The sequence below is a fragment of the Quercus robur genome, chromosome 2 (assembly GCF_932294415.1).
Source record: "Quercus robur chromosome 2, dhQueRobu3.1, whole genome shotgun sequence".
NCBI lineage: Eukaryota > Viridiplantae > Streptophyta > Magnoliopsida > Fagales > Fagaceae > Quercus > Quercus robur.
In genome coordinates, this window is record NC_065535.1 from 30,073,855 (window position 1) to 30,143,629 (window position 69,775).

General features: G+C 35.7%; 7 protein-coding genes across 12 annotated transcripts; 3 read left to right on the forward strand and 4 right to left on the reverse strand.

Moving 5' to 3' along the window:
* Positions 1–9,602: 9,602 nt before the first annotated feature.
* On the forward strand, positions 9,603–13,891 carry LOC126713266 (protein KINESIN LIGHT CHAIN-RELATED 1). Its single transcript, XM_050412970.1, has 3 exons — positions 9,603–10,584; positions 11,475–12,383; positions 13,405–13,891. The coding sequence occupies exons 1-3, from the start codon at positions 9,914–9,916 to the stop codon at positions 13,634–13,636; spliced, it is 1,812 nt and encodes a 603-aa protein (XP_050268927.1). The 5' UTR covers positions 9,603–9,913; the 3' UTR covers positions 13,637–13,891.
* Positions 13,892–21,838: 7,947 nt separating this feature from the next.
* On the forward strand, positions 21,839–25,308 carry LOC126713268 (bidirectional sugar transporter SWEET7). Its single transcript, XM_050412973.1, has 5 exons — positions 21,839–22,000; positions 22,193–22,229; positions 23,477–23,858; positions 24,479–24,598; positions 24,889–25,308. The coding sequence occupies exons 1-5, from the start codon at positions 21,952–21,954 to the stop codon at positions 25,075–25,077; spliced, it is 777 nt and encodes a 258-aa protein (XP_050268930.1). The 5' UTR covers positions 21,839–21,951; the 3' UTR covers positions 25,078–25,308.
* Positions 25,309–25,458: 150 nt separating this feature from the next.
* Positions 25,459–31,033, reverse strand: LOC126713267 (protein NLP7-like). Of its 2 annotated transcripts, XM_050412972.1 has the most exons (6): positions 30,610–30,751; positions 29,042–29,138; positions 28,370–28,935; positions 28,126–28,173; positions 27,028–27,970; positions 25,459–26,878 (listed from the first exon to the last, which is right to left on the reverse strand). In XM_050412972.1, the coding sequence occupies exons 2-6, from the start codon at positions 29,043–29,045 to the stop codon at positions 25,743–25,745; spliced, it is 2,697 nt and encodes an 898-aa protein (XP_050268929.1). In that variant the 5' UTR covers positions 29,046–29,138; positions 30,610–30,751; the 3' UTR covers positions 25,459–25,742. The 2 variants fall into 2 exon arrangements, with proteins under 2 accessions (XP_050268929.1, XP_050268928.1); XM_050412971.1 differs by lacking the exon at positions 29,042–29,138 and having other exon boundaries at positions 30,610–31,033.
* Positions 31,034–33,597: 2,564 nt separating this feature from the next.
* On the reverse strand, positions 33,598–36,097 carry LOC126713269 (uncharacterized). Of its 2 annotated transcripts, XM_050412976.1 has the most exons (5): positions 36,011–36,097; positions 35,828–35,888; positions 35,606–35,712; positions 34,455–34,489; positions 33,598–33,884 (listed from the first exon to the last, which is right to left on the reverse strand). In XM_050412976.1, the coding sequence occupies exons 2-5, from the start codon at positions 35,828–35,830 to the stop codon at positions 33,817–33,819; spliced, it is 213 nt and encodes a 70-aa protein (XP_050268933.1). In that variant the 5' UTR covers positions 35,831–35,888; positions 36,011–36,097; the 3' UTR covers positions 33,598–33,816. The 2 variants fall into 2 exon arrangements, with proteins under 2 accessions (XP_050268933.1, XP_050268932.1); XM_050412975.1 differs by lacking the exon at positions 36,011–36,097 and having other exon boundaries at positions 35,828–36,002.
* Positions 36,098–40,828: 4,731 nt separating this feature from the next.
* LOC126713270 (uncharacterized) lies at positions 40,829–47,924 on the forward strand. Of its 2 annotated transcripts, XM_050412977.1 has the most exons (13): positions 40,830–41,086; positions 41,694–41,931; positions 42,031–42,099; positions 42,755–42,829; positions 43,220–43,317; positions 43,499–43,742; positions 44,087–44,161; positions 44,954–45,051; positions 45,321–45,573; positions 45,800–45,916; positions 46,552–46,839; positions 46,935–46,996; positions 47,498–47,924. In XM_050412977.1, exons 1-13 carry the CDS (start codon positions 40,982–40,984, stop codon positions 47,675–47,677), a joined length of 1,902 nt encoding a protein of 633 aa, XP_050268934.1. In that variant the 5' UTR covers positions 40,830–40,981; the 3' UTR covers positions 47,678–47,924. The 2 variants fall into 2 exon arrangements, with proteins under 2 accessions (XP_050268935.1, XP_050268934.1); XM_050412978.1 differs by lacking the exon at positions 42,031–42,099 and having other exon boundaries at positions 40,829–41,086.
* Positions 47,925–49,412: 1,488 nt separating this feature from the next.
* LOC126713271 (protein ABIL2-like) lies at positions 49,413–53,385 on the reverse strand. 3 transcript variants are annotated; one of them, XM_050412980.1, is made up of 11 exons: positions 53,232–53,385; positions 52,885–53,080; positions 51,788–51,910; positions 51,404–51,486; positions 51,132–51,282; positions 50,840–50,939; positions 50,621–50,701; positions 50,342–50,384; positions 50,168–50,256; positions 49,943–50,040; positions 49,413–49,795 (listed from the first exon to the last, which is right to left on the reverse strand). In XM_050412980.1, exons 2-11 carry the CDS (start codon positions 52,891–52,893, stop codon positions 49,625–49,627), a joined length of 948 nt encoding a protein of 315 aa, XP_050268937.1. In that variant the 5' UTR covers positions 52,894–53,080; positions 53,232–53,385; the 3' UTR covers positions 49,413–49,624. The 3 variants fall into 3 exon arrangements, with proteins under 3 accessions (XP_050268937.1, XP_050268936.1, XP_050268938.1); XM_050412979.1 differs by having other exon boundaries at positions 51,788–51,913; XM_050412981.1 differs by lacking the exon at positions 52,885–53,080 and having other exon boundaries at positions 51,788–51,913; positions 53,232–53,252.
* Positions 53,386–54,539: 1,154 nt separating this feature from the next.
* On the reverse strand, positions 54,540–60,639 carry LOC126713272 (26S proteasome non-ATPase regulatory subunit 8 homolog A-like). Its single transcript, XM_050412982.1, has 6 exons — positions 60,452–60,639; positions 59,713–59,791; positions 56,051–56,153; positions 55,401–55,664; positions 55,001–55,112; positions 54,540–54,861 (listed from the first exon to the last, which is right to left on the reverse strand). The coding sequence occupies exons 1-6, from the start codon at positions 60,554–60,556 to the stop codon at positions 54,721–54,723; spliced, it is 804 nt and encodes a 267-aa protein (XP_050268939.1). The 5' UTR covers positions 60,557–60,639; the 3' UTR covers positions 54,540–54,720.
* Between the last annotated feature and the right edge of the window lie 9,136 nt (positions 60,640–69,775).

Below are 69,775 nucleotides of genomic sequence, written 5' to 3' on the forward strand. Positions count from 1 at the left end.
TTTGTTTCATGCAATAATAATAAATTATGTGTTAGCCAGTAGCTCTGCTTGTCAAAAGAGAAGATGAATCTGCACTAGTATGATGCTTCCTTTCATGTATCTACTTCTATTATATTCTCCTATTTTCCTTTATTAATGTGTGCTGTGCAAGAGTGCGTTGAGAAATGTTTATTATTGAATTGGATTATATAAATGATTATGAGTAGCTCTAATTATAATTTGACTAGTTCTTACATATAGCTAGCACTTTCTTGAGTTGTGACAGAAAGTAGGTTTTTTACGTTACATGTTGTAATTGGCTTCTCCATTGGGACAGTTAATCATGAATAGAGCTATTAACAAACAATTAGGCATTAAAGCATAGTGAATTGAAGGAACTGTAGTTTTCCACAATGGAATTGGCAAAGTTAGATGTTGACTTCAGAAAAAGCATCTTGGATTCATTCAATGGTGCAACAACCACAATTCTTATTCGTATCACTTATTTCTATCAACATAACAAAAGGGAACAGTTCTTTGAATTCATTGGATATATGGAAAAAAAAAATACCATTTGATATGAAACAATCAAGACTGGTAAAAGAAAATTAACAAACTTGACAATGGAAGGAGCCACAGGGAAGAATCATGCATAATGAGTATAAATATACCTACCATAACTGTTTTTTATTTTTATTTTTTATGATTAATATATTAAAGATCCATAATCATCCTCCGAAATTTGGGACTAATATTTAATTTTTGTTGTTATATTTTTTTTCTTCGATCACAAATCAACTTGTGCTTCTAGCTCCATGTGGCCAAAAGGTTGTTAGACTTTGCTCATTGATTAACAGTCAAACATGATATGGAGATCAAAATTAATAATATATATATATATATATATATATATATATATTTATTTATTTTTGCACTTAATTTAACGAAATTTTTTATGAAAAGTAAGCTAGATTTGTTGTCTAACAACGAAGTACAATTATTTACTTTCAGACAAGAGGTTGTAACTTGTACTACATACACCTTTTTTTGCTTCAGATTCCCTTGCCCCTCCTTTTATCTGTTATTTAATCCCCTCAAGAATGGCATAAAATAAGAAAGAAACAAGGGCCTCTAAATGAAAAAAAAAGAGTTCTTATTAGATGCATGAGAACATTTCAGAAGTCAAAAGAAGAACATTTCAGTCTGTTTCTCAAGAAGCTAAGCACGTGGTTGATCTTTTGACAGCTTATATGTTAACTGTGATCAAGCCTTTGTTTTTATGTCTGCCGACAACCTCAAGTTGTATATAAAGCATAGGGAATGGAATCTTCATCATTTGCAATCCTTAACAAATAGCTGTACAAAAACACCATCAACATGCAATCCACCTGGAAGGGTTGGTTTAATTGATATCTGTTAATTGTAATATATTCTATTACTAGAATTCATTAGTGTTGCATACTTTCTCAACAGATTCCACTGTGGTTTCATGACACCTAATTTAACCACATAAGAGCATTCACAATGATTTCATGTATAGAACAATAGCTATGTTCATCTCTCCCATTGATTTATTGTTAGAGATGTTGACTCATATTCTGAATAAGAAAATAACAATGATTTTTAGTATAGAGATCTCACAAGTGGAGCTTAAGCGCGTTAAGTTGAGCTCATGAGGCTTAATGCAGCTTGATTAAGTTTGTTTGGCCGAAGATGAATAATAGGTCGGGATGGGGGATCAATAAGGATAGAGCATTATTGTTACATGCCAATGTCTACGGAGTGTGTGCATAACATAAGTTGAAATCGTGTTTTCAAAACACAATTTCAGTTAAATTGTGAAATTGTGTTTTCACAATTTCAAATCATGATTTCAAAATTATAACTAAAATTGTGAAGCATGATTTCCAAGGCTGCATACGAATATGTGCAACTAACTATGCAACAAACATTAACGATAAGGATATATTGAGAATTTCAATTTATCAAATTAGAGTTTTAACTGGGGAGGTAATATATGTTGTAAACTCTTTATTTTTTTTTTCTTCTCTCTTTCTTTTTAAAAATATTTATTTTAATATAGTGAAAATTACCCACAGCTCTTGTGGATGTAGGCACATTGCTAAACCACCTAAAAGTTGTTGACTTCCTCTTATTTTTCTCTTTGTTTTTCACTGCATTGCTTAGATGGACAATTAACAACATCTATTAAGTGTCTTATACTGTATTTGATGATCGAGGGGCACTAATTACTAGGACGTGAGTGCATTGACCAAGAATGGTATGATACCTAACAAGTGAAAGCGGCCCATGGTATTGCAAAGACACATATAGAAAGAAGATATCAAAGGGGAATTGAATTCTAAAAGTTGGAACAAATAGTCCCACATTCACAATGTTGCTGCTGGGAGATAAAAAGAAGACAATGAACATTGATGTAACATAGTTGACTTTGAGTTGGTGGATATCAATGTGTGTTGCATTTTCATAATCATTCCAAGAAGGCTTTTGTAGAAGTTCATCATGACAAGCTATTTTGGCTGCATTGTCTAGCACTGAGAAATATCAGCATATATATGCTAGAATCCCCTCTCAAACACAAAAACCACATCTCAACAATGGAGAAATCAACAATGCTTCCTTGGATCAAGATCTTTATTCTCATCCTTCTCCTAGACCCTATTTGCTCATCTTCAGGTATATCATATATGCAAGTTTGATGGCATAAAATATTTCCAAAAACTGCATGTTGGGTTAACAGCTGATTAACATGCATGATCTTGTTCTTTTCCTTGTAGGCAGAGCTACTAGCTTCAACGATGGTATGGAGCAAACATACCAACCTGGTGAGGTGAGCTTAGTTGCACACATGCATGTGCATAAATCTCTTCTCTAAATGAGTTAACATGTAGCTTTTGTGCTATGTCCACCCAATTCATGGATGCCATACCTATAATAAAGTCCTTAGAGATGAAAGATACAAGCTACCTTCCTGATAGAGAGGCAAAATCAGTGCACCCATGGTGACTTTGATTATCATTATTGGTTCTTAATAATTATACTTTAAATAGAAAGAGGTCCTCACTATAAATGAATTGATATAGGAAAGGTAGAAGATCTGGTGCAAATACCATTTGAAAAAGGTTAATTTTTGAAGAGTTATGCCAAGTGTGTGCTTCACTTATGTACTACTTATTTCTTGTTATTTTATTTTGGTTGGCTTTTGAGTTTTAATTACCCTTTCCTTTATGAAGGTGATTTTCCAAATGAAGATAAGAAAGCTTATAGGAGCTGGAGCAATGTTGGATTATCAAGACCCAGTAGCCAATCCTACACATGAACCGCCAAAGAGAGGTGGTAAAGGCTAAAGGAGGCAACAATCTTTGAGCAACTTAGACCTCATCTTATATCCTTTTGAGCTTCTGTGAGATTAATGTCACTTAGAGAGAGATAGAGAGGCATGTTGAGTAAAATTCTCCGATAAGTTTGCTACAAATTTTAGGTGTGAATAGTATATATGTAACTTCCCTTGCGTTTAAAGTTGGCCATATATAGAAGATTGATTGAGGATGTTTAAATGTTCTACCACAAAAAAAAAATGTGAATAAATAAGGAGGAAGAGAGAAAAAAGAAAAGAAAAAAAAAAAAAAAAAACAATAAGACAAAAGGACATATGGGGGAAGTAACAATTCAAATCCTAATCCATATGGTTATCTAATAATTAAATAATAATAATAACCAAATTTCAGCAATGCTCTCAAAGTACAGAAGAAAATCAGGGCACATCCATAAGCCTGTCTAAAAAATCATTTTGTATCCTGAATTTACATGCAGGTTGGCCCACAAAGATAGAAGAACTGTGATGAGAGAGGCACAATATTGGTTTGTCAATGCCTTAAGCTTGTTTCACAGTTTCACCATTAAGCAGTAAAAGCTACTGTCCTGTAAAAGTAAAAAAAAGAAGAAAATGTAAGGCCTCTCTTTTGGCCAAAATATCCTCTTTTCACTTCGTTTTTACTAGAGACATGACCACATTATATAGGGGATGTCGCTAAACATGGATAGGGCCAAGTTTTTCTTTCATGGTTAATTAGAGGGCGGTTGCCAAAAGATAAGCATTAGCATTCTTTCCAATGAAGAGCCGGCTAATTAGACCCACAATTTTGGAAGAATTATTCGATGCACCCGGTAAGCTACACTCTCCCCTGATATAAATGAGAGTTTTACGTGGAAAACGCATATATAAGGTCCGCTTTCATATGAGAAGAGGGCGTAATACACCGAGTGCACTAAATAATTTCACTATAATTTGAGCACAACGTGACACAAACTCAAGCATTGACCATTAGATCTTGTCTACCCATGGTTGGAAATTCTTGAAGATTCCCAAGTATTAGTCTAACCTATAATTTCTTTTTTCTTTTGTTAAAGATAGGAATGACAATCTAAACCACCCCACCTTGCCCTGTATAGCAAATGGGGTAGGAACTGGGTTTAAGTCTTTCCCTCAAAGTTCGGGTATGTATATAATACTTTGTTTTATAAGGCATATATATGCTCCTTAGTCTTCAAATTTTGAATTTAAGATGTCTTTTAGTGTTTTATTATTGAATTTCTGTTGTAATCTTCTAAGTTTTGAATTATTTATAATTTTAAATTGTTGTTTTGTTATATATAGTTTGTTTTTTAGTTTTCTAATACTTAAAATTTTGTATCATTAAGCTTTGGGAATGTTTTGTAATGTTAGAACATTTTTTTTTAATGAGTTTTAATTTAATGTGGAATTCTAATCAATTATAAAAATATAAATTATATTGAGTGGGTAGGACGGGTACCCACAGGCTATGCTGGGCGTGGAGGTGGGACAAGAGTAGGGTTGGGAGTAGAGCATGGGGTAGTAGCGGGGAATAGGAAACTCATCATGTTGCCATCTTTCACTACATACTAGTCCAACATATCATAATTTAAAAAAAAAAAAAGAAAAAGAAAAGTGAAACATGTATCAAGCAATTTTAGGGTAAACTTCACCATTCCTCCTAAATGTCATAGAAAATTTAGCTCACATTCCATCCTATGTTTCTATGGAGGGAGATGAGGGAAAGGAGGAATGGTGACTAAGTGTACTAAATTTTAGTATGTTCCTCATCTTGCTCTTTACTTTCCTCTCCTCTCCTCCTCCTCAATGTCAAACATACCCTAAGAGTAGAATCCCTAGTTGGACATGATAAATTAGCTCATAACTATTTTCAGAGACATGTTTATCAACAATGATCACTCATGCAATGAGTTCATGTTACATCCTAAAACTGCTTAGTATCAAAGCCTTGACTCTGTCCATCTTCATTATCAATGACGTCACTTAGTGGAATAACTTGAGTCTATAAAAAACTAGAAATAGTAACTTGGTCAAAGACCCATTTTGTTTTGGTTGACATCGGTCACAAAATTTGGAAACTAATTGGTCATCTAGGTTGTTGGTCTTCAATCTAACTGAACCCAACCCATGACCACCCTTATCATTGGTTGTTTCACAAGTTACAATTGGAAGGGTCTCTGCACATATGAAACTTACATATTATGAGACACTTGATATATATACCTGCTCCAAGAGATAATTCTTCCTCTCAAAGATGAACCTATTAGAGCAGACTTGTACCTATTTAATGCATATCCTCTTTGGTTTTTTTTTTTTTTTGGGAGGGGGGTGAGAATCTAAAATCTTTAATAGGTTACTTTTAAGCAATGCTAAAGACACAAAAATTTTCTTAACATTTTTCACCATTTGTTAAGTTGGTAAGTTTTGATTGGAGTAATATTATTTTTATATGTGTTCATCACTAACATCAGTTTTATTATACATCAAGCTTAAAAAGTCATATTATTAATTGTGAAAAAAAAATATGAAAAAAATTAAGTAAAAAATCTAGAAGAATCCTTGTAATTTTATACTGGTGGAAAATTAAATCAGATACTTTTTTTTATTATAGAAAAATCATGTACTTTTAATTTTTCTAAAAAAGTTCAACAATTTCATTAATGTGACAACCAAAAACCCTCAGCCTCACTCTCTTAAACTTTTGCTTAACAACAAAAAAATTTTGTACCAATATCACAAAAAAACACCATTTTGTTTTCTAAAGACAATGATGGTGTTCCCTATAGAACTCTGAGAAAGAAAAAACGATAATGGCTTTTAGATAAGTTTTTGCCTTTTTGATAAAACTTTCCCTCTCCATCAAATATGAGGAAATAAAATAGTAATCACTATTAGTGTTAGATTTCTAAATGCAAACGAAGTGGGATATGATTTTGATGGTTACGTATAATAAAATTGTAGCAGTATTTAAATCGAAATAATAATAATAATACTCCTTTTTGGGATAGATTGATAGTTATTTATAGTTCTATACTATTATTTAAGGAAAATTATTGAATACTCTGGGAGTACCATAAATACGTACTATTTCCTCTCACATGAATTGTGGGTTCCACCATAAATTTAATTAGTGAGACCCACAGTTATATGAGATGGGGGAGTACATATTTATAGTATTCTGAGAGTACCCAATAATTATCTTGTGACAATTCATGTGAAAGGAGGAAGTACACATTTATGGTACTCCTAGAGTATTCAATAATTTTCCCAAGCGTATTCAGAAGCTAGTAAATAACAAAAGAAATATTTGTTAAAGTGAAATGTTTACGAATGCCTTTAGAGCATTGGTTAACAATATATTTTAGAAAAATTTTGACATCATTTTTATGGAAAATAAAAAAATCTGTCAAAATAGAAAATTTTTTAGGTAATCTCGGAGTATAGTGAAATGGTGCTCCTTCCTCTCACATTCATGGTAGACCACACCATGAATTTAATGAGCGAATCCTACCATAAATGTGAAATGAGAGAGCATCATTCTTCATGCTCCGAGAGTAGTTAAGAATTACTCGTCAAAATATTAATTTTTTTTTCTTTTCCCATATATATATTTTTTTAACTGAATAAATGCCCTAAATTATAAGACTCTTCGACCATGTTTGGTTCAACTGAAAACGGGGTGATTTCTGTGGGTAGTATGAGATTTTTGTTTTTCTGATTTTCTCCAAAAATTTGATCAACTGGAATTATTAAACTACATTTTGGGCTTGGAGCCTTTTCCTTTAGGGGAGCTCTCTTAACCGTCCGATCAATTTGCCTCGAGATTTTAAAACTTTTATTTCTTTAGAAGGAAGTATCTGATTTTTGTTACTCACATTTTGACCATATGCAAAAGAAAACAGTTGGCTGGTTTAACTACCCTTCATCTACCAAAATCATCTGGGTAAAAGTATCTTCTGGTAAAGTTACACTGCAAATTTCAGCACCAAATTTTTTTATTTATTTATTTTTTAAACAAAAAGATAAAGATACAATGATAATGTAATACTTTAACAACTCCATGCAATTAAGACCGGTCTTTATTCTTTTTCAATTCAATTTTTAATTATCAACAATTAACAAGGTGGAATCTTAAGTTAGAACTCGCATCAAAGTCCACAGTACCACACACGCCAGCCAGCTTTCAAGTCAATTCTCTTACCCAAAAACGAAAAACTTTAGGAAAAAAAATAAGAAAGAAAAAGGTTAAGTTAATCATTTCCTTGGAACCCACCATGGGAGAATTAAAAAAAATATTCTAAACGTACTTTTAATATGATTTTATACTTTTAATATTCTAAATTTAATGATTTTATAGTTTTTAAATAAACCATGTAGTATATTTATTTATATAACTTTTATATCCACCGTTTAATGAATGGGAAGACTATATTTAATGCAACTTTTTATAAATTTTATGGGAAGGATTCTCTTTTACAAAAACTAAAAAATATCATTAAATTTTTTTTAATATTTAATTCAAATATGTTGTACATAATGATTAATCATTTAAATAATTACATAATAGACAATTTTTTTTATTTATTTATAAAAGGTTAGAAAATCACATACTAATATACTTAAATAGATTGTTTGTGTTAATAGAAAAATTATTACATACTCTCATAATACAATGACATGGTATTCCATCATCTTATATTTATAATGAATTTCATAATAAATTTAATTAATGAAACCCATCATAAATATTGTTAAATATTAGCATTGATACACCATGTTGAATATGCTACTATGGATGCGGAAGCGAAAGCATAAAGTATAGAACACAGTAACACACGAGGGTTACGTGGTTCAGCCTAACGGCCTACATCCACGGAGGAAACCCTAAAGGGCTACATTAATAATATATTAGAGTGTAGTACAAATCTTTTGTTACAATGAATCATAACATGTGTATATATAGTAGACTAAACCCTAGACTAATAGACTTCTAGTACAAGTAGGAGACTTGGCTTGCACACAAAGTAGAATTAGGCTTGGGCCTATGCTAATGAGCTAATATATCTCTAACACCCCCTCTTAAACTCAAGATGGAAGTTTGATGAAATTTTGAGATTTGATAAGGTTGAGAAGATCCCTTGAATGAAGTTTGGCTCTGTGACGGTAGTTTGAGAAAGGCAATGGTCTTGCAGTGTTGATGCGACTTCCAATGGTGGCTTGACTGTACCGGAGAGTTTTGACGGCAGCAGTAGGAAGCCAAAGAAGATGAACGCAGCGAAAATAAACACTGAGAAAGACAAAGATTGCTCTTAAATATACCGCAAGGACAGAAAACCATGGCCACAAGAAGGTGGCTCTGATACCATGTTAAATATTAGCATTGATACACCATGTTGAATATGCTACTATGGATGCGGAAGCGAAAGCATAAAGTATAGAACACAGTAACACACGAGGGTTACGTGGTTCAGCCTAACGGCCTACATCCACGGAGGAAACCCTAAAGGGCTACATTAATAATATATTAGAGTGTAGTACAAATCCTTTGTTACAATGAATCATAACATGTGTATATATAGTAGACTAAACCCTAGACTAATAGACTTCTAGTACAAGTAGGAGACTTGGCTTGCACACAAAGTAGAATTAGGCTTGGGCCTATGCTAATGGGCTAATATATCTCTAACAAATATGATATAGAAGAGCATCATATCACCATATTTTAGAAATACTTAATAATTACTCGTGTTAATGTGTGTCCTTAGACACTTACTAAAAACGTATTCATTGGATCACACCTTTATTAGAAAGTGGAATAATAAAAAGAACAAGAGTTAATCAAAATAGAATTTTTTTTTTAAAACTAAGTTAATTACAATAAAAAGTAGCTTCATTGCATTAAGTTTTCTATTCTTAATAAACAAGACCCTAAATTCCAAATTAAAATGTTATTTAAGTAATTTTTTAAGTCTTAAATCTCAAATTTTAAGATTTATTGGTTGTTAAAATCTCATGATATTTATGAGATTCCAAATTCAAAAACTCTTGATAGTAAGATATTTAAAGAGAAGTTTACCTTTGAAAAAAAAATAAAAAACCCAAATATCTAAAAGAGAATCTTTCTTTTCTTTTAATAATCTAAAGGGGATTATAAATTTATAATTATTCAATTGAGTTGGAAGAAAAAAAAAAAATCTCAAAATATAATTAAGAGTAGAGGAAAATGACAAAAATGTCCTCAAAGACAACACTGAATCAGAAGCAGAACCAAACTGGAAACTGAAACCTCCATCACACTTGTGCCAGCCCAGCAGAGACATCTTATCTGCAAACTCATACTGCAATCAATCAATCAATTAAAATCCCAAACACACCAAGTTGAGTTTGGTGCCAAGTTCTAATCACTCCATTAATCTCAACTTAATCCCCACACCTTCATTACTCTCTCTCTCTCTTGTATTTATCATTTTCTGTACCTTGAATTTCACAACTTTCACCTTTCCACTCTTTTTCTCTTATCCCAAATTCTCGATCCAAGGAACAAAAAAAAAAAAAAAAATGCCAGGCCTTGTCTCCGTTAAAACTCCACCCGAAACTCCACCGCTCCGAATCTCCGTCCCCGGAACTCCGACCCAAGCCCAGGCCCAAACTCCGACCCAACAAAGATTCGAACCCGTAAACTCTGTTTCGAACTCCAAACCCGCCTCTCCGCTTCCGAGACGACCGCCTTCGCCGTCTCCGTCGCGATCCAAATTCTCGCCGAGAAAACCGCCGCCCGATAACCCGAACTCCGAAGCGGCTCTAGACAACCCGGATCTCGGCCCGTTCCTCCTCAAGCTCGCGCGCGACACTATCGCATCCGGCGAGGGACCGAACAAGGCTCTCGACTATGCGCTCCGAGCTTCGAAGTCTTTCGAGCGGTGCTCCGGTGGAGCTGACGGCGAGCCGAGTCTGGACTTGGCGATGAGCCTTCACGTTTTGGCGGCGATCTACTCGAGTTTAGGGCGGTTCGAGGAGGCGATTCCGGTTCTAGAGCGGGCCATTCGGGTTCCGGATCCTCCTAGAGGCGCCGATCACGCGCTCGCGGCGTTTTCCGGTCACATGCAACTCGGCGACACGTTTTCGATGCTTGGACAGGTGGATCGCTCAATTGCTTGCTATGAAGAAGGGCTTAAGATCCAGATCGAAGCCTTGGGCGACACCGATCCACGCGTCGGTGAAACTTGCAGGTTTGAATTTTCGTGCTTTTGATTTGCTAAATGTAGATCGGATTGCTATAGAGAAATGTGTTAGAATTTGAATCAATTCGATAGAGTGGCATTGCTGTTGTATTTGCCAATTTTGGTAGCTAATTTTTAGGAGATTGAAGCATTAACAATTTCTAATAAATTTGATATTGTTTTTCTTTGTTTTATTTGATATTTTGATGTGTGAAGGAAATGACTGTGCAATTAAAGGAAGGTGGGAATTTCTAATTTTGGTATGGTGGTTAATTTTTAGGATATTGAAGCATTGGAACTTGTTAATAAATTTAAAAAACTGAATTTTGTTGGGTAATTATTAGAAAATAGAAGATCGGCTTCTCTATGATTAATTCCATGGAACTATTGAAATTTTTTGTTGCATGTGCACATGTCAATGTGGTACGAGAATTTTTGTTTTATTTTTATAATTGAAGAAAATAAATCCACTTGTGTCATTGTCCCAAATCCAAAAAACAGGGAGCGGGGTTGTGATGGGTCGACGATTAATGTAAAATTTTGTCACTTTATTATGAATGGACCACTTTTGTCTATTGAGGATCCATAGGCGATCTCAAAATCTTGGGATTAGGACTTTGGTTGTTGTTATTGACTTGTTAATAGGTGCAGTAAAATGAATGTGCAATTAAAGGCATGGAGTCATTTCAAAGAATTAAGGAAGATTTTCAATGGTAGATTTCCTTGTCAATTGTGGCTTTTTCCAAGTGCAAATCACATTTATGAGTCTGATTTTAGGTTTAAGTACCTACAAATTTTTAGTATATCTCATTATGTTTGTTAAAAATATTAGTTAATGACCTAATTCCTTTGGATTAGTGGATGAACTCACTTTTAGTTTGTTGATATTGAAAATGCAGGTACTTAGCTGAGGCCCATGTTCAAGCAATGCAGTTTGATAGAGCAGAAGAGTTGTGCAAGAAAACTCTTGAAATTCATCGTGCACACAGTGAGCCAGCATCTCTTGAGGAAGCATCTGACCGTCGGCTGATGGCTCTCATATGTGAGGCAAAGGGAGATTATGAATCAGCCCTTGAGCATCTTGTCCTTGCCAGCATGGCAATGATTGCAAATGCACAAGACACTGAGGTTGCAGCTATTGATGTCAGCATCGGCAATATTTACATGTCTCTCTGTCGTTATGACGAGGCTCTCTTTTCCTACCAGAAGGCACTTACTGTCTTCAAATCCTCAAAGGGTGACAACCACCCTTCGGTTGCCTCTGTCTTTGTACGCCTTGCTGACCTCTATCACAGAACCGGAAAGCTCCGTGACTCCAAGTCCTATTGTGAAAATGCCCTGAGGATATATGCGAAGCCCGTGCCTGGCACCACAGTTGAAGAGATTGCTGGTGGGTTGACTGAAATATCAGCCATTTATGAATCTGTTGATGAGCCTGAGGAGGCACTGAAGCTTTTGCAGAAGGCAATAAAAATGTTGGAGGATAAACCAGGACAGCAAAGCACGATTGCAGGAATTGAAGCACGAATGGGAGTGATGTTTTATGTGGTTGGGAGGTATGATGAAGCAAGGATCTCTTTTGAGAGTGCCATAACAAAACTTAGAGCAAGTGGGGAGAGGAAGTCTGCCTTCTTTGGTGTTGTGTTGAACCAAATGGGATTGGCTTGTGTACAGTTGTTCAAGATAGACGAGGCAGCTGAATTGTTTGAAGAAGCAAGGGGCATTCTGGAACAGGAGTGTGGCCCATGCCATCAAGATACCCTTGGATTATATAGCAATCTTGCTGCTACCTATGATGCCATGGGGAGGTAATATATCATTTCAATTTATTTTTCCTGCATTTTGGTGCCGCTGCTGCCCCTTGTTCCCTAGGCCAAAAGTTGAGTTTAAAATTTTGGCTTGAACCCTGCCTTACAGGGTTCATCTCTATACAGCTGAGAATTGTCCTTACAATTTAAAGGCTGTAATTGACATTTATAACATCATGGTAAGATTAGGTTTTAATAAAATTTCAGCTAGGTGTTGATTAACATATTTTATATCCTGCCATGGAGCTTATTACAAGCAACAATTAGTGTAGATTCTTAGGTTTATTTGTTCTTGTTGATTCTCAAACCCCCTTTGAGAATTTGTTATCATTTTAGAGGAGTTAAACCCAGCATATAATCTTATTTCTTCCTGTGTTCTTACTTTTTGAGTTTAATTGCTGTTTTAACAGTTGGAGTAATTCAACGGTATATATATTCTCAAACCTTTATTGAGTTGTAATTGACTTCTTATTATTATTATTATCTTTTTTCTTTTTTTTTTTTTGGTGGGGGTAGGGGTGGGGTGTGGGGGGGTGATTTGCTTCCTTATATCATTGGAGTGACTTCTGCATATGTCCAACCTTTCACCATTCTTTTTTATGCTATTAAGAGATTAATCCATTTAGACAGGGTGTTGCAGCTCAATCTCTGAGTGGATTCTCTTTGGTTCTGTTTTGTAATCACCTGTGCACTACATGCTTATAACTTCAGACTGAAACTTCATGATGAATCAGGTGTATTTGATTGATTGCCTCAATCATTGACGTCTGTTTTAGGTTGGATTTAGATCATTGTATATTCCACGATTTTATAGTTTGGCTCAGACTGGCCTGTGTATTATTTTTCTTTTGTCAACTGCCATAATTTGATGCTCATGGTTGATGATTCATAACTAAGACATTCAACAGTAATATAATTTGTTATATTGTCTCAGCGCTTCTGTTAATGCATAAAGCAAGAGTGCGAATATTTTCTCCTATGTGATCCTTCTATTTTAACATATTCTATCAATACATTTCAGAGTTGATGATGCAATTGAAATCTTGGAGTATGTTCTTAAATTAAGAGAAGAAAAGCTTGGAATTGCAAATCCGGACTTTGAAGATGAGAAGAGAAGGCTAGCCGAGCTCCTGAAAGAAGCAGGCAGGACCCGAGACAGAAAAGCGAAATCACTGGAAAATCTCATTGATCCCAGCTCAAAGAAGAAGAAAGAGGTGACAAAGAGGTGGCCTGGATTGGGTTTTAGAATTTGAAAAAAAAAAAGATTGTGCTTCAATGTCATGCAACTCTCTTACACGTACACATTCTGTAGCATAGAAAATCATGTATAGGATTGAAGTTATAATTTGGCGAGGTTTTGTGTTTCTTGAGCTTTAAAATCCCCGATTATTTTGATATGTTAATTGCTTTTCGTTGAATGTCGGTGTTGTGAGCTTGTTGAAGTTGTTCACTAAAAGGAAATGCCCATTTGAGTGAATAAATTTTATATCCATGTTTGTTCCTCGTCATTTGTGCTTTATCTCTTGCTCAAACCTCTCTGGACAAATCTCAGTTTTCATTTTTCAACGGTTTTTTTCTTTCTTTGCTAACGATTTTTCAGTGGGTTGTTCCTACTTCCTTCTTCAATCTTGATACTTCTAAGATCCATCTGCACATACAGCATTATTTTTTGGATCCAGTTTAGGATGATTAATTGATAGATTGGCTTTAACTAATTCATAACAAAAAGGAAGAACTTCCAAGCTTGCCTACCCATATTAAACTTAATACTCAGGTAGCACTCTTGTGATCTCTAGATAGCTCCTGCATTAGGTGGCACTTGCAGGTTTATTTGTTTAAAGATGAGATAAAAAATGACTTAAGTAAATAGGATAACTTATTTATTTAAAGCTAGTGTATTTGTTTAATATCACTTTTTGACTAGCATTGTAAACAAATAAGTCAGTTTATTTATAGCTTTTTAAAATTTTACTTTTTCTTACTTTTTAAAAGTACAAATATATCTTAGTTTATTTTCAATAAAAAAAACTAGCAAAAATCTAAGTAAGCTAATTCCAAATGAACACGCCTCTTTGAGAGAGGTCTAAGAAGCAACTACTGTCTCATATTTGCTAGATTTGTACGAGTGTAATATTATTCTCACCATGGAGCAAATTCATCACCCTCTTAAACGACGGTTACTCTATGTTAATAGGAGGTGAGAGAAAGAAGGGAAGTGATATCTTATTCTAAATGGCTTACTAAACAACTTATCTACTGTGTATGTTTTGCAAATAGTACCTTCAAGTTCAAACCAATAATATTAAAAATAAAAACAAATAAGAAAGGAAAACAAAAAACTAATCAACAAGCGCAAAATATAAATAACACTATGAATTTTGATTTGAATATATGCCTAACTCCACAAGCAACAATAAAATAAAATAAAAAACTTTCGTGATAAAATTAAAGAAGGTACAATAGTAACACAAAGACTCTTTCATGAAATCCAAATCCCAAATATGAGCTCCCTCTCAATTATCAAATATCATATTAGCACTCCCCCTTTTTATTTTGATTGTAACCAGAAGATAAAACACAATCCTTTGTGCTACTCCAACAAAATGGCATTATTGCGATTGCACTCTTGTCTCACAATTCACAATAAGAAAACTTTTGTCTTTTTTTGAATTCTAAATACTTTTCATGACTTACCATCTCTCTTAAAAAAAATAAGATTGACGATATACACACACACACATAAACACACACTCACGCTCATGTATTTTTACAAATCCTCCATGCATGCAAAATTTTAAAATCTTGGGAGATCAACAACCGTTTCATCTATAAAATATTTAAATTTCAAGTTTTTTTTTTAATTTTAAAATTATGTATAAAATATTATTTTATAGATTGAATAGAAAAAAAAAAATCCAATTTACACAAAAACTAGGATTTTTAAAGAAAAATAATATATTTTAAAAGAAAAATGTTTACTCACATATGTCTTATTTTGATGTAATAATTGTAGTAGTTGGCATAGATACATCAAAGCACATATATTCATTAATTAACTCTACAAATTTATCCCAAAGGGTAATCCTTCAGAAACACTTTTTATTAGACAATAGGAGTATAAAATATCATATCTTAATATAGAATGTTCCAAATCTTAAATAATATTGGGTTGTGTTCTAACTCTCATTTGTAAAATAAGAGAGAGAGAGAGAGAGAGCTCCATTGGAAATAAGAAAGCGACATTTGAGCCTTGGGGATTCATAAATTGTGGTGAGTTTCACTTAAAAAAAAAGGATATATAAACTTGGAAGAACTACATTAGATGAAGAATTTCAAATTGTAATATGTTAGGATTTTATTATAAACAAAAAATTTAGGATTTTATAAGAGAAGGAGCACAGCTAATATTTCATAAAATGAAAGAATTAAAATAAAAACCTGAACATAGTATTTCCGAAATTGGAAGAGCATGAAGAAAATTGAAGCAACGACTTCACATACGTGCCTCAAATATAGAGTTACTTGCGTGACTCTAATACTTGTATATTTAATTAAGAATTTAATATATTGTGTAGGATCTAGTGTGGTTCCATTCATTGTGAGAGCCTCGGTGTCTTGCTTATTCAAAATGCACCTCCAACTCTGAGCATGTCCTGTGCCTTAATTAAGAGTCCATCTTCCTTGGGTTGTGTAAACGGTGTCTCTAAACTCTCCACTTGGTTAAGTCATTTGGCACAATCATGACTTCTAAGTCCAATTTTTATATAGATTATATAATTTGACATGCATAGAACATAGAGAGCACTAAGATTTTCTAAATATTGATTTAATAAAAAACTATTAATTATTGTAAAATTAAGAAAAAATTACATGAAGTAATACTTAATCCTAATTCCTGACCCTATATGTGTGTGTGTGTTGTGTACGGAGCAACCAAACTGGTTTTGACTATAATAAAACAGGTGGGACAAACAAGTTTTAATTGAATCTAACAGAGGTTGGCAACCTGTGTGTGGGCTTTGTCCCACATCGCCTAGTTTGCTTGGTGTGTGTGAGTATATCAATAGCTCCGCAACTCTAATTGCCACTAGTAGTTTTGGAGTTGGCGTGTTGTTGTATGTTTGTGTTTTATCAAAAAATAAAAAATAAAAAAAGATAAAGAAATCAAGAAAAACAAAGGTCGGCTAGAGCAAAGGGGTTTTATTCCAAAGTGCTACGTACATGTGTGGACAGTGGTGTAGCGAAAGTGTAGATAGGAGGAATGTCTCCCATCCTTGCCAGTTGCCCTTTCCCTTTTTTGGGACAAGTGGGTTGGAGTAGGAATATTTTGCCAATTTATAATGAGGTGAATCCGACATTGATAAGATGAAGATGGAAGAGAAAAGTGAGAGATAATGGTGAATATAAGAGAGCCGAGTGTTTTAAGGAATAATATTCAAGTTGAGAAAAACCCATGTGAAGAGTGGGATAGGGCACCTTGTAGGGTAAATCATTTTTTACATCCCTAGCCAAAAGGAATGTATCCTCTCCTCTCTCCTCTTCTTTAACGTATCTCCATCCAAAGATATCTTAAATCTATTTATATCCCATTGATAACTTACTAAACTTCAATTGGTTTTCCATTGATGTGCTTGGTATATTATATTTTCAGGTTTAATTATACATCTATACTCAACTTCTATTCAATATTTTAAAACAGTCCATGTCCTTTAAAATGTTCCTTTTAGTCCTTCTACTTTTAAGTTTGTGTTAAAAACACCCATGTCATTATCTCTTGTTTCAATTTTGAGTTGAGGTTGTTAAACAAAATTTTGCCAATTTATAATGAAGATGATAAGATGAAGATGGAAGAGAAAAGTGAGAGATAATTATGGTGAATATAAGAGAGTTGAGCGTTTTAAGGAATAATATTCAAGTTGAGAAAAATCCATGTGAAGAGTGGGATAGGGCACCTTGTAGGATAAATCATTTTTTGCATCCCTAGCCAAAAGGAATGTATCCTCTTCTCTCTCCTCTTCTTTCACGTATCTCCATCCAAAGATATTCTAAATCTATCTATATCCCACATATAACTTACTAAACTTCAATTGGTTTTCCATTGATGTGCTTGTTATATTATATTTTTAGGTTTAATTATACATCTATACTCAACTTCTATTCAATATTTTTAAGTTTGTGTCAAAAACACCCATGTCATTAACTCTTGTTTCAATTTTGAGTTGAGGTTGTTAAACAAAATTCTGTGGATAGTAGTAAAGGAGGGAAGGGATTAGTTATTCAAATAATTTGTTTCCTACTTTGATATCCGTTTGGAGACAGAGAAATCAAAGCAAAAGTTAATGGGTATATACGGATCTTTTTTACACAAATTTAAGAACTAAGATGAAACATTTCAAAGGATGAGAACCATTTTAAACATAGGGTAAAGGTTATTGACTAAGTATGTTAATTAAACCTATATTTTATCTTATAGTGTCCTTCCTCTTTCCACTTCAATTCATATTCTTCCCATCATCTCTACCCTCTTTTGCAAAACCTCTGCACCTTAATTGTAGATAGTGTGTAGTCAATGTCATTACTTCATCTAGCTGGACCACCTTCGTAATTACATCATTTTCTTTTTGTTTAGTTAATGTAAGTGTTCCTTTTCTACCAAAAACCAAAAAAAAACATCATTTTCCTAAAGGATATGGCATCTATGTCATCTGATAACCATATATTCAACATGGAGATTAATGGGATAAAAAAAAAACATCATTGTTCATTAGGGTCAAGCCGACAGTTCTAAGTCGTTACTCATTGGTTCAAACTTTCGATATCGATTTTCTTTGTCATCTCAAAATGGAGAAGCACAAGCCAAAACAACTGTTTTGCATTATGATTTATATCCACACAACTTTCCATGAAATAGGTCGGGTATTGGAGAGAAAAGTTTTCCCAATTCAGAAAAAAAGAAAAAAGAAAAAAAAGAAGATAGTCAAGAACACAGCACTTAGTGTTTAGTGTGTTTTAGCTTGAAACATTAAGACCAAACTGTGACAACAATAATGCACTATACAGTGGAGTGACTTTGTACTTTGGCCTTAGTCCTTGCCCATACATGTTCTATATTTTCCAATTCTACGTTTGACAAAAGAAAAGCACATGCGTCTAAATTCAATCCAGGCTACACATAAATGTCCCATCGTTCTCTTAATCTCAATAATCAATTTCAGTTGTGGAATTAAAGCAAAAGTCTCATCAGAATTTGATTCATCATTGACCAAATTAATGTGATTCCTTAGGTAAGGTATATGTTCATGTACCTCCTTAGGCTTTTGTGTTTGATTTGAACAATTAATGCCTATAATTCGATAGGGACTGAATTCTTCTACCACTAGTTAGTGTCGAGAGTCAGTTGGGGGGGCATAGTTGGTCTGCATGGACAAGTACGCTAGGAACTGTTTTGTGTTAATGCATAGATGGATGGTGTTTGATTGTTTGGAATAATATCAAAAATAGTGATTTTGGATATTATAATGGTGCATATATATGGATTATGGAATATCAAAAATAGAAGATTTGGGATGTTATAATGGTGACATGCACTTCTGAAAAGAAGAATTGCCAAGTAAAATGGGGAATCACTCTTTAATTATCCAAAAATTAAACAAAGATAGCTAGGTTCATATACTTTGAAAACAACAAATTACTGTTTGTGAAAATGATTAGTGAATGTCCAAGTCAGCCACCACTCCAAAAATTGTAATTAGCTAGGGCGAACAGGATTAAGATCTTGTAGTCAACAATTAGGGATCAAAAGCCAATTTTGCTCACAATGGTACTCAAACAGCGCACACTAACAAGTTACCAAAAAAAAAAAAAAATTGGTTTTGATCATATGGTGGGAAAACTTTTGACAAATTAATTACAGTAATTTATAAATGGATCTTCACTTTATGCTCCATAATAATGTTCGCAAAAATTCATATAAATGCACAAAAGTTTCAAAAATATTCACCAGAAGAAGATATGGTTATATATGATTGGGTTGAGATCCTCTGGAATTTTTAGAATAATTTCACCTTATATATATGTCTATTTTGAAATTACTAAATTAAATTTTGTCACATAATTAGTTAAAAAATAATATTAATTAATTCAAAATCAATGAATAAGATTTTTAGAATTGAACGATATAATTACTCTAAGAACTCTAGGATTATAATCCGTTATTACTAATTAGAGGAGAAAATACCTCAAATATACATGATTAATAAAATCAATGAATTCGAATGTGACACATTGTACACTAATTAAAGTCAAGTAAACAAACATAATTAGACAAGTTTTAATCAACCTATGTGGATCTATATAAGATCATTTTCCTTCTTACAAGCAGGACACACTTTTTTTTTTATGCATGCGAAATCAAAAATTTCAAATATTATTTTTTGGTTAGAATCACGACTATAATGTCTCTGTTAGATTCTCTAGATGAATTAAAGTTTTGAATAGAAACATAGTTTTGCAAATTATCCCTAAAATTAGAAGACATTTAAAGATTTTTGAACTCATTCGAGTGTTCAACGTGGTTATTGTCATTTAGCCAACAAACAAGATGAGACTTTACTACCATGAAACGGCTTTTTACAAAAAGATACGAAGGTCACGTAATCTATAAGATGTCCAATAAGCAAATCGATCATCTAACTGTTTCTTGTTTTATTGCTTTTAATCCTATTCTTTTCAGCCTCTTTAGGCCCTTAATTCCTTTCCAACACACTCGTTGTTCTTGTAACGGGACAAAAATAAGTTTATTTATTATTATGCCCCTTTATAGTCGTTACAAATTTTACTATACCCGTCTTATGTGTCAACAAAATAAAAAAGTAATTATGAACTTTATTATATTGTTGATATGACATCAATTATATTAATACTAAGATAGTATGTAAATTTTTTTGTAATAAATATTTTAATAATTAAAAATATTATTCAAATTAAAAAGAAAAAGGAAAGAAGAAGTAACCTGTCTTTGAAAGAGTTTGGTTAGCATAATGTCACGTATCTAATTAATTAGTCTTTCTTCTCGTGTGGAATTTAAGCATTTTCATTTGGACACAAAAATATGAGCCTTTCATAATTTAATTTTTATCTTTCTTGATAGAGTGTAAAATAAAAAATAAAAATTTGTGAGATTAGGACTGAAAAACACGAAGAGATCACAATGATGCGCATGCATTTCCATGCATAAACTACTATTTTATGCAGTTTTTTTTTTTTTTTTTTTTAATTTAATTTTATATATAGTGAAAGTTTTATATAAACCTCATGCATGCTTATATATATAAAGAACTCAATCAAACAAATCTCCTTAATTTTTTGACAACCTGATATAATATGCAAAATGAAATGCTAGATGCATGCTCAACTCACATTCTAACCACTCAAAAAAACAAAAAAACTCACATTCTAACCATGACAAACCTGTCCACTATCACGATGATCGCAATCAATGGAATCAGGCTCGTATCAACTCTCATTGCCAGTGTGCGAATCATGAAATAATTAGATCCCATAATCCCATTAGAGATATCACCAAAAGCCATATAGGGATTGATCTGTACATGTTGAACATTTGTACCATACAAGTGCAAACATTTGCACCATGCATATGTGTCTTCTTTAGCTCATGTTTGATATATGAGCAATCCTTATTGACTTGAATAAAAACCCAATGTTGCCCTTCACAAAAACACCATTCTCTTTGAGTTCTTAATTTCTCAGTGCAATAGTGGTGTATTTTGTCAATTTGTGTTCATAAATCAAGAGGGGGCACCACAATTCTCAACATGGGCAGCTAATTAACTGCCTTGGCTCTTTGTCTCTGAAAACTGAATCCAAAAAATTTCACATTTCATGGCTTTTTAGATAGGATTTGAATTGAGGTAAAGTGACAAAAAAAAGTTATTTTATCCAAAGAGAAGCCACTTTCTGATACCTGTAACGTTAGGAGTACTGAGAATCTTGAAGGCAGTGCCAACTCTAACTCTCTTTCTCTCTCACTATTTCTTTCGGTGAAATTAGCGAAAATGCCAATTATCTCCTCCTTCATTTAAGGCATTCCTTTCCATGTGTTGCTTTATGTTGCACAAGCCAATACATGTCATGCAAGTCACACATGACCCATCAGTTTCTTGATACCCTCTATGGCTCTATACTCTATAGCATAGGCTTATGAGTGATGTTAAGACTTAAAAAAGACACAATGCTTTTTATAATATTTTTATTTAATTAAAATAACATCAATTTTATCTAAGTTTAACATCACTTTTATTATAAGTTAATTATAAGTAATTATTTAAACTAAGTTCACAGTTAACATTACTTTTATTACGCATGCAACAAGTTATTTCAAAGATGGTAAAAAAATATGAGGCACACCCTCACCGAACAACCACCATCTTAGTTTCTTACCCCTATGTGAATATAAGTATATAGCATTCTATGTACGTACGTCTCTCTTCAACTTGTCTCTGAAAATAAACTTTTTCTTCAGCTCTCTCTTTCTCATTCTTCTTCAGCTATGGCCATGGTTACTGCAGATACTGTTCGAACAATCCTTGGTGTTCTAGGTGAGTTTTAGTTTAGTTTGATTTCTAAGAAAAAGATATCATGTTTTAGCTTTCTCTGTTCCCCCATCAAAGTTTTTGAGTACTTTAAGCTTGGTAGAGTATTACTATTTAGAACTCATTTCCCATTTCTTGTTCAAGCTGCAGCTAGCTTGATCTGAAACTGATCATGTGGTTTCTATTGCTTGTTTTCAGGAAACATTATCTCACTCTGTGTGTTCCTATCCCCAGTGTAAGCTAACCTCGATCATATCTACTAGTACTAGTAACATTGATTTGATTTTGGTACTCCCTATATCTTTCAACATGACAAACTTTTGGAGAAAAAGGAAATAGAAGATGAAAAAAGAAAAATTTTCCCACCACTATCACATTTTTTTTTTTTTGGGTGGCTTGAAGGGCATTTTTTGTTTTCCATTATCATTAATCAAGAGGTTTTAACCTAAATAGAAGCATTAATCGGCATCTTCTTAATTTTTCTTTTCTTTTCTTCTTCTTCTTTTTTTTTTTTTATTTTTTTTTTTTTATTTTTTATTTATTTTTTTATTTCACTAACAATAATGATCTGTTTAGATTGAGGGAAAATGAGGAGGAGTAGAGTAAAGTAGAGTAGATTTAGTCCAATATTAACCTATTTTTAATTAATTTTACTCTGCTCCCCTTCTACTTCCCTTCTTTCCTCCCTCAATTAAAATAGACCCTAAGTAATAGGGAGGGTAGATGAAATAGGATTACCTTTGTTTTATGATTAAGATTTTATTTCTTAGATTTAAGTATGTACAATGTCATGATATTTAAAATTTTAGTTGATACTATTATATTAAGTATATATTTGGATATGAATTATTTTCCCGCGTATGGCGTTTTGCATTTTCCTTTTTTTTTTTCTTTTTTTTTAATGCACGCGTTTCAGTTTTTAGGAGACAAAAATGCACTGTTCACGTACTGTTCATGTACTGTTTATGGGACCCACAACCACTTTATTCAAAAAAAAAAAATTAGAAATTGGTCCGACGATACTATTCACATATTTAAAAATTATTTTGCTACATTTTTCAGTTTTCAGCAAAATAAGCTGTATCTAAATGGACTCTAAGTACATCTTTAATTTTTTAATATTTTATTTGGATTATAGAACATATCCATTTCAAATAAAAGAAAATTATTTTCAAAATTAGAGTGTGAGTTACAATATTCTTGAAGACATTAATTATTGTATTATTCTCTTCCTCTCTCTTTTCAAATGAATCCAACTGGAACATTTTTTATTTATTTATTAAGAATAATTTGATTTGGATATAAAGATTGAAGGGCATTGGCTCCACTAGTAGTTAAAAATAATTAAAAGGGTTACCTTTTTCTCGATAAATAAATTAAAAAAAGGGTCACCTAATTGGGAAAATTCATTAGTATCATTACTAATAACCAAACTAAAATTGTTTGTTTTTTTTTTTTTTTTTGGAATGACATTTTATCCAGGCCAACTTTTATTCAAATATGGAAGAAAAAGGCAGTGGAGCAATACTCACCAGTACCATATCTTGCAACCCTAGTGAACTGCATGGTGTGGAGCTTGTATGGGCTGCCCATGGTGCACCCAGATAGCTTACCAGTCTTGACCATTAATGGGGCAGGCACTGGTATCGAGATATTGTACATAATCATCTTCTTAATCTACACTGCTGAGAGGCAAAAGAGGCTCAGAGTTTTGCTTGTGCTGCTTATTGAAGCCATATTCATTACCGTTCTCACAGTTTTAGTTCTAACTGTAGCCCGTACTCTCAAGGTGCGGAGTATGATTGTCGGCATCATGTGCATTATGTTCAACATCATGATGTATGCTTCACCACTGGCTGTTATGGTTAGTCTCTAGTCTCTAGAACTATTACCATGAAAATTTATATATATATGGTGTTAATTTTGGTATATTCTATTTTTTTTTAATCCTCAATTTGATCTCATTAAATTTACAAATTAACTTGTACATATTTTGCAATCCAATTTAGAGGAATATCCTCCAATGCTTTATGTGTGGGGACTTATAAAACTATTTGTATATATTATTTAAATAAGTTACATGACTATTAAATATATCATGTGATTAAAAATATACGTAAATAGTTTTATCAATCACCACGTTCTGATTTAAAATAATTTTCCTCTAAACCAGTTTGGAGGTAAACTTTTTTCAACATTTATTACTTGTAAGACTTTGCAATATTTGATTATTTGTAAGTAAACTTAGTATATATACATGACCACTTAAAAAAGAGTTATATAGTTTAGTACCATTACCCAATTTGTTAATAAAAAAGAACTAATATTTGAATCTTCATCTCTTAGTTGTAAAAATAAAAAGAAACTAAGCTTATCATTTCTTCTTCTTCTTCTTCTTCTATTTATTATTATTTTTTTAATGAATTTATCTCTGTAACTTATTTAGCTAAGGGTGATTTTTTCTTTTTCTTTTTTTTGGTGCAGAAATTGGTTCTTGCCACAAAAAGTGTGGAGTATATGCCCTTTTTCCTCTCCCTTGCTTGCTTTGCCAATGGTGTTATCTGGCTTGCTTATGGTCTTATCCGATTTGACCCCTTTATTGTTGTAATTCACATATTCCTCTCTCTCTCTCTCTCTCAAATTTAACCATATCATTACATACATGAAAAATTATGATTTCCATATGAAATTCAATTTCATAGATAATTTATATTAAATATAACAATTTTTATTTTTAAAGTGTATCTAATGTCATTATTTAAAATTTTAAATAACATGACACAATGCATGCATACCTTTAATTACAATAAACAAAATCTTAATCATCATACGTATTCTCTTCATTTCATTTGAAATATTGGTCTCATATAAACGGGACTGTGGGTTTGTCTCAGGTACCAAATGGGATAGGAACATTGTTTGGTTTGGCCCAGCTGATTCTTTATGCCTTATTCTACAAATCAACAAAAAGACAGATTGCAGAAAGGAAAAGCAAAGGAGAGGTGGACTTGTCTGGGGTGATGGTGGTAGATGGAGAGGACTCTAGGAAGGTAGGCAGTGCACCTCAGAATGGTCGTCCATGAGAGATTCTCCCATCACCAACCATTGTTGGATTGGATGAAATGACCCCAGAAATATAAGCTTAGCTATTCCCATAATAATATCAAACTACCCAAAAAAAAAAAAAAAAATTGTAGTTTTATTTCTATGTTCAGTGTTCACTATCATGTAGTTCACATGTTACACTGAGTGGCATGTCAACGGTCATACTTCCTTACAAGCTAATCATATTTTGTTATTTTCCCTTTGATTTCTTTTTTTTGAGCAATTAATATTTAAGGTTCCAACTTTGGGGATATTAGTTTTATGATATCAGATCTTACCCTACTTTCAAGCACATACAGTTTTAGATGCTTTGAGTTTTGAGTTGTATGTTAATTTTACAAGTTCCAATGCGAAGAATCTTTACATACGTTGAGGTGGTTTCATGGCAGAATAGTCTTTGGAGGAAAACTTTGTACATATTATGAGGGTTCCTACTTCCTAGTTGTAAAGAGTTACTATCAGTACATATATGAAAAGAAATGATTCTCAGCCGCTAGTACAATTTTCCACTTCTTTAATTTGATGGAAAATTTGTTACAACTTTAGCATACTCAAAACCAATATCTACAACTAACCTAGCATCCTATCACTACAAGAATGGGGCTTTAAACTTGACTAATATGTACAATCTAATCCCCACTCCTCAGTCCCCAAAGCTCTCCCAGGAGCTACCCAGATTGGGCATTACATCTTGAACCAAAAGCCTGATCATATTGCTGCCTGCTGATCTTGAAATATCCATGCACTCCTGCAGGTCAGCATCACAGGCTATCAATATCCACTCATGATCATCATCCAGATACTTGATTTCAAATGTACCCACCTCCAATTTCAACCTTTTCGCCACTTCTTCTTTCAATTCCAACATATCGGAATTCAAAGAGATCCGAAACCTAATAATATCCTCTCCATATGTTGCCTTTATTATCACACTCTTCATCTCATTTCTAGCTGTAACATGAGGCATTTTGTGAACAAGAGAAGGAATAGGTTGGTTGGAAGCCATACTGGGACATGGAGGGTTTGTCGAACAAAATTCTGGGACCTGTTCATCCACCATAGCATCTGCTACTGAAGGACACAAATTTCTCAAGTCTTTTGAACTTCCAGAATCCTCAATCAGAATTCCTCCAAATAATTCTTGAGGTTCTGTCATCAAAAAAGCATCAGGTATTGAGTTCGTAGGTGATATATTTGGTGCTGCTGTGAGTTGATATGGCGATTCAGGAGAGCCCTCCACATTTACACATTGCTCATTAATGGCAGAAACATATGGATGCCCCACCAGTGTGCTTTCATTTGGGGGACTACCCTGGCATGAACCTTGGGAATTGGGAGTCCCAGCACTCTCTTCACATGAACGGCTCCTCGTTTTGGAACTGTTTGAGCTTTTACCATGCTCTGGTGGAGATCTACTTTGATCATGAATAACTTTCTGTGGACTCAACATTCTTCCTCTAAGCAATTGATCACCAATTGCTGCCTGTTCATCAAGCATTTTACAAGTGGATGATCCATTCTTTTCCTGAGGTTCAGAGACTTTAAAGCTTGGTGATGTTTGTTTATTGGACCTGTTCAGACTGGAAGGATGAGAGCCAACAGATACAGGTATTTGACTTGTGGTGAGAGAACCTAAACCAAATGTTCCTTCAGCACATTGAACAGAATCTATTACACGCTGTAGCTTAGATAGGGAACGGTTGACCTTCTTGATCTTGCGAGATGGCCATCGGGAGATTCCATGCTGCCTACAAATGCGCTTCATTGTAGTCGGGCAAACTGCAAAGCAAGAATATTTCTAAGAACAATACATTTTAATTGCTATTACAGACATATAATCCAATTTTTGTGCATAACAAAATCAGCATCACCTGAATCATATAAGAAAAATTTCAAGCAACAATTTTTTAGTGTAAAAATATACATACCACCAAGGCTCTTTGCAGCTTCTTTAAGACTCCCAGAAAAATATTGTTGGAGAACTTCTAGACTAATTGATTTCTCAGATTTTCTGCGTCTCCTCTCTGAAATCTTTTTCATGTCTTCATTCTCTAAAGAAGAAAATTGATCAAGTCTTCCACCCGCATTGCTAGCAACAATCCCTTTATTATTTGTGTCATTTAAGTGAACCATTAACTGCTGTTCTGATGAATCTAGCTGCACCATATCTTCCACAATGTGCAAGCCGTCAGGACCAGGTGGTGATTTTATAGATTGGGTTATTCGTACAGATTCAAGTCTTGAATCCCCTATCCCGTCTGTAGAAACTTGAATAATTTCGACAGATACTTCCCCTTCAAGTTCAATACCAGAAGCAATCTTAAGACTCTGGAAATGCTGCTTCATCATTTCCAATAGGGAGCCCAATAAAATCTGTTGTTCATACAAGTCTGTGATGCTAGGGGGCAGAAAAAATTCTAGAATGTAATCATCATCTCCAGTATGAGTGCTCCGTAAGCAGATTGCAAAACAGCTGGTTAACCCAAACATACGTGTGTAGTGTACTAAGGGGTACTCAGTTTTGCAGAATTGGGTAATGTTTCCGCAGAAGCATGAGTTATGGGATAAAAATGCTCTCCCAGCAACCCCCTGGCCCTTTTGTAAGTGATGCTCAATGCAGGCCTCGCGGAAACCACACATGTGAGGGTCTACAACATAGACTGCCACATCAGTTGTAGACATGCAGACTTGTCCCATGCAACTACCATCTAAGCTAGCACAGCTCTTCTTCAGAGCACCACCATGGGCCAGAACACTGCGATTCTCACATGGAACCCAGGTCTGAGCCAAAGGCAATTTGTGTGCTTCACACACTACTGCCAATATCTCCAAAATTTCAGCTAGTGCATTCTGGCGACCTTCATTGTAAATCTGGTTTAAAAGGATTGCCATATATATATATATATATATATATATATATATATATATCAGTGAGAAAAGGAAACAGAATGAAATAAGAACACCGTATTTTATTTTTTTGTTCTCCAAAATATACAAATTTGACATGCATGATAGTTGCAGATCACCTGTGTGTTTGGATGATCCAATATCTCAGAACTTCTCAGATTGACTGCCTGCAGAAGAATTGAAATTATGTGACTGATGAATCTTGAAATGTTTGAAGTTCCAATTTTGCAAGGTGAACAGTCTCATAGGCAAAACAACATTTTCCAAAAGAATCTCATATACAGTAGAATCATCATCTAGCAATCACAAAGAAGAAAATAGTATGAAATCTGGCATGAACAAGAAGGGGAAAAGAGACCCAACCTCTAGTGCTTTACACACTTTATCAACCTCAGGTGCATAGTTGATCTTTGATGAGTTCATGATGAGCTCAACTACACCAACACAGGACTGGCCAGAAGGCTCAAACACAGGCAATGCCAAGCTTCCCTGAACATTAAAGCACTGGGCATGAACACGACGTGGATACTCTTTGCAGGAGTAATACTGCACATTTGGAGTCCATTCCGGAAACTTTTGCCGGAACACACGGCCAGGAAGCCCAAGCGCTCCGTCTTCACTGACAGCAAATTTATACATTACAGAGGCTGCCCTAAACTGATGAAGTCCATTGCCAAGTGTACCAATAAGAAAAGGTTGCCCTGAAGTTGTGAGCACATACCGACTCCCATCCTTTACAGGTGCCCAAATCTGAGCTAGAACATTTTGTTCTGTCATATCTTTGAAGTGCCGAAGAGCTTGCATCATCCTCTCCTTGAATACAAAATACCCATCTGGGTTATCCAGGGGCAACTGTCCTACAAGTGGAGAAGGAAACCTCGTGATATCATCTTTCTCCATTGGCTTTTCAGTCTCTAAATAGGGAGTACCTTCAATCAATAAAACTTCAAAGTCAGAACTCACATGAGTAAACCTCTTTAATTTACACAGAAACTGCAAAACTATTGAGTTTTCTTCAGTATGCAAGTTACCAACCCATCCAGTAGTTTCATTTGATTTTCCTTCTATTGGTACATTATCAACACACCAAGTGAATCTTGAATCCATGACCTCACCCTCCACCCCATTCTTTCTGAAGCAAGAAAGTGCTATCTGAGCTAGAACTTATTATTATTATTATTATTTTTTTATAAGTAAGAATGTTATATATACGAAAGGCTACTCTATGCATGAAGAACATAGAGCAAACCCAGAAAATACAAGAAGAAGAAAATGGAGAAAAAACAAAAAAGAAAACCAACCAACATATTAATTACAAAGAGAAAGAGAGCTAAGGAAAGAAGAGAGAAAATCACTAGTCGTGAGTCCCCAAGCCCGAGACCAATCAAAAAGAGTTCCACTAAAAGAAGCAAGCATCTGATCATCGGAATTATTCAAATCCTCAAAAGTCCGCCGATTCCGTTCCTTCCAAATACACCAAAGGATGCACAATAGAACTAAATTCCAAATCTGAGACGGATGCTTCCCCAACCAATTCCACCAACCAAAAAGCAAATTTGGGATCAATCTAGGTGTAACCCAAGACAAGCCAAAAGTCATAAAGACGAAGCTCCATAACCGATAAGCCATCTCACAATGAAGAAGTAAGTGGTCTACCGTCTCTCCACAATGTCGGCACATAATACACCAGTCCACAAAAACCAATCTCCTCAATCTCAAGTTATCACCCGTTAGGATCTTATTCCAAGCTACACACCAAACAAAAATGAAACTTGTCTAGGGGCCTTTGCTTTCCATATAGCTTTCCAAGGAAAGACAATTGAAGGAGAATCCCTTAATTTGTTATAATGACCGGATGTCAAAATCCCCATTAGGCTTCAACTTCCATTTCATCCGGTCTCCCACATCCATTGGAGGAGTATTAGCTCCCAATATATGAAGAAAATGCAACCCTTCAACCATCTCCCAATCATTAAATTCTCAAATAAAACAAACATTGCAAATCCTTCTATCCTCCGCCCCCTGCCTTAACAAAGAAACTTCTACAGAAACCTCCTTAACAATGGCAATACCATACAGCCTTGGGAAAGCCAATTGAAAAGGTTGATCCCCATACCACCCATCCTGCTAAAACCTCACTCTATTCCCTAACCCAACAACAAACTGACAATTTTTGCTAAAATCCTCCCATCCCATGCGAATACCTCTCCACAAACCACACCCTTATTATCAACTATTGCATTTTTATAATTAAACAATACAAACCCATTTAATCTAATCTATTCAAAACAATTGCAGAGGATTACAAAGTCTCTGAGTTAAATCCCCCGGGTGGCCGAGCAGATCATCAAACATCATCCAATTCACTAATTCAGATTATTATATGTTCAAAAAATAACTTTTCCACATATTCAACAAATACCCAAATCTGAAAATTGAAGTTAAAGCAACACTAACACACAACCACACACAAAGAACGAAACTATTACACACCCAAATCTGAAGCTAAAACTAAAAAACAAGCAACACCCACATCATAACTTTTCAAGCACAACATTTCCCGTCATAAATAACCAAACAAAAAGGCAAAATCAGAAACTCACAGGAGAGCTCCAGGGGAGCTGAGCTGGGTTGCGCTAAGTCTTCGTTTTCATCAGCCAAAGCCCAGAGAGAAGAGTAGTTATGGTCAGAGTTCGAGATTAAGAACGGTGACATGGGCTGGAGCTGGTCGTTAGTGTTACCGTTAATGTCGTTGAAGAAGGAGATTTGATCCAACTGCCAGGAACCAATATCAAGATCTTCGAAGTCCATGAACGGTTCTATGTTTTGGTGATCCGTTGACTTTTGAATAGTTGAGAAGGCCGAGTTCTTCTCTTCCTCCGGTTCGGCCATTTTGGTTTCCTTTACTCTCCAACTGTTACTGTCGTTGGTGTTTTTGTATATGTATATGTATTTGTATTTGTGTTTGTGTTTTGTTTGTACTTTGGCTCTTTATTAAAAGCTGGGATTGTTTCTCGGAATGACACAATGTTCAGAAAGTTAAAAAGAGATTGGTTACTTATGTAATGATTGTAATCCACATAGAATGTGTAAGAATGTTTCTCAAAAAACAAAAGAACGTGTAAGAATATTCACTTACATTAAGATTACTGACTTACTGTCATGGCTTGGTGGTGGGAGTCTTCATTCTGTAAGTACCTAGAAAACAGCAGTTCGAGTAATAGCCTTAGTAAGGCTCATGTGATACACGTGGTATTATTTATTGTTGTCATGTGACGTGAGGTCTATGAGCCCACATCGGAGACCCCCTCTTTTCATTCAGTGAAAAAAAAAAAAAAAAAAAAAAAAAAAAAAAGATTACTGACTTGGTTGACTGTGGGTGAGAAAACTGATAGTGTATAAATGTTAGCTAGTACTTATGAAATTTATTTCTAAAAATGTTACATATGTGCCATTATTATCTTTGTGTGTGGAGGGAATATATGTACCATTATTGATCCACGTATTTACATGGAATTTCACACTTTATCAAGGTGGCAATAGATGATTGGGTGTAAAAAAAATTTATATTAATTATGAACTTGAGGTGGGTTCTAGTTAATTCAGTTAATAGAATTTGTTGGGATTTGGGTTAGAATCCCACCTACACCAAAATCAATTGATTTTTTGCTTGATAATAATAAATAAATAAATAAAATTATTATGGATCTTCATGTTCAAATCTTATCGTATCTATTAAAAATAAATAAATTTTAAACCCGAGTAAAAGTAATATTAAATTAATTACAATTTACCCTCCAGAGAAAGTTCGTATATAGAGCATAACTTGAACCTAGTTCTGGGAGCGAATCTCTTTAGAAGCCCCAAATCATCTAAATTGTACGAGTTATTACTTCAACATGTTATGAAAAAGTATATGTCCATGGCATAGTATGAGCTAAGCTCTAGGAGCAAGCTAGTAGTCCTTCCAAACATTGTGTTAAGGAAGTTTTGGTCATCTGAATTGTGGTAACGTGGCAAATTTCTTAGACTCATGTTGACATAGCTCTCTTAGATGATCTTCTTCTAAGAAATATGTATTGGAATAAAGTTACAAACATAATATTTTCACAACAAAGTCTAGGTAATAAGTTGTAAATATTAGGTAAAAAAGTGATGTTAGTGGTAGGCTCATATGAGAATTAATAACAACTGACTACATAAATTTTGTTGTGAAAGTATTATACCCATAGCACTACTCTTTATTTTATTTTATTTATTTTTATATTGGGAGATCAAGTTTAAGGCTATGTTCAAAGTTGTTCTAGTCTTCTAGACTTCTTGTTAGTGGATTAGATATCTTTAGTGCCACTGCTTTGACCAGACTTATTAGTGGTCTTCGTTCTTTGCTTTCAATAGGAATGCTGGATATGGTATTGGCAGAAGGTGGATTAATTTTCATGCTTTCAAGCTCTATGTCTATATGCTTTGGATTGAGAACTCGTGATGCTCTTTCATCCCTCAAGGCTCTCATTCATTGGAGGAGGATAGATTTAATGCCAAAAAATGTCAAACTTGTCCTAATCGCGGTTCGTTGTTTGTGGCTGAAACTCAATGGTGTGTGTATATATGGACCGAATTATGACTTATGAACTAAGTTTTTCCAAGACCATTGTCTTAGATTATGCCCAGTACCTTTCCAAATAGATTTTAATACCATCTGGAATTCCTCACCTAACAAGGAAAAAAAAAAATCCTATTTTTGAGTGTTCCAATTTATTCTCCATCAATCTTATATTATCGCATATTCTTTTTCCCTCCCTTATAAAATAATTAGAGTTTAAAATGGAGAAAAAATATTAAACACTTGACAAGCCATGATTAGTGAAGCATAAGGTTGAACACTAAAGGTAGAATACTAAGAGCAAGATAGAGAATTTCTATTCATCCTGTTTGTCATGCTTTATTGGGCCTTTTTGGGATTCAATGTTTAGGAGTTCAACTATCCCGGCTGTATAGAGTAGGAATTGGACAGGAATTTTTTTTTTTTTTTTTTATAAAATTCCTTCTACTTTTTTTTTTAAAAGTTATTCTTGTAACTTTTTGAACAAAAGATCAAGTTTGGTTGACAGAAAGGTGTAAGTTAGTAAATGCATCAGAACGTTATTTCTCTTCATCAATTTCCTTCAAAATAAATGCTAATTTTTAATCAACTCATGTTCACCTGGGAATTCAATAACCTCTGATTGCTTCTGAGAAGGGTCATTTCGGATCACAATGAAAAATTTTTGGAAACCAACCAATAATTTTACAATTACCTAACATGTGCTAAGTGATTTCTTAAGGCATTCCTTTAGACAAAGACTTTTTTTTCTCTTTTTGAGTGGTAAATATTTTTCGGGACATTATATATGATTCGTACAGTGTTTATTTATTTATTTATTTTTGATAATTTAATAGTTACAATGGGTGAGAAGGGATTTGATTAGAAATACTAAAATATACCAACTAATGGAGTACAAGGTTCTTGGTGGTTAATATATAATACATAATTACATACATGCTTTCATCACCAAAAAAAAAATATCACACAAGCGCCAACAAACATGAAATGATAAAAATATCCGATAAAAATATCCCATTCAAAGATGACTGCTCAAGATAAAGCAAAAAGTCGCCATATACTTATCTATTACAGCTGACATGTCAAAATCATTGAAACCAGAATGTCTTATCATATAAAAGCGATCAATAGCACCGAATGGATCAAAAGGTCGACCGTATGAACCAAAAAATGGGATTATTCCCACATGTACAAGAGATTTCCCTATTCAGAAAAATATGATTGAAACACCCATAGTGAAGCATCCTGCAGCTACCCAAGGGCTCAAACGTTCACCTGTTTTAAGAAGATAGCACAGGTCATCTACTGAACAATTAGAGCATCTAATGCAGGCTAAAGAACAACATCTAATGTTAAAGGGTTGACCAGGTATATCAGATACTCGGAAGTTTTCTTTTTTTGATAGGCATCAGATACTCAGAACATTAGTAGCAGATTTGACATGTAGTATCTGAAAGATAGCAGACTACAAGAGTAGGCAGATATATTGTTTGAAGGTTAGTCAGTATGTAGCTGGCTCAAAAATCACCAGCCAAGCATTTATAAAAATAGATCCATTTATTTGTGTCAAATGTTGATAGTTGATACTCAATATAAAAGCATTGGCCACTAATTATTTTGTGTATTCTTCAGCTCTTCTCCCAGGTTGTGGGGTTCTGCAGTTGGGACTATGGGTTTCTATCGTCCTCATGGACAAGCCCTAATGCATGGAATGAATCAGCATTACTAAAAGACATATGTAGAGTAGCATTGCTAGAAGATCCAACCAATGTTTCAATGTCAGTCTATGCCTTTATCCATGTATAGTAATAGCAAACATGCACGAAAAGAACTTGATAAACCTACCAATTCTAGCTGCCTTCCAAAAGAATCCCCGAAACCTGCCAGTAGAAGACACACTATAAGGGAAATTTTGATTTGTACATTACCAAATCTTATACACACAGGCACACATAAACAAAGCTAAATACAAATGTTATGAAGAGCATTTCTTTAGAAGATAAAAGTGATCAAATAAACAGAACAGACACTACTAGAAACAATGTTAAAGAATAACTAATTGGGGAGAGAACCCTCATACATTTGACTAGGATGGGAATAACAGGTTAGTAAAATACTTATCCACAACACTTAAAGAGTCAAGTATTAGAATTCATGACCTAGCATTTTCACAACATGCATACATGTGTCCACGCCTATTATCCACAAAAAACAAGCAGCCAAGCAGAATAACTATACATCTTATAAATGTCACTCTATACAATCTCAACAAAGAGATAGCTGCCCAAGCTCCAAACAGTGCAAAATAAACTCAAAAATATTCCCCCCCCAAAAAAAAAAATCACATTTTAACATAAAATACTATATCTCAGCCTAAACAGTAAACTCGTGCTGATAAGGACTGTCTTTAAGCATTTCTTAGTACAATGCTCGAACTATACTAAGAATTGCTGCAGAAGGACAAAATTATACATACTAGTTACGATAGAACTGCTTTGAAGACTTAATGCCCCCAGAATCCCAATGAGCTCTACCTCAAATGACACATCATCCTCTAATAATGGGATGGACAATGAGATCAAGAGACCATTTGGTTAGGCAATTTGGGAGCATAAAAGTGCGTTTTTAAAACCCAAAACGCTGTTTCATAACAGCAACTCCTTGTAACTTTTTTATAAACGCTAATTTTAAACTCAAAACGCAGTCCATGGATTTATGTAGTGGATGGTATTAGAAAAAATAAGACCATTGAACATCCATAGGAAAATCACAAATACTTAAAATGCTTGCAACATTACTGCTAAACCCAGACAATGTAGAAAAGAATTAGGCCACTCAAAAGTCAAAACCCACAAAATACTAATTATAATCAACAAGATCAAAGCAAAATTTACACCCAAAACAAAATTACAATTGCACAATATAAATAAGTTGCCAATTTTGTTTATGCCCAACTAATAAAACGACTAAAAAATAAAGATAAAGCAACAACGAACCCGGTTTTCTGTTCAAGAAAGGTTGGGAACTGCATCTTCAGAAAAGTGCACGTGCAAATCACTAGCAGCACCACCGTCAAAAACGAATGGAAATTAAAAAGCGCTGACTGCAACCCATCAACAATTTAATTAAAATACAAAAAAAAAAAAAAAAAAAAAAAAATCAACCCAGTAAAACCCATCTCTGATTTCAATCAAATAAGGAGGAGAAAGTTTCATTACCATATCTGGGGTCTCCTTGGATTAAATTTTTTTTTTTTAAACAAAATCCAGATTTTTGAGTCTACGATAAAAGTGGAAATAGAGGATTAGAAAATTAAATCAAAATAATAAATAGCGTATAATTTTGAAGAGAATAAGAATTGGATTGACTTGGGAATTGGGATGGGAGAGTGTTAAACTTACAGTTTTTGAGAGCTCCTTTTTTAATGAAGTAAGAGGAAAAAGAAAGAATGAGTTTTGGGTTTTTTTTTTTTTCCCGTTTTCCTTAGGTTAAACGACTTCGTTTGGACATCAGTCAATTCCACACAAAAGTCAAAACAGCCTTCATGCAACCAGTAGTAATCAATCATGGATCGGTTGGGTTGGAATTGTGGTATTTTTCAAGGATGTATTTGGGTTGATGAATTTTCAATCCAGCCCAATCCATATTACTTTTACAAGTTTAAAACCCAACTCATGAGGGTTTGTTTTGGTCATCGACAGAACTGTAAAACAAACTAAATTATATATTCAAACTTAATTCTTTTTTTTTTTTTTTGTTAACAAACTCAAGCTTGTTTGTTCATGAATTACTTTGATTTTTTTTGTTCATATATGATAAATGCTACAACTACAAAATTTTCACATATTAATACTTATAATTAAGAACTAAATTATAATTGAAATTATTATGTTTGAGTTAATTAGATAGAATATTTTTGCTTATGAAATTATGAAAATGAGATTCACCTCATTTTTACTATTGTTCAGGGGCCTTTTTCGGTTGTCCAGCCACGTGTGGTCCGTTGGAGGGATGACCTTACTAGGCCTGGGTTCTTTTTGGGGAGTTGCGTCCGGAACTCAACATTGGGTCATATGGTCCAACAGCTACCGGTATATTTTTAAGCCTACAAAATCATTAAGGCCAAAATCTATGAATCACGATAATGGTTGAGTAAATATGTAATATGTGTTTGATATGATAGCTTTGATTAGTAGTTGTAATAGTAGTTGAAATTAAGTAATATGTATTTAAATGTGAAGCAATCATATACTCAATGATGTAAATTTAAGGATATGGAAGTAAAGTCACTTATCTTTGTATGGTTTATAGCTCCAGCTATATAGCATCAGTGAGCTGATAGGATTCTAGCAGAATGCCAGCAGTAGAGGCTAGTTAAGCTTGCTCCTCTTATCATGCATTTAAATGAGTTTAAGCCTTAGTTAATAGTTGTAATAGTAGTTGGAATAAAGTAATATGTATTTAAATGTGAAGTAATCATGTATTCAATGATGTAAATTTAAAGATATGGAAGCTGAGTCACTTATCTCTAATGGTTTGCAGCCCCAGCAGTGTAGCATCAGTGAGTAGATAGCATCCTAGCAGAGTGACTCCGGCGGTAGAAAGGCAATTTGCTATGATGACTTCAAGATTGAAGGGGACAAATGGGTGTAACTGGAGGGAGAGAGAGTATGTCGGGCTGTGTGTAGGGGCTGGTTAAGCTTGCCCCTCTTATCATGCACTTAAATGAGTTTCTCATTCGACAATGCTCTTTTAATTGTTGTAAAATTATGAATAGTGTTGCCTTCCATGAGAAGGGCTTTCATATGGAGTATATGTGCCTTCTAAGAAAATGGTTTTATGTAAGAAGTAGTTGTGCCTTCTAAGAGAAGGGTTTTTGTAAGAAGTAGTTGTGCCTTCTAAGAGAAGTGTTTTGATATAAGATCTTGGTGCCTTCTAGGAGAAGGGCTTTAGTAATAGAAGTTCATGCCTTCCATGAGAAGGGCTTTTAGTATGAATGTTTGATATCTCTTGAAAAGTGTGGAGATGATAAAAGATATAGATATTTTGTCGGATGAAGTATTTGTAATATGTATGATATATAGAAGTATGAGAGATATGGAGGTTAAGGATAGTAAAAATATGAGATTATAACTGCTGGAGAAGTTGTAGAGATTGCTTTCCTAGAGGAAAGATTTTGTAAGAGAAGAGTATGGAGATGTGTTTTGGTATTTGGAGATAGGAGCAGTAATATAGATGTGTTTTCTGAATATGGAGGGTGAGAGAATGAGTATAAGAGAGTAATGGTATTGTAGTGTGTTTAACAAAGCTGCTGAGATTTTCTGCTGGGATTGTATGAAGGCTTATGAATGGCATTTATGAACTAAGGGCTGAAGAGTTTAGTTTCTAATTTAGAAACTAAAAATCTCATAAGCTCAAAACTTCATTAAGAGTTTAAGAAGATTATTAGATGGAGAGAAAAGTTTATAAGAGAGTTCCCCTCCATTGGTGTCCCCCTTTTAAGGTGTTCATCAAGGGTCCCCCTTTAGAGCTGAGTTTAAGGGGGTATTTTAGCAAAGAATCTCAGCCAAAATCTGTCCCAAACAGCAATGAATTTTCAGAGAATCCATCTTAAGATTTGGCCAAGAATGGTATGTTTTGGCTTAAGGTATTCTTGCTATTTTGGGTAAGAGCTACTAGGGAAAGAATAGTAGAAAAAGGAAGGTATTTTAACAAGAGAAAGGTAGTCTCAATAGTTGGTTTTGGTTTTAGCCAAATGTGGAAAAAATTAGTAATGCTCAGGCTGCTGGGTCAGCTGTCACAGCTGTTCTGAAAAGGCTGTCCCAATTGTCAGGAAAAGCTGTGACATCTATCATGAAAAAGTTGTCCCAGCTATCAGAAAAAGTTATGACAGCTATCATGAGACAGTTGTCACAGCTATCATAAAACAGCTGCTTGCTTTGAGCAAAAGCCAATGAGGTCAGATGGATGATTTCAGACTGCTGGAGAGGATATTCAGCATTTATTGAATGGATTTGGCTGAAAATGATAAGATCTCTTTGAAGGGTATCTTGCTATTTTAGGTATAGCAGCTGGTTGCTGGGATTTCAGCATTAAATGGCTGATGATATTACTCCCAGCCAGGTGTCAAGTGCTGAATACACTGCTGAGGTTCAGCTGGAAATGTTTCATTTTTTGGGTGTTTGTGTTTTTGGTGCAAGGTTCCATTACAACACATTTCTAGCAAGTAATAGAAGGATTGGTTGAAAGTTAATGAAGTTTTGGAGATTTAGTCAAGGTCTCATTGGGCTGTGACATAATCTTGGTGAGCAAGAAGAGTATTTAATGCTTTGCTCTAGTAACTGGTAGAGACATATATGGTCTGATTGTGGTAGACAGCAGCTGAGTATTAGAGATATCATTAATATTTTGTATATAGTTGGAGATTAAAGATAGCCAATCAGATTAGGCCATGTGTTTAAGTTCGATTTTAGCTGAAAGAAGTAATGAGATTTATGTAGAATAATATAATGAAATTTCTAAATTTGTAAGTAATAGCTCGGGATTGAATGAACAGTTACCCAGCAGTAGATGGCTGGAGATATTGAGTATTTGTCACATGATGAATATTAAGTTTTAGGAAAAAAACAATGGGGAATTTTATCATTTAAAGTGTTATGTGATAAGAAATGCTTACCATATGTTACCCACTACACACGGACTCGTCAGAGTTTAGGGAGTTGGAAAAGACACGCCAAGTAACATGTTTTTTTGTCAACTATAAACCACTGGAGCTTTACTGAACATACCTCTTGGCCCTCCAAACCACGACTCCCAAAGTTTCCCCAAAGAGACTTAAGAGCTTGGGTCATAAGCCAAAGATGAGATGACGTACCTCGGGTTTTGTTGTTATTTTGTGTAAATATGAGCTTTTGTTGAAGAAACTGCTTGCCATGAGTGTAAGAGAGGTAATATAGGCCGTGAGTTTTGATTCATTACTTAAGCCTAATCCATATTTTGATGTTGATGATATCGTGGGGTTATGATCCCAATTGATGAAGAGGAAATGTGGACCATGAATTTGCCTTTCGAAGTAAGGATTTTGTGGGTCATGTGAGCCCAATCTATGTAGTTGAATGAGATATGAGCTTATTTTGGGTTTTAAATAGATTTACCAAAAAAATCAATAATATGTTGATGTGGCATGGATTGCCAATGAAGTAATGCCACATGGGCCGGAAAAATGGTCCTCAACAATTACAAAACTAACTTATTATATAATAACTAAATTTATATATAATAATATAATTTATTTGTGAAATTTTTTACTGAGATAATTCAAGAGCAAGGATTTGCTGCAAATTAAGTTGCAGCAACTTTTGCAAAATGCACACATGTCAAGTGGCTATTTGGTGAAAGATTCAATATTGACAATGAAATTTTTATTTAAATATAAGTCTGGACAGGTATCTATTTAAGGCATTGACATGTATGCATTTTTGTAGGAGTTGTTACAACTTAGTTTGCAGCAAATCATTTTCTATAATTCAATATCAGTTATATCTAAGCATGTTTTTATAAATGTCTACGTGTGAATCTAAGCATGTTTTTATAAATGTCTACGTGTGAATATATAATGTTTTATATTGTGGGTTCCAGTTAGCTCAACTGGTAAAGTCTCTAATGGTTGTATAAGAGATCTAGGGTTCAATCTCCGCCTACACCAAAAATTGATTGGTGTCTTAGTCTGATGATAAAAAACTATCATCAGGAGTGGATGCCATAAGTTAAAACTCTCTCTAAAAAAAAAAAAAAGTTTTATATTCAGTGAATTAGGGTTCAAATCCTCCTTCCTCATTGTTGTAATTGTAACTATTAAACTGTAAACAAATAAAAATAGAAATCAAGTCTCATGCTTTTGAGTTTATTCACAAACACATTATAATGTTTAAACTCGACTCATTTAATAGTGAAATTTACATTTGGGTTTAAGTTTGTCTTGTTTGCTCAATAAATAAAGGTTTAACACTTTAAAGTTTTAGAATTTAGATTTTCCTTTATATTTTATATTTCATTGTTAGCACATCAACTTATCACATATGCTAGTTGACCCAATTAAATGATGACACATGGATTTACCTATTATTTGTAATAAAATAACTAAAAAAAAATTCCGGATTAAAATTTAAAATAGATAGTTTGAGAGTTGAGACCAAATAGGCAAATAGCATATTTTCAAACCCCCTTCCAAAAAAAGAAAAGAAAAGAAAAAGAGCAATTCATAAACATAGTCACTCCCGCGTACCGCCACTGGCATATTTTCAGTGTATCTTCGAGACTAGGCTTCAGGGCTCCATTCATTGGTGACAATTTGACAGTCCGTGACTCTGAAAATGGCGGAGGTGAAGCGGTGGAGCGTGACATACACAAAGCACGTGAAGCAGAAGCGCAAGGTTTACCAAGACGGTTTCTTAGACCTCCACTTCTCCACCAACAAGGTCTTCTTCTTCTTCTACTCTTTTTTTCTATTTCCAGCCCTAATATTGACGAGAAATTTTAATTTTACTTGGATTTTTCAGTTAAGTAAATATTATTGAAATTTCGTGTTAAGCACTCTCTAAATTAGACAAACTAACCGGAAATGTTGCAAAATTCTGAGCTCGAACGATCAAATTTGTATATAAATTCGTAGTTTATGTACTTATAAATTCAAGCTAATGTGACTGTTATTTTTATTTTTTATAATTACCGGCTTATTCATTTTCTAGATCAAAATTTATTTCCAAATTGATTTACTCAATGTGTTTATGTCGTATTATACTAGCTTCACTAGAAGATTATGCTTTTATCTTTCATGAAAGTTTTAATTTTAGCAAATTATAAAGTTATTCAAGGTGGTTATAAATTTTAATTTTACAAAAACCGGCTTGTGCATTTTCTGGATCAAAATTAAGATCCGAAATTGATTTACTCGAGGTGTTTTTGTTGTATTAGGCTTGCTTTACTTGAAGGTTATGCTTTTATCTTTTATGATTTTTTTTTTTTTTTTTTAAGCAAATTATGAAGAAATTAGAATTTGATATTGGATTGATGTTTGGTATACAGGTCATGCTCTACGATGATTGCGAGAAGCTATTGGAATGCAGGATCTTGAAGAAAGATGAAGCAGTTAGTTGCGGCGAAACACTGACATTCAATGCATATCTCATTGATGTTGGCGAACCCGAGGGTGATCATAAGCCTACAATATCTGGTTTGAATTGTCAAGGAAGAGATGAGAAAATCACTGAGAAACCGAGTCATTGGCGTGGACAAAAGTTTAGGAATCATTCGATTTCTTTTGGTATTTAGCCTTATGATGTTTTGCTTAAGAACTTTTCAGTTAATAAGTTTTCAGTCACGTTTTCAGTTTTGTTTATTTCTTTTGCTTTCCATTCCGAAGATAGAAAGAACAATGTGGAGATGAACAAAGCACGGCCAACTTTGAGCCCATCACAGAAGATTATTAGAGGTTAGGATAATGACTTAGATGATTTGATTTGTAGTTTCATACAACATTGGCAATGTCAATTTCTTTTTTTCTTTTTTTCCTTTTTCTCTCGAGGCTAGTTGTTATTTGTTAGATTAATGGTTAAGTGATTAAATTCACACTTTTCTATCAACTTAACATATTGGTATAAGTGGTACTTTATCATGGTATTAGAGTAGAGCTGGTGGTCTAGGATTTGAAGCCTGTTTCCACTCTATCTCATATTTAAAGTTAAATTTCACTTGTTAGGCCTCACTTATTGAGGGGAAGTCTCAGCCCACATGTGGGGTGGAGTCTCAGATTAATGGTTATTTGATTAAACTCACCATTTACTATTTTGGGACAAGTGGTAGTTTATCACTAGAATAAGAGGATATTGGGTTTTTGACACATTAAGTAATGGATCATATTTAAGCTGGTGTAGACTAATGCTACTGGGCAACCTAAATTTTTGGTGAAAATATCCAGTTCAGATGTAATTAGCTTTACTGTTTACTTTTCATTAAAGACGACAATTGTCTGAGTCAATCAGCATTCAAGGATTTCCCCACAAAAGAAGTGCATTTTTCCTAACATTGGTGTAGTGCATGTATATCACCTGGTCCTGGTGAGCTTCTAAAAGTTTCTTGCATTTCAGAGTTTAAGAAGAGCGAACTGCACAAGTATAAAGCACCACAGAGTAGTCCAGATACAAAAAAACCAAGCGCAACAGGTTAGATTGTTAATTTGCTGCTGTGCCTTTGATGGACACAAGGTTTTTTTTACTGCATTGTGAATATGACTTTTTTCTTTCGGGCAACGTGTCTTATGAAATGCTGAAGCATTACAGAACTTTCATTACTATAATGACAAAGGGTTGGTTAATTGTCAAATTGATACTTGTTGCTTCCTGTTGCTTCAGCTCCAGGGGATTTATTGCATTCTTCTCTGTTAATTATTTTTTCCTAGTTTTGCTTTAGCTGTTTAATTTGTTCCCCTTTGCAAGCTTTCCTTTATAATTTTTTTGGCTCTTTGTGTTCACCATGGTGAACATAAAGTGTTATTTTTTTAAATAAAGCAATTCTACTTATTAAAAAAAAAAGTGTTCCCCTTTGCAATATAGAATGGCAGGTTCTGTACACTACACAAATAACTCAAAAGGCCAAAAAGTATCATGATGGATTTCTACGACTTCCAACATGCGGAACTCTTGGGAGGCAGGTTGACTTTGCTATTTTCATTGAATTTATTTTTACAAGGCCATTCATCTTGTTTGTTGATCTAAATAAAATAAAATCAAAAACCATTCAATAACTCACTCATTCTTTATGTCCTTTTCCAAGCTAATTTATTTTGATTGCATACCTGACTTTAACACTCAGCTTTTTGGGTCTCTATTCAGGTGATCCTATTTGATGCAAGCAGAAAACTATTAGATAGCAGGTTCCTTAAGAAAGATGAAGTGATAAGATCTGGTGAATCAGTAGCTTTTGATGGTCATTTGGTTGAAGTTGGAGAACTTGATGGAGACCATAAACCTCTCATGGATTTGAATGTTCAAGGAAACAATCTCAATGTTGTTAAGAAAAATGGGATAATGCATGGACAAGAGAACTGTATTAACCTCAATAAACCTGTTGGCCAAGGTTGGTTCCTATATTTATCAACATTAATTCTTCAAATTTTTGCTTTCTCACAGTGATTGTTTAATGTATTCTACCTCCTCAGCTGCTTTAAAGTATTTTCACTTTTTGTTTTTTCTCTCCCTTAGTCTTCTATGCCTTTACAATTGATATATTGCTTTAGTTTTGGGATTTGGAAGCATTTGCATACTTTTGTGTTTCAAATATCTGTGCTCCAAGGGCCTTCCACCCCCCCCCCCCCCCCCCTTTCTTTTGCCTTGTTTTGGGAGTTGAAATGGAGTTTTGTCCCTGACATATGATTGCTAGCATGATACTTCATCCTCAAAATGTTACTGATTTCATTTCAGAGTTCAAGAAGAGTGAACTGGACAAGTATGGAGCACCAAAGAGTATTCAGGATACAGAAAATACTAGTTTAACAGGTCAGTTTGTGAGTTTGCTACTGCATTAATACCATTTCGTGACCCTTATTAACTCACAAGCTGAAGTTTTGGTCCTAAAAATGGTTGAGAAACTCAAATGTCATTGCTACATTGTCAACCATACCTTGGATCAGGTTGTAAAGGGAATCGTGGGATGAGCCTTAAGTTCAAATCTTATTATTAAAAAATAGAAGTTAAAATAAAATAAATATTTTACCTAGCATGTCCCCATATGTGTTTCGGATTGTATGTTATGTATATATTTTCATTTGGAATGCTTTATGAATAAAAAATGCTATGTAATTGAGCTGTTCATATTCATCAAATGCAATAGTTTTTATTTATAAGGCCATTGGAATTTCAATACTTGTGATATGCTTGAAGCTTACAGCTGTTTCTATGCTGTCATGTATGAAGACCATATTCTGATACAGGCATAATTGTGAATGTCATGCATTGGCATTGCAGCATGTCAAAGATCGATATGAATGAGAATAATGCAACAAAACTGGCTTTTCTAGATTCTCCATGTTTATAATTCTAAAGCAATTCGTGTGCATTTACAGAAACTTGATTTGCCTAATTTCATCAATTAGTTCAACAATCAACACAGTCAAAATAACAGAACAAAAATTGATTGTTGTTTCTTGTCTAGGATTCTTTTATTATTATTATTTTTACATTGCAGTGGAATCTCGGATCTCCCTTGGGATCTATTGCATATTGTCCTAGTTGTTTTATCTTCTTTTCTGTTTTTTTCCCAGGTTAACATGTCATTTTTTTTACATATAGAATGGCAGGTCCTGTACACTACACAATTAACTCAAAAAGCCAAGAAGTATCATGACGGTTTCTTGCGACTTGCAATTTGCGGCTCCCTGGGGAGGCAGGTCAATTTCAGAACTATAGTTTGTCTTAGTCTCAAGATAATTATCTTGTTTGTTGGCCTTGGTGGAGACCCGTTCAATTAATTTTTTCATATCATTGATTTTTTACTTTTCCCTGTCACCCACTGCATAACTGACTGAGCAACAATGTAATTAAGCATCCCCTGTAAAGTGATACATTTAGTTTCTAGATTGACTTGCTTTTATTTTCTTCTTTCACTGGTGTTCTGTCCATATTGATGCATAAGCTTCCTTTTTCGGTCCCTTTTCAGGTGTTGCTATATGATGCAAGCAGGAAACTTATAGATAGCAGGTTTCTGAAGAAAGGTCAAGCTATAAGATCTGGTGAATCAATAGCATTTGATGCTCATTTGATTGACATTGGAGAACCTGAAGGAAACTATAAATCTCCAGTAGATTTGATTCATTTGAATATTCAAGGGAAAGATGGAAATATCATTAAAAAATCAGGATTAATGCATGGGCAACAGGATTGTCATAAAGACAGAAAATCCATTGTAAAGGGTTAGTGTAATTGTTTGTTATCAACTTGATACTCTTCTAATTGTTTATTATCTGTTTTAAAAACGTTTTAATTTATTTATCAAAAAAAAAAAAAAAAAAAAAACTCGATACTCTTCTAAATAAAAGTCATCTCCTGGAATAAATAAAATATGTAAAAAATAAAGATAAATCTATTCCCAGTATCTCTTTTACTCTCATCTGAAAATATTTTGGACTGATTGTACAGGGGCACTGCAAATCAATGCACATTCAGAAAAAGATTCAGATTCAAAATTTAGCATCTCTAGTGTAGATGAGATCAAATTAAGCAGCAGAGTACCTACAGAAAAGCCTTTGCGTGACGGTGAGTTAAAGGTTGCACTGCATCACAGAAAGCAACATTATAAACTTTAAAAAGTTGTCTTTTCTTTTTTATCATTTGTTTCTTTTTGGTGGCACATTAACTTTGTTTACATAATACAAGTTTCCTTATATCTTCCCATCCTACATAATATAAAGTTTTAGAAGGTAAAAAAATGGTGAATGTCCTGCCACCAGGCCCAAGACTAGATGTATGATTTCTAATGCAACTAATGTTGGCCAAGTCACACTTCGTAGATTTTATGCAAAATGGTACTCTTTTGGGTGTCCCATTTAACTTTTTAGACACATCTCTAGTTTTCTTTAATGCTTTTGGAAGTTTGTGAGGGAATGAATGCGCTAGTAAAATATGAGGTCCTAGTGCTTCTGTTTCTGCCTTTCACTTCTTAAATAGCCATTAGTTACGTTATACACTCAACAGAATTGAGGATTGGTCTGTGTGTCTCCTACCATAGAATGTCTAATGGCATCAGTCCTAGAGACACTCAGTTCATCTGTCATGTTAAACTTTGGTCTGCTTTAAAGATAATTAAATAGTCTAATAAACTTCATTTCTGATCTCAACTCATTGCTGCATTAAATCTATCTGCCAGTGATTCATGGTTTCCATTTGTGCAGCCCATAAAATCTTGTCTTTCCTCCAAAAACCTACGGCTTGGGGAAGCAATGTTGTAGGCAATATGGACGACTGCAAAATTGAACCAGCTTCCACTACTAAGGGACATCAATTTTCAGATGTTATTGTACTGGATTTTCCTGAAGATGGTGAAATAGTGAGAGCATCTTTGCAATGTCATGAATCAAATCAAAATGCAGGTGTTGTGGAATCAAGTCAAAATTTAGGCATGGGAGAATCAAGTAAAAATATAGGCATTGGGAATTCCCCTAATCTTATGTCTTTGGAAGGCAAGTTTTAATATAATATTGTGCATCTACGTTTCTCTATTTTTTAATTTTAATATTTAACTAAATAGAAAGCTTGACCTGAATGAATTTTGCAGCAATATCTAGTTGTAGTGGCAGTGAATTGTCCAAGGGTGTCAACCATGGAAACTCCCACCAGGTCTGGCCATAATTCTCTCTATTATCTTTTCAACTTCCATTTAGATCCTAGATCATCACTAAGCCTACTCTCTATAGAAACTTTTGTATATACATTCTGTCCTAAGACAGTTTTGTTGTCTTTTTTGTACAATTGGGATGTCAGCACAAAATACCATTTGTTACAATAGGTGAAGCCCAACATTAATAGTGTAGTAGATTTTTAAGAATATGAAGTCTGAACTCTCAATGGTGGAAAAAGATTAATGTAACCAAATACAGTTGGTTTTTTTTTTTTTTAAATGTTTTTATTGTAGAGTATTGGCTGGAATCCAAATAGTTAAGCTATTTGTCAGTTATGCCCAGTTATGCCTTCATCATACTACATAAATGTTTATCTGGTGTACAGTTATTCTTTCTTTTTCTGTTGTCTTTTATGATTTTCATTTTTATAGTTCTTGTTTGTGAAACCTTAAGCTTGGTTTAAAATTGATGTATTTTTGTTGCAAACGGTTTGTTTCAGCCTTGTTCAGACAAAGTTGAAGCTGATGCCAAGTGGTGTGATGGAGATTTTGCTTTTGGTAAATCAAGCTTGACTGCTTCTGCTTCTCATGGTCTTATTGATGATGTAAGGAAGACTTCTATGCAGCATACATGTACAAGGGAAATAGATGACTGTCCTAGTTTTGATCTAGGATTTTGAAAATTATCTGATACATAACAATGTACCATGTATCTGTCTTTGAATACTAATATCTGTGATTTGCTGTTATCTTGAATGAGCTGATCACTCACATAGAGCCTACTCAATATATTGTCACATAATTCACACAATTGTACATGCATGGGAGGCAGTATTAAGACCAAAATAACCCCAACTGTTGGGTTTCCAACTGTCTGATACACTTTATTTTATTTTATTTTATAAAAATCTGATTATTCAGCTTGAATGTCATGATAATTAAAACAATTAGCACGAAAGATTGAATGTCTTGCTACATGCTTGTTGCAATTTTCTTTGGTTGGTTACATCTCTGAAGGGCAAATCCCAATGAATCTGAGGGGAATCTCATTGTATTGTGGCAAGACAGTTTCAAGAAGTTGATGATGGTATGATACCTTTGCAAATGCATAGTTTGCAGCAGTATTCACTATTCACAAGTCCAAACGGGTTTGAATCAAGTATTAAGCTGTTGAGCTTGGACTGGCTAAACAAGGTTGTGTCAAAGTGCAACTGAAGGTTGAGTTTGGCTTATCAAGGTTTGCAGTTGATGAAAATTAGACACACCCAATATGAGTAATGGTTTAAGTCTGAACCTTATGATAATGTAATAACTTTTTCTTCTTGATTTAACATTTATCATGTCAACACCCAAAAAATAAATTATGGAGAGAACATTCATTGAGACTATTTGAAAAGAACAGTCTATGTTGCATGAAGAGTTCATCATGGTGAGAAGCTCCTTGCAAGGCACAATTGGAAGGGTAAGAACTCACGCTCTCCAAGAGTTGATTATTTTTTGACCTGCTAAAATAATTAAAACCAAGTTGAACTTCAAAAATCAGTTTGGACTGTCTTGTCGCCTAAAACCAGAATAAAATAGTCATCCTAATTTCTTAAATCATGTGCAAGATTCAACTGCTACTGGAAAGTCCAGAACTCCAGATGATGATTCTCGGAATTTAACTGAGGATAGTGCCTGGTTTGGTTGAGTTCAAAAATAGAGACATGCAAAACAGTACTGGACGTTTTATTGTTCTTTAGCTCTCAGTATTGGTGCTTATTTTTTCTCTATATGTTATACAGTGAATTCCATCTTACTTTACCTGTTGCAAATTCTTTGCCTTGGTTTAGGAACAATGCCTGCTGCAAATTGTTTAGTGTAACCTAATTCAGATAATGTGGAAGCTGACACTACATGGCCTTTATAGCCTTTTGTTTTTTATTTTATGGAAGCTTTATATAGCCTTTTGCTTTTGGCATATCAAGTTCCAATGCTCGTGCTTATGCAATTTAATGATAATTTTAGAAAGACTCCTGAGGATCATACATGTGCAAGGGAAGTAAATCACTGCCCTGGTTTTGATCTGGGATTTCAAACAGTGGCTGATACATAGCAATGTGTCATATTACTCGTACATTTGTTATTCCAAATCCAATAATGGTGATGCCTCGTTATCTTGAATCAGTAAATATATTGTACATGCAATCATCTAACATACTGCATTTCTTCTAATCATTCAGCTTGAACGTCATGATCATCAAAAGATTCAAAACATGAACATGGAAAATTGAATGTCTTGCCTGTAAGATTGCCCTTATTTATCTTTAAACTAGCTGAAGAGAAATCTCAATTAAACGTGATGTAAGCCCAATTGTATCATTGCCATGTAGTGATGCCCATGAGACTATATTCGCTATATTGTACAATATGATATGATTTCAAAGTCCTCATGAACTAAAGTTTATACGTGCAGTCCCTCAAAATGTACATATCATATTTTATCAATGTAAGACTTGAACAGAAAGGAAAATGTCTTGTACAATTTACAAAAGAGAAGCACTAGTGGCAAGACATGCAGGGCAAGAACCATCAATTATACATTGTTAAGTCATTCTGCTTCCTAACATGTTCTCTTCTTCCCGTTTTCAATTCTCATCCAAGTATTTGTACAATACACCTTCCCTTTTGGCCTTGTTCATGCTAAGCAGGGCCTTAAACAGCCGATTGCTTTTTCCAGAATGCTGTCCAATATCTTTAGTCCCAACTCGTTCAACATGAACAGGCAATGAAATTTGTCTCCGGGGCTCTGATGGGAACTGCAAAGAACATAGATATTTTTAAAAAGTTTAGAAGTTTATTGCTTTTTAACAGTGAATGAGAACCATGAATGCTGTCATATGATGCGTTCTACTTTTATTGCTGCCAGCATACTCTATTCAGCATTCATGGTTTTATATGCTTACTCGATGATTGGCAGTATATGAGTTTATAGCACTTGATCTCTTAACAAGTGATCCAGAACGTAAGAAAGAAAAGCGATATGGTGAGACTGCTCGATTCTCTGTTTTAGTAGGAAAACAAAAAATTATGATCAATACAGAATATATAACAAGTACACCAATAAACTTGTGAGGTAATAGTGGTAATAACGTTCTTCCCATAATAGAACAAAACACATTTGTACAAACCGAGTGCTTTATTGGATGCAACTTCTGTGAATTGAAAAGTTCCAGGTCTTGAGGAAGATTGTGCAGACCTTATCACAGAGTGCCCTTTTCTGCAGTAGAATTTTATTTTATAATTAGAGTGTGAGCTTGTGTATGTTTAGGCACAAGTAAATCCACCATAGTGCCAACATTTACCTGACTGTTGTTGGAGAGATCTCACTAGTTGTTTCCTGAACAGCTTTGCCAAAATCCACAAAGACAAATATTAGCCTTCTCCTAGTATAGTTTGTATGATGGGCACCAGTAATGCTAGTTCTCAAATTGTTGAGATGTTTTTAGGCCATTAAAAATGAGGCTTTAATCTTGAATTTCATTATGTTGTTCTAATAATTAAAATGTCAACTAGGCATTAAATGTAAGGATGTCATGCTTATTAACACCACATGCATCATTAGGGTAGATGAAATATAATACCACTTCTAAACTGACAGAAGTCCTCTTTAGCAATGTGATGCATAGCTTGAGACTGGTCAACAGCATCCGTGGTTGACCCAGCTGCACAAAACAATGGGGTGACCAGGTAAGTTTAAACACACACACATGTTTGTAAATTTTCCAAATAGGTAAGAATGAAGTTCTCATTGCTAGCTTTAAATTAAGGCAACAATAAATAGCAGAGAAGAACATATTTGCCTGGTAGGATGTACCGCTTATGATGCTTTGGAAATCTTAGTGCTGATGATTGTTGAAAAAGGCCCCCACGATCAATGAAGTATTGGCATGTTCCAATTCTCTAAGATTTCCAACAAACATTTTTTTTAAGTTAAAAAAAAAAATTACAGGAAATAGGTTGAAAATCCTGCATTCTGAAATTGTTACAAGTAGGTTTATATAATACACACATTTTTTTTGGTAAAGGAAATGATGTTCAAGTCTCAACCGATATGCATATGCTGAATGATAGTAAACTGAACAGAAGGAATACCTGTTCAATGCAAGACAACCTAAGCTCAGTTCTAGATAGCTCACAGATACTTGCATCCAAAAATCCATTAACCTTGTATGCCAAAGAACCCATGTGGTCCACGGTATTGACCAAAGCTTTAATAACATAATCTTTCAAGCTTTCCACAGCTCTACGCAAATTTATTTTTAATAAAAGTTAAGATAAAAAGAGAAGTTCCCCAACTCTCAAATAGAGCATTAACTTGCCATTTGGTAAACAAAAAACAAAAAAAAAACCTTGGGGTGACTCACATGTAATTTTGATCTTCTTTACTGTAAGATACTTCAAAATACTCTGCTGCTGAGTACAACTGTTTCCTCAGATTCTTCAAGTCCTAAACATATTTGTGAGAAATGAACTATTGTAATCCAATTTGCAGGAAAATTTTAAATAAATCTGTTTTTTGTTTCATATGTTTGCCTGAAATTGAAGGATCGCTAACTCAAATCCAAACACAATATATTAACATGGGGCCATCACAGTTCATAAAAATAAAGTCATGAGAATGCTAACTTGGAACCTGAACTCAATGAGTAAACATTGATATTAGTAAGGAGATTTCTTCACATACCCATTAAAATATTTGCTTAGTTCATGAAAAAAGAAAAAGAAAAAAAGAAGTTAGAGAACAGTACCTTGAGACTATCTGAAAAGTGCAACCTTTGCTGCATGAAGAGTTCATCATGATGGGAAGATTCTGGCTTTGCAGAAACATAAGAGGAAGAATCTACACTTTCCATGAAAAGGGTATTTTTGGCCTGCTAAAATAATGAATACCAAAACAAAGCTCTACAATCAGTTTGACATGCCTTGAACTCTTTAACCAGAATAAAACCTGCAGCCACCCTATTCTCATTGACAAGATCCAACTGCTCCTATAAATTCCATGTTATGATTCCCAGACTTCCATTTGGTTGTTGAGATTGAGTTCAACAATTAGAGGCAAGTATGATAAATAGAGGACGATTTTATTTTTCACTATAAAAATCTAAATAATATCAGATCACCATAGATAGCTTGTCTCTTCTATTGATATTATATTAGAAACTGTATTGTTAATCAATGTAATGAGACAACATCTTAACATGCTAAGATAGTTACTAAAATCATTACTACTCTTGATAAAATTAAAATGTCTCTCTAAATATTTGTATAAAACGTGGTAACATCATACAAAATGTCAACTTAGAATGTTGCGTAATAAGTAAATTTTATGGACAATTCTTATGCTTGTCACTCCTAATTTCATGATCATTACCAATATAACATCTAGAACTGATACCATATTTAACACTGTTGAATTATACATGCATATAATAAGGTATAAAATGTAGACAGTATAAAAAGTTCATATTTGGACGAGAGCAGGGCTCAAGGGTAAAATAAAAGTGTGTCGACAGAATAAGAATGGTCTTTTCTCAACTGGGCCTCATAATAATTTTTGGAATAATTAAGGTATTTTTTCTTTCACTTTGTATAAACCAAAGCAGCAAAAACATAAAACTTTAAAAAAATTTTATATTTATATTTTTAGTTTTCTGATCAACCAGATAAGAAGTCATCTCACAAAACAGGAAAAAAAAAAAAAAAAAAACTCATTTTCTACAGTTTGTGTTACTATCTTTTGCTTGTGTTTTTAATTCAAAAGACAGAGATGAGAAGTCTATATTAATCAAATAAATACAACAGAGAACCCAAAAGAAGTGATGTAAAGAAGAAAAAGAGCAAACACCTGAGTCATCTTAGTTGTGATCTGGGACTGCAATCCAAACCCCACCTCACAGTGAAGCTCAAGACTCTAAATAAGCATCCAAATGCTCAAGGAGACCACAACAGAAGTTATGGGGCTTCGTTTATAGTATAAAGTTTTTTTTGACATAGAACTCTCAGCATGAATGAAAAAGATATTATGAACCTTTTGTTCTATGCTGCAGTGTGTGTGAGAGAGAGAAAGAGAGAGAGAGAGAGAGTTAGTGAATTATTAGAAGTGAAAACGATCAGTAACAGGACGAGGATAAGACAGGTAAATGAAAACCTTTAGCTATTGGTGCACATGATGTGAAAACAAAATAACTATACCTGCATACTAGTAGTTATTTTTGTTGAAATGCAGAGAATGACTCTTCTTCAAAACCTGGGGAAAGAAAAGCCTCCACACAAGTCCAAAGCCTTCTGAATTTTGAGACTTGTCATCCTTGTGATTATTTTCAAAACCGGGACCCGCCACTTGAAGGAAAATAAATTAAGTCTTAATTGTTGGTTGCATCATTCATGGAATCATTGTGGGGTTTATCAAAAACTTGGCTTGCACATGCAAAAATACTTTTGAACATTAATGGATAGCTCTAAAACATAGTATCTTATGACTAAACTAATAAATTATACGGTCCATTGAATTTTGAGTCTTCTTTTATGGGAATAACAAACCCACCTGTGAAATTAAATTACAAAAATGAGTTATAGGGCTTAAGAGGTATGGAGGCGTGGATGAACTTAGGTTGAGAGATTGCTTTTTCAAGCTAGCTAAGTGGTGCAGACTTCAGGTCATTTATTATGAGTCCAATTGTATTGGTGGAAAAGATGGGAATTGTTGTGAAAAAGCAAAAGTAAGTGGAACCGACACAATTAATTAAGAAATCATAATAATGGGGTAGCTGAGATTCTCTATCTGAAGGTTGAATTTACATGATATAATAAATATTTAAGTTCACTTTTTAGTATTTGGCTGAGTCGTACACCTTTGTCTGCATTGTAGCTAGGAGGGGAAGTCTAAGCAAGAGGTCATTTCCAAGTAAAATGAGTTTTATTAACCATCGAATTCCGCTAGAAAATATCTTCCGAGTTAGTAAGGCATGTCACTCTGGGTGTACCTTCTCTGCGGGTATCTTATTAGGACATAAATTACACAAACTTGGGGCCTTCTCTTCGGAAGTACTTCTACCATTCTACATAGATAACCAAGTGAACCGGAGATATTAAGAGTAAATTTAGATAAAGTACTTAAATATTGTTCCTTATATTTTCAGATATTAATTTTCAGTTCAATGACTATATTTAACTAAAAATACACTTTCATCCCATGAAGAAAAATTACATGGCTAAATCTTTAAGAAAAAAAAACCTATGAACAACACTAAAAAATTTTACCTAAATTCTGTCCTTACAAATTTTACTACATTACAAACTTAATATATTATTAAAGTAATATCACATTCATTGTCACATTATTTTGAACTTTTAAAAAAATATAAAATTAGTAAGAATTTTAGCATTTTTCTAGATAAAATACGTCAACATTGTTGTATGAATGAACTAGAGATGAAATCATCCATGATCTCCACTTCAGCAGTGTGATTCCCATTTTTCCTAGCGACTAATAAATGCAAGTTCAGAAAATAATCGTATAATAAACTTTTAAGAATTGAAAATGTACTGAAAGGTATTCATTATGCAATAATGAATGGCAATGCAAAGCCTAGATAACTGAAAATATGAAGAGGTTTAAGATACAAAAGTGAACAATTTTTTAAGCTAATGACCCTGGCCAGTTTCGCTCTCTTCTACACAATTACACAATCCGCTCCAACTCTCTCGCATAACTGAGTGTCTGGTTGATCAATTGCAGAGAAGGTATTTCCTTGCATGGTGTAGATTCTTTTGCCTTCTGGAGATAAACGAAACCATTCTTTATCTCCCACTCAGAATGCTCCTGCATTCAAGCAACAGATTATCAGGAACATAATATGAAAAAAGAAATGGCATATTTATTTGCTGGTGGGTAGGGTGTCATTTTATTATGGTGAAATCATCAATAATAGAACATATAAACAGTTGACAATAATGAGTACCTCCTTAATGTACTCCAATAGTTCTTGTTCAGAAGAGAACAACAACATTTTCTGCGCATCACTAATTGCAAGGAAATCATAAGCCTTTTCACTACAGCCAGATATTTCATCTCTGAAAGTGACAGGAGAAATCAATTCGTAAGAACACAAACTTAAACATGTTTGTAGAGAGTAAGTATGAACATAGAAATTAAAATTTATGGAATATGATGAAAAGGCTTACTACTTCCACTACTCACATCAACCCAAGAGTCAAAGGATCAAACTTATTTAACACTTTAGAGCTATATACTCCATAATGAGTAAATCACTTGCTTGTTTGTAATTTTCTGTCACCTATCACTTAAAGTCTCATTTTTATCCATTAAAGTAATACCAAACACAGCAATTGACTAACTACCTGACTGTCTTCGCCAGAAGATCCATGAAGTAGACATAAGTCTCATGTGGCACTGTCTGTCGAGCACTCAACACACGGTTGTAAGCCCCTTCCATGAAGGACTGCTCCAACTCCACTGCATGCTTAATGCAAGGATTCTCCATAGCAGTGGAGGAAAGAAGTTCAAGTTCAGTATGGAATTCGGCTATTCTATTCTGAACAAGAAGCCTCAATAGGTTGAGTCCTAAGATTGGATGCTCCTGAGGGGATGGTGGAAGACGGTTGCTGCTCCAAAAGAAATATAAATTCATTAGCATAGCTTCAAAACTAAAATAATATATGGAACCACCAAAAAAGTCTAAGAGACTAAGTAGCAGAAGAGACTCAGCAGCAAGTATGTTGTTTGATCCAAAAGCTTTTATGGCTTTATGTTCAATTCTATGTTCTTGTAACCTCATGTTTAAATGCTTAATCCAAAGGAGGATCTGAGTGAATGGAGACAGGCATCAATATTTTACTTGAAAAAGCATGGCACTTAAAATAATATGTTATTCCTTTTTATTATGAATATGGCTTGGCCTCACATGCATATAGAGTGGATGCTAGACTGATAATTTCCAAATAAAAGTAAAACTTAAAAAATAGCTGAATTGAAGGCAACATGATTTTACCCAGCATCTGTGTAATAAGGCTTCAACTGAAAGAAATCCCTCTCAAATGCATCTTGGTCCTCCGTCTTCACACTAAGAACAACAGCATGCTCGTATATATCCCCTGAAAGTTTTCAGAAATAATAAATCACGAGAAAATAGGTTAGAAACAAAGAATTAAAGACTGCAGATACAAGATGATGAGAGGTTTAATTAAACAGTAAACAGAATGCTTCAATAATATGGTGCCTTGACATGGTAGTAAAACTTTGGATCTTATTCTTGTTTAAATCATTACTATTCCTTGTTCATTACATTATGGTTGTGTTTGGATTGAAATGAAAAATTAAAATTATTTCTCTATTCAGCTTATTTTTGGCATTATTCATGGGCCCTACTGTACCATTTCAACTAACTTTAACATTTATCTACAGTACTTTCAGTAATAATTTTTTAGTTTCAGCAAAATAAACAGTATCCAAACACACCCTATATTTGTCAACTTATTTTACTATTTAGCTTATTTTTGCTTCTGTTCATGGGCTCCACTGTACTTTTTGGTATTATTCATGGGTCTCACTGTACTATTTCAACTAACTTTTACCTTTATTTACAGTACTTTCAGTAAAAAGTTTTTATTTTCAGCAAAATAAGTGAATCCCAAACAGACCCTATATATACCACATTTTAATACACACTTGAGGGTCTAGTTCACTTCATTGATTTGACTTCACATTACTTAAGATCAAAGATAGGGGGCCAGATAGACAATGAAGGCACGTTTAGTAGACAGCAAGTGAGCAGCAAGCTACTGCTTTGCCTTTCTAAGTAAAGTAATGGTGACCTGCCCAAGACTGGAGCCTTGTAACATGTTGACAAAGACCATTGAATTGAGGGTTTGATTAGTAGAGGGGATGACTTTGCATCCCTGGAAGAAGAATAAAAGACCATTGAACTGAGGGTTTGATTAGTAGAGGGACGACTTTGCATCTCTGGAAGAAGAATAACTCCGCTCTCTAGCCGATTGATGCCGTTGATCAGATAGGGAATGTGTCACATTAAGACTACTCATAGGACTCTATCAAGTCATTAAACAGAAAATAGACACAAGTTATGACAACCCTCACACAAGAGCCCAAAAGAGGGCTTTTAGGATGACTCTACTTGCAGCAACTTCCAAAGAATAAGATTGAGTCTTTAACCTGATAACCGTTTTGCTTTCCATCTTCACAGAAAGTTATTGAAGGATATCACGAGTAGTTACTATGCGGGGGTTTGGCCTAGATAAGGTTTGTTGGAAACTTGCAAGGAATAGAGGTTTTGAGGTTAGAGGTTACTATAGCTCCTTCTACCCTCCTACTTCTGTTTCCTTCCCATGGAGAATGATATGGCAATTGAAGGTTCCTCCAAGGGTGGCTTTCTTTTCTTGGTCTGCTTCTTTAGGTAAGATCTTAACTACAGACAACCTTCGTAAAAGATGAGAGATGGTGCTTGACTGGTGCTATATGTGTAAGAGGTGTGAGGAGTAGGTGGATCATCTTCTACTTCATTGCTCCATAGCTTGGGAGTTGTGGTCCTTGGTTTTCTGCTTGTTTGGTATTCAATGGGTTATGCCTCATACTGTTCTTGAGTTGTTTGAGGCTTGGCAAGGAAAGTTTGCGCGCCATCGTCATATTAATGTTTGGAGATTAGTGCCTCATTGCTTGATTTGGTGCATTTGGCGAGAAATGAATGCTAGAAGCTTTGAGGGTTGTGAATGCTCTTTGCTGGAGATTAAGTCTTTCTTCTTACACACTCTCTTTGAATGGAGTGTGGTTTTTTCTCACTTTTCTTGTTCTTCCTTTTCTTTTTTCTTAACAGTTGTTCTTTTGTTTCTTGATTTGTGCCCCCATAGTACATCCCCAATGTACTCGGTTTGGCAATCTTTCTATTTTTAATAATATTCTTACGTTATTTATCAAAAAAAAAGTTACTATCTCGTGCTCCCAAGCAACCGAATTAGTAGAACATCGAATGGAACCTGAGGAAGGACTGGACCACAAAGGGGGATATAACGAAAGTAAAAGATCCATTAGGCGGTGGTTCCTCTTCCTCTCATTTCCATTGAACCTCAAACAAAAATCGATCTCACCATCAGCTTGACTAAGATTTCTGAATTGAACAAGTTTATTTTAGATAATTCGATATTGGGGGGGAGGATTTGAACCCTAAAAGTCTACGTTGTAAATACTAGGAGGTGCTAGTTGAGCTAAAAAACTCTTGGCTCCAAATGGAATAAGTAAACTAAACTTGACTTAAGATGAATGAACCAAGTGCCAAAAAAACCAGTTTCTTTTCTTAAGGCTTCAAACTATTAGTCATTAAGACTTCTATGGAAGAAAAGAAAGGAAGCCCTTTTCTTGACTTGGCCTACATTATACCTATCCTCTTTTTAAAGAACTTGATTTCAATCTCATATCATAATTGAATTTTTGATATATTAGATAAATCTATGGTTTCTCTATCTATAAATTTGGTTATTGTTCTCTCTTTTAACCTATGAAGCATGGGTGCGTTTTGGGACTCGGCAATTTTTGAAAAAGTAGGGTGCGGGTGCGGCAGGACTCGGCGATTAAAAAATTATTAAAAATATTTTTATTTATATTTTCTATATATTTTTACTATTAAAATATTCTTAAAAAACCCATTACTATGCCTTGATTCACAAATCAAAGAAAGAAGAAGGCAAGAAACACATTACTATGCCTCTGAGGTGGGAATTTCGACTGTTCCGGCTAGATTCAAGGCCGATTTCGGCCTGTTTCGGTTGGCAGCCGATATGACCCGATATAGCTGATATGGCTCGATTCTGGTCGAATCAGCCTGGTTCGGCACGAATCCCAAAAAAAAAAAAAAAAAAAAAAACTCAGACGCGGCACTGACACGTAGGCAACCGCATCGGATGTGTCCCGCGTCGGACTCAGGTGCGGCACTCTCCCAGCTGCATCCGTGCTTTCTAGCTTTTAACCATAATTTTGGAGCCCACCAGTTAGTGGGTTTAGTTTTTACCAATGCTCTATATTATATATTCCACATATCAATACACACTTGAGGGTCTATTTCAATATCATTCTTTAATATTTGATACATTAGATACTTCTATGCTTTCTCTATTTATAAATTTGATTATTTTTCTCTATTTTTTACCTTCATTAAAATTACTTTTTCACTATAATTTTGGAGCCCACCAGTCAGAATTTTCTCTATCTATAAATTTGATAATTGTTCTATCTATATCAGATGATAGGTAAATCAAAAAACCTATGGTAACATTGATAAAGAGGTTACAACTCGTATTTCCAACCCCACTGAATACACTGGTGGCTAAAAGAAAAAGAGTATCCATTCTTGGAGTCTTATTATAAGGAATTAAGATCTACTAGTTCATACCTCCTCTGGGATATCAAGATAATAGCCAAATAAACAAGACGTTTAATACATTTTAATGCATAACATATGCCCAAATCTACTGCAGATAATTTTTTTGCATACAGCACCAAAAATTAAAGTGAAGACACATGTTGTTAATGATCAAGTAACAAGAAATACTCATATTGCCAAAATGTTTAGGTCAGTGAAACAACTGCAACACTAATAACCAAATAATCATAAAATATTAACCAATATGAGCCAAGAGCGTTTACTTGCTAAATTCAATTCATGAATTGCATTGGGTGTTGCTTCGAACAATGGTGGTAGGCTTCTGAATTGTGTCAGTGAGACCTGAAAAACAGAGAACAACAATATGACTAAATCTTTGGTCTTCGGCTCAACGCATTTGCTCACATAAATCACATTCAAAAGCTTTCCAGAATCTCAAAACTAAGGCCTATTACCGCGCACCACCCCCCCCCCCCCCCCCCCCCCACACACACACACACACACACACACACACATCAAGCACTCTACCAATAAGACAAAATTCCACACTTAAACCAAGTTGCCACAATACTTATTATAATCTCACAAAACAATTACTCAATGCCTCAACCTCCACTCTAGCAACCATAAAACTTTGAAGAAAAAGTTCATATAAAATCCCAAATCCCAAATCCATTGTTAACAACTCCAACAAACAAGTTACAGATTTTTTTTTCATACAATAGCAAAGCAAAGTACCAAAAGATCTTTCCTTTTCTAACCCTAAAGTAAAACCCATATAAATCTCAAAAACCCAAATTTTTTAACGATTTCAGATACAGATTTAGCAAAAACCCAGTATCAATCAAAACCCTTATGCCCCAAAAACACAAACAAATTTTTGATTTATAGTAAAAAACAACAAAAACTCAGAAAATAATTCGTGGGAAATTTTACAATTAACGAGTATTTGGTTTGAGTAACGAGATTAATGTATGTGAAGAATCGGTAAAAAAAGAAAACCTTGAGTTGTGAGAGGAGTCTAGTGCAGGTATCAAAGTCGTTCCTTAAGAACGCAGCTTTGAAGCGTTCGAAGAGCTGAGAGACCTCTGTGAGCTTGGGATCCATTGCTTGTTGTGTTCGTTTTCTTCTTCTTCCCTCTCGTATAGTCTCTACTTTCTACTTTCTTTTGCTTGCTTGGTTGTGAAGACAGAAATCTCATATTTATTTCAACGGGGACAAGCAATTTGGGCCTGGGCTTTCTATTGGGCCAAAATAATGTCATCTAGTATTATAGGCTTGTAGGGTTGAGATCGGGTTGGGTCTGGTTTACATCCACCCAACTCGACCCTATATAAATGGAATTTGACTGTAGGAACCCGACCCAACCCAAGTATTAGGGACGGTATTGAGTCGGTTTGAGCTATCGGGTATGGAGTCGGATCTCTTCTCACTTTTTAATAAAAATTTTTAATTTAAGAAGGCATTTGGATTCAGCATCTACGTCCCACGTTTTGCGTTTTCGGATTTTTTTATTTATTTATTTTTAACCAATGCCTATTGCACTGTTCATGGGATATGAACAATGCAAATAGGCAAATGAACAGTATTTTTGGTGTGAACAATAATTCGGAAAATATATTTTTATTGTTTTCAATTTTCAGCAAAATAAACAGTATCCAAACACACTTTAAGTATATTCGATCTTTGTTTTTAAACTTTGCCCTCTAAAAGTTGTCATATTTTTATTATTATTTTAAAACTTTCATATCTTGGAAGGATCTCCACCCCTTATAGTAATATATATGGTGTAATACTACAGTCACAAACTATTTAACAACATTTTTACAAATTATTGATGTGATCAGCTTCTTATTGGTTTTCATCTAGGCTTATCATTAACATCACTTTTTCATTTACTAATAACTACTAACCACATCACCAATGTGTAAATTTTTTTTGTAAAAAAGTTTGTATCTGTAGCATTATTTATTTATTTATTTTTGGTTGTTGCTACTTTACTAATTTAGTGATTGACATTAATGAGAAAAATTAAATTTAAGAATTAAAAATTAATGCTTGGGTGCTTGGGAAGGAAGAAATAAGGAAATGGACGACAACATATTCTATGAATGTAGGGAATTAATTTCGAAAATAGGGAAAGGGGGAGTTTTGGGTGGGTACAAATTTAAATTGCTTAGTTTTCTAATTAACTAATAAATTTATGTTTGACTTGCACCTTGGCAATTTAATTTAACCAATTCAAAATGAGATTTAAATTTGGAATTAAGATTTAATAGAGGAAGACATCACTCAAAAGGAAACATTAATTTTCAAAAGGTTTACATTAGAAAAATAAAATTTTCCTGAGATGGTTATAGCCAGCAAAAAAAAATGATGAAATGCTATAAGTTAAGAAAGAAATCTATATTAGGAATAATCTTGTTACCATTTAATTTTCCCAACTGTTTTAGATATTATTTATTTAATTTTGTTCAGTTTACTTAATTAACATGTGTTATTTGTACCTTTACAATAAATGGTGAAACTTGTGCACTAAACACGATACGATTTGGACATGTGTCCAATTTTGGACATATGTCTACATCGTTTTGTATCAAATATAAAAAAAGTACTGAACATAAGTCATACCCTACAGTAAAAATATTATATCATACTTGTATGTTAGCACTTAGCTTACTGTAGTTGCACGATTTTCCTGGCCCAACTTCTATTGATCAGGCCTTGGCCCAAAGTACAACCCACAATAAATATTTGTAGAGGATGGGTCAAAGAACTTAGCCTCAGTGAGCCTATTCGGTCTGATACATGGATAGTATTGTTTGCAGAAAAAATAAAGACACCAGAATGGATTTCTCCTGTATGATTCTATTTCTTCAGTTTCCAATACAGTTTTTCCCTCCTCCTCTTTGAGGGACTCCACTACATTATATAGTTCTCCTCCTCTCATCTCAACCTTACACCTGTTGATCATCTAAGCATCTACTTGAGCACCTGTCACATCAGCCACCCTCATCACACCCTTTGTGAGTTGCAGAGGCCAAGGTGGTACTGTTCAGGGGTCTTTTCCTCATTAATGCGGCCAAGGGGGTGGTTGGGGCGCAATTAATGTGGTGGTAGCTTTCCATGAGATATTTTGGATTTTATTCATTTTATATGTTGGGAGGACGAACTGAAATGGCTGGAGAGAGTTCCTCGTCTGGGATTCGTGATGTCCGAGGAGGAGTTACTCCTCGGACAGGTTTCCTTGGCGTTATTGGGATTAAGTAATGCTTCATACGTGGTTTCCCTTCGGACAAGACGCTCCTCGGATGGGCCTGAATTTGGAATAGCCCATTATTTTTGGGCCGGGCCCCACAATAGCCCCTCAAAACTCCGGTTTTTATCTCCTTCCGAGGAGAAAAGCTGGGTTTTGATGTTTGTAAGAGGATGGAAATAAGGAGATCGTGTGGCGCGCGTGCGGACGGTTACTTTTGACGCGCTACAATTTACGAGGCGCGGCCATTAACTTCTGGAGGCGTTATGTTCCCTTTATCCAACGACGTGGCGTGGATCGAACGGCCATCGTTTTTTCTCGTATTTTTAGGCAGAAGCGATTTTTTCTCTCTCCTCCCGGCTATATAAGACGTCAGAGGGGTTCAGTTCCTTCTTTTTATCTGTATTTTATAAACCTTAAAGGACTTCAGAGAACTCCATCGAATCCCAGAGATATATGAACACTTGCGTCCTTTGCGCCACCGTAGCCGTTCTTCGTAAAGCGTTTTGTCCAAGAGAGATTTCTAGGCGTCCCATTGAACGTTTTGTGCAGGTACTAGTACATTTCGTTCTTTTCGCCGTTTCAATTTCCTCCTCGGACTCTACTTTTCTTCTTGGTCTTTACTTTCATTTCCCCATTTCAGTTCAGATGGGTAGATTCGAAAAATTAGTAAAAACTCCAGCCGCTATGGAGGCCTTTAGGGCTAAATACCACATACCCCCTGGGGTTGGGCTGCGGTACTGTCCTCTGGAAGGAGTATTGACAGATAGAGGTGAGGGAGAAGTCGTTATCCCCATGATTGCTTTCATAGAGGGAGGGATGACACTTCCCATGCGTAGGATCACAAGGGAATACCTGTTCAACCATAGGTTGACGCCGTATCAGTGTGCCCCGAATATGTTCAAGATACTAGGCTGTGTAGATGTCTTAGACGAGCGGATGAATCTAGGCCTTACTTGGCACGATGTGGCTTATCTGTACGAATGTCACCGCCTCGGGGATGATGGGTATTATCTTAAATCCCGGAACGAGGACGTTAGGTTGATCTCTTGTTTTCCAGTATCCAATAAGACCGTGAAGAATGACTTCCTCATTGCTTCTGGGGAGTGGTCCGACGGTATTCATTGTCCAACTCGGGCAGGAAACCCAGGTGCGGCGCTTTTAGGATTGGTCATTTTTGGGAAAGGATTTAGTGTTGAGGGGTTATTTTTCTTGCTTTCTTTGTAATTGGAAAATTTCATGGTCTAACCTCACTTTTCTTGGTTTGTTTGCAGACAAAGTTCACGTTGCTCCTCGGATAAACTTTGTGAACGTGCCAGCGTTGAACTATCTCCTTAGGTCGGAGAATTACGTCGCCGAGGACGGACAGTTGCGTGCGGCCCATCTGGTTCTGGGCTATCAACCTCTGAGCAGCGCTTTCCAGGCAATCGGTCACGCTATAAGGGCTGGCAGTCCGAGGCTGGCTAGGATTGACGTGTCCAAGGACGAGTTCCTAGCTGACCACGATCTGCCACCAGTTGTGTTGCCTGGTGTCAGAAATCCCTACTTAGCAGAGCAGCTACCTCCGGTAAACGAGCCTGGCGCTGCTGTTTTGGTTGAAGAAGAGGCTGAATCATCTCGTCTTTCCCTTGAGGAAGAGATAGATAAGTTTTACTTCGAGGAGGAAATTCAGCAAAACCCCTTGGTGGAGCTTTCTAATCCCGAAGCAGAGCAGGACCAACATTCCGCAGTTGGTGTTCCCTCAATCGTTATCTGCTCGGACGATACTTCAGACGAAGAGGTAGAGCCCATGGCCGGAAAGGGAAAGTCTCTAAAGGAGCTGATGTCCTCCCGAGGGAAAGGTTAGTCATCGAAGGGTCAGTCATCGAAGGGACCAACTCCATCACAGGTCAAAACCCTTCCCCCTGTGGTCCCTCAGGGCGTCTCGGACCCTGGCCTTAAGGTTAATCCGGACCTGAAGAAGAAGAGGCCGGTTGTCACTCCTAAGGAAGGTGAGGTGATTGCCCAGCCGACCAAGCAGCAAAAGACCACGCGGGTGCCAAGGAGCAGAAGGGGTAACTCCTCGGAGAGCCGGGATGAGGAGAACCTTGCTGAAGTGCGCGCCTCCCCTCGTGCATGGAACCCCAAGTTGGAGCTGGATGGGGTTGCCATCCCTTTCAATGCTTCAGTCCGAGAGTATAACCGAGACCGGGCAGGGTACGTGGCGGATGCCTTAGAGCAACCCCTACTCCTCCCTCGGGACATGGAGGCCTATAGACGGTTCTCTCAGCCCGAGCTCTTCCTATCCCTAAAAAGGGATCTCGCGATGGTAAGTAATCCTTTACTGTTTTATTAATTTATTTACCCCTGTTAGATTTCTTTTTCAAAACAATCTTGTTTCGTTCGTAGATTACTCAGCAGGTGTTCGTGGCTGATGAGTTTTGCCGTGATAGCCGTAGTCGGGCTGAGGCTGAGACCCAGGCTCGGGCGGAGATGGAGAAAGCCTTGGGGTCCCTCAAGCACGAGCACCTTAAACTCACGGACGAGTTCAAGGTGTCGGAGAACCGGCGCAAAAGTGCAGAGGCTGGTTTAAAGAGTGCCGAGACCCAGGCGAAGGACCAGCGCAAAGAGCTGTACTCGACACAGATTAACCTCGCCACTGAGAGGCAGGCAGTGCAGGATCTTAAGACTGCCCTGCAAAAAGTGGAGGATGAGCTGAGGCAGGCCAAAGAGGAGGCCCAGCTGATCCGAGAGGCTACTGAGGCCGAGAAGAATGCTGCTCGCCAGCTCGGGGCTGAAGAGAAGGAAGCCAGGCTATCCGAGGAGATCCCCGAGGTGTGCAGGGATTACTGCAGTATTTCATGGGCTCATGCTCTCAATGCTGCAGGAGTTCCTGCGGATTCGGCACTAAGACTGCCCGAGAGCATCTTCTATCCTCAGGAGATCCGAGATAATCCTGATGAAGCCCAAGTCGCTTCGGAGCAAGACCTGGCGGTGCCTGATGCCGTCCTCGTGCCTGATATGGCGAAGGATCCTGCCACAGACTCTACCATTGAGGTTCCTCCTCCTCAGCCCGAGCAGAAAGAAGATCCTCCCGCTAAGGCTTAGCCTTTTAGGCTTTTGATCTTTGTACTCTTTTTTCTTTTTTAATGAGAGTCGTCTTATTTTTCCATTCTTTTGTAAGGACCTCTCTTTCTAATGTACTCGGAATATTAATATAAAATGTTCGTTTTGCTTACTATGGATGTACGTCAGTAGCGCTTTTTTTTTTTTTTTTAAACATTTGCAACGATGTAGATACAGGTAAACGGTCAAAATAAAAATGGGTTTTTAGGCTGCGCATTTGAGGGTTGCGATGGTGCTAGACTGTGCGCATGCATTAAAATGATTTCCTTTAAGTAATAATCTCCCAATCTATCATAAGTAATAATTTCCCCTAAGTCTGTGGTCCGAGGGACCATGCAGGACTTAGGTTCTGTTTAAAACTTATGAATAGTTGCCTTAAGTATTAATTTCCCCTAAGTCTGTGGTCCGAGGAGCCATGCAGGACTTAGGTTCTGTTTAAAACTTATGGTTTTTCTCGTGTACTTGGTTTCCCCATAGGCTTGAGTCCGAGGACCATGCAAGGCCTTGGTTCTGTCCAAAACTTATGGTTTTTCTTGTGTGCTTGGTTTCCCCATAGGCTTGAGTCCGAGGACCATGCAAGGCCTTGGTTCTGTCCAAAACTTATGGTTTTTCTTGTGTGCTTGGTTTCCCCATAGGCTTGAGTCCGAGGACCATGCAAGGCCTTGGTTCTGTCCAAAACTTATGAATAGTTGCCTTAAGTATTAATTTCCCCTAAGTCTGTGGTCCGAGGAGCCATGCAGGACTTAGGTTCTGTTTAAAACTTATGGTTTTTCTTGTGTACTTGGTTTCCCCATAGGCTTGAGTCCGAGGACCATGCAAGGCCTTGGTTCTGTCCAAAACTTATGGATAGTTGCCTTAAGTATTAATTTCCCCTAAGTCTGTGGTCCGAAGAGCCATGCAGGACTTAGGTTCTGTTTAAAACTTATGGTTTTTCTTGTGTACTTGGTTTCCCCATAGGCTTGAGTCCGAGGACCATGCAAGGCCTTGGTTCTGTCCAAAACTTATGGATAGTTGCCTTAAGTATTAAATTTCCCCTAAGTCTGTGGTCCGAGGAGCCATGCAGGACTTAGGTTCTGTTTAAAACTTATAAAGATTGTCATGTGTAATAATTTCCCTTAAGTCTGTGGTCCGAGGAGCCATGCAGGACTTAGGTTCTGTTTAAAACTTATAAATAGTTGTCAGTGGACCAGCAAGCAGCGGATAGTCATGAAAGAAAACGTATGCTAAGCCATTCTCATTAATAACAATATCTTCTGAGATTATTTACATTCCATGGTCGAGGTACAGGTTTTTCATCCAAATCTTCTAGGTAGTAGGCGCCTATTCCGGCCACGGATGTGACACGGTATGGTCCCCTCCCAATTAGGCCCCAACTTGCCCCAAGAGGGGTTCTTTGCGCTGCCAAGAATCTTTCTCATCACGAGATCACCTGGACCCAGAGGCCGCAGTTTGACATTAGCATCATACCCCTGTCTCAGCTTCTGGTGATAATAGGCCATATGAATCATCGCTTTTTCCCTTCTTTCTTCAGCTAGGTCCAGACTCCGTTCCAATAACTCGTCGTTTTCGTTTGGGGTAAACAATTTAGACCTTAGCGTGGGAAAGTTGTTCTCGATCGGGAGCACGGCTTCAGCCCCATAAGTCATCGAGAAGGGGGTCTCACCGGTCGATCGTCGTGGCGTCGTCCGATAAGTCCATAAGATGTGGGGGGAGTTCTTCTACCCATCTCCCCTTTGCTTCGTCCAGTCTCTTCTTCAGTCCGTTCACTATGACCTTGTTCACGGCCTCGACCTGCCCATTTCTTTGAGGGTAGGCGGGGGTGGAATATCGGTTAATGATTCCAAACTCGCGGCAATACTCCCTAAAGTTCCCACTGTCGAACTGCAGACCATTGTCGGAAATGAGTGTACGCGGAGTCCCAAAGCGGGTGATGATGTTCTTCCAGATGAATTTTTGGGCGTCCACGTCCCTAATGTTGGCCAAGGGTTCAACTTCCACCCATTTAGTGAAGTAATCAGTTCCGACTATTATGTATCGCTTGTTCCCCGCAGCTTTGGGGAAAGGTCCGACTATATCAAGGCCCCATTGTGCGAACGGCCATGGGCTAGAGAGGGGGTTGAGAACCCCTCTGGGTTGGTGGATATTCGGGGCGAATCTTTGGCACTGGTCGCACTTCTTAGCGTATTCTTGGGCCTCTCTTTACATGTTCGGCCACCAGTACCCTTGGGTGAGTGCCCTGTGCGCCAGCGATCTTCCTCCGGTGTGGCTTCCGCAAATCCCCTCGTGTAACTCCTCAAGTAAAGACTCGGACTCTTCTGGATGTATGCAGAGTAGGTACGGCCCAGAGTAAGAGCGTCGATATAGTTTGTGGTCTTCTGATAGCCAGAACCGAGGAGCATTCCTGCGTATCTTTTCGGCTTCCAGTTTTTCCTCCGGTAAGATGTCGTTTTGGAGGAAGCTCTTTATGGGGTCCATCCAGCTAGGACTTTTTCTGATCTGATGGACTTGAGCCGGGTTTCTGCGGATGGGACTTGCCTGTGATAGATCTTCAACAAGGATAATTCACGGCAGATTATGAGCCGAGGACGTGGCGAGAGTGGCCAGCAAGTCTGCATGGGTGTTTACGCTCCTGGAAATGTGCGTCAGACGGAAGGATTCAAAACTCGTCTGTAGCCGTTTGACTTGTCCTAGATACTCTTGCATCCTAGTATCTCGAGCTTCAAGCTCGCCCATCACTTGTCCGACCACTAATCTGGAGTCCGAGAATGCTTCTATTATTCTTCCACCCAATCTTTGAACCATCGCCATCCCTTGAAGTAAGGCTTCGTACTCGGCTTCATTGTTCGTAGCCGAGAATCCGAGTCTTAACGATTTTTCAATGACAGCGCCGTCCGGCGATATTAAAACTATCCCAACCCCTGATCCTCTCTGGTTGGCCGCGCCATCCACGTAGACCTTCCAATGCATGGTCCCCTCTGCCGAAATTGTGCCAACCAATTTTCCACCCAGGTCTTTCTTTTCGGTCATCGTTTTCATAGAGGGCTCCGCAAACTCCGCTACCAAGTCTGCGAGGACCTGTCCTTTGACGGAGGGTCTGGGCATATATTTAATATCAAAGGCCCCCAAAAGAGCACTCCACATGGCGATCCTTCCTGTGTAGTCAGCGCTTCGAAGAACGGCTCGAAGGGGAAGCTGAGTTAGAACGATGACCGTATGCGCCTGAAAGTAATGAGGAAGCTTCCGGGTTGCATGCACTATCGCCAGAATTGCCTTTTCTAAAGGTAGGTATCGCACCTCGGCCTCATGTAGTGATTTGCTCACATAGTACACCGGTCGCTGCACCCCATTATCATCCCGTATTAGTACCAGGCTTACAGCGTGGGGAGTTACGACGATGTAGGCAAACAGCACCTCATTTGCCTCAGGACTGGACATGATGGGTGGTCGGGACAGGTAGTCCTTAAGCTGCTGGAAAGCCTGAACGCAATCCTCCGACCATTCGAACTCTTTCCACTTGTTTATCAGGAGGTAAAAAGGCCGACATCGATCCGCCGATCGCGATATGAACCGGTTTAATGCCGCGATCATGCCAGTGAGCTTCTGCACCTCCTTCGGGTTCCGAGGAGTCTGTAGGCTGCTAATGGCTTTGATTTGGTCGGGACTTACTTCTATTCCCCAGTGGGTGACCATGTACCCTAGGAATTTCCCAGACCCGACCCCGAATGAACATTTGGAGGCATTCAACCGCAACCGGTGCTCCCTTAAGATAGCGAAGACTACTCCGAGGTCTTTCACGTGCTCGGACACCCTTTTACTCTTCACAACCATATCGTCTATATAAACCTCAATGATCTTGCCCAGTTGTGGCTCGAACATCCGAGTCATCATCCTTTGGTAGGTTGAGCCCGCGTTCTTTAGCCCGAACGACATTACCTTATAATGATAATTTCCGATGGGCGTCATGA

Excerpts from the sequence above, each read along its gene's own strand:
- LOC126713266 (XM_050412970.1), top strand. The coding sequence starts at position 9,914 with ATGCCAGGCCTTGTCTCCGTTAAAACTCCACCCGAAACTCCACCGCTC. Across the intron at positions 10,585-11,474 it reads CGCGTCGGTGAAACTTGCAG|GTACTTAGCTGAGGCCCATG; the intron begins GTTTGAATTTTC and ends TTGAAAATGCAG. Across the intron at positions 12,384-13,404 it reads ACCTATGATGCCATGGGGAG|AGTTGATGATGCAATTGAAA; the intron begins GTAATATATCAT and ends AATACATTTCAG.
- LOC126713268 (XM_050412973.1), top strand. The coding sequence starts at position 21,952 with ATGGCCATGGTTACTGCAGATACTGTTCGAACAATCCTTGGTGTTCTA. Across the intron at positions 22,001-22,192 it reads AACAATCCTTGGTGTTCTAG|GAAACATTATCTCACTCTGT; the intron begins GTGAGTTTTAGT and ends GCTTGTTTTCAG. Across the intron at positions 22,230-23,476 it reads TGTGTGTTCCTATCCCCAGT|GCCAACTTTTATTCAAATAT; the intron begins GTAAGCTAACCT and ends CATTTTATCCAG.
- LOC126713267 (XM_050412971.1), bottom strand. The coding sequence starts at position 30,898 with ATGGCCGAACCGGAGGAAGAGAAGAACTCGGCCTTCTCAACTATTCAA. Across the intron at positions 28,174-28,369 it reads AAGTGTGTAAAGCACTAGAG|GCAGTCAATCTGAGAAGTTC; the intron begins GTTGGGTCTCTT and ends ATTCTTCTGCAG. Across the intron at positions 27,971-28,125 it reads TGGATCATCCAAACACACAG|ATTTACAATGAAGGTCGCCA; the intron begins GTGATCTGCAAC and ends CTTTTAAACCAG.
- LOC126713269 (XM_050412976.1), bottom strand. Across the intron at positions 34,490-35,605 it reads TTTCTTGAACAGAAAACCGG|GTTTCGGGGATTCTTTTGGA; the intron begins GTTCGTTGTTGC and ends TTCTACTGGCAG. Across the intron at positions 33,885-34,454 it reads TTGGAAGGCAGCTAGAATTG|GTGAACGTTTGAGCCCTTGG; the intron begins GTAGGTTTATCA and ends TTCTTAAAACAG.
- LOC126713270 (XM_050412977.1), top strand. The coding sequence starts at position 40,982 with ATGGCGGAGGTGAAGCGGTGGAGCGTGACATACACAAAGCACGTGAAG. Across the intron at positions 43,318-43,498 it reads GCGGAACTCTTGGGAGGCAG|GTGATCCTATTTGATGCAAG; the intron begins GTTGACTTTGCT and ends GTCTCTATTCAG. Across the intron at positions 45,917-46,551 it reads AGAAAAGCCTTTGCGTGACG|CCCATAAAATCTTGTCTTTC; the intron begins GTGAGTTAAAGG and ends CCATTTGTGCAG.
- LOC126713271 (XM_050412979.1), bottom strand. Across the intron at positions 50,702-50,839 it reads TAAGCGGTACATCCTACCAG|CTGGGTCAACCACGGATGCT; the intron begins GCAAATATGTTC and ends TGTTTTGTGCAG. Across the intron at positions 50,385-50,620 it reads CTTCTGTCAGTTTAGAAGTG|CTGTTCAGGAAACAACTAGT; the intron begins GTATTATATTTC and ends ATTTTGGCAAAG.
- LOC126713272 (XM_050412982.1), bottom strand. The coding sequence starts at position 60,556 with ATGGATCCCAAGCTCACAGAGGTCTCTCAGCTCTTCGAACGCTTCAAA. Across the intron at positions 55,113-55,400 it reads CTTCTGGCGAAGACAGTCAG|AGATGAAATATCTGGCTGTA; the intron begins GTAGTTAGTCAA and ends TGTCACTTTCAG. Across the intron at positions 54,862-55,000 it reads TATTGGAGTACATTAAGGAG|GAGCATTCTGAGTGGGAGAT; the intron begins GTACTCATTATT and ends GCTTGAATGCAG.